The sequence below is a fragment of the Microtus ochrogaster genome, unplaced genomic scaffold (genome assembly GCF_000317375.1).
Source record: "Microtus ochrogaster isolate Prairie Vole_2 unplaced genomic scaffold, MicOch1.0 UNK77, whole genome shotgun sequence".
NCBI classification, from domain to species: domain Eukaryota; kingdom Metazoa; phylum Chordata; class Mammalia; order Rodentia; family Cricetidae; genus Microtus; species Microtus ochrogaster.
This window is the reverse complement of record NW_004949175.1, coordinates 65,502-128,250: the sequence shown is the minus strand read 5'-3', so window position 1 is coordinate 128,250 and position 62,749 is coordinate 65,502. Positions and strand designations below refer to the sequence as shown.

The 62,749-nt window shown below is 42.6% G+C and overlaps 3 protein-coding genes across 3 annotated transcripts; 2 read left to right on the top strand and 1 right to left on the bottom strand.

The window, feature by feature from the left end:
* Positions 1-10,462: 10,462 nt before the first annotated feature.
* Positions 10,463-19,175, top strand: LOC101979937 (mitotic-spindle organizing protein 2-like). Its single transcript, XM_005370356.2, has 3 exons — positions 10,463-10,879; positions 11,081-11,220; positions 18,890-19,175. Exons 1-3 carry the CDS (start codon positions 10,629-10,631, stop codon positions 19,045-19,047), a joined length of 549 nt encoding a protein of 182 aa, XP_005370413.2. The 5' UTR covers positions 10,463-10,628; the 3' UTR covers positions 19,048-19,175.
* Positions 19,176-45,519: 26,344 nt separating this feature from the next.
* On the top strand, positions 45,520-46,449 carry LOC101986067 (olfactory receptor 19-like). The gene has a single exon (XM_005370377.1). The coding sequence runs from the start codon at positions 45,520-45,522 to the stop codon at positions 46,447-46,449; it is 930 nt and encodes a 309-aa protein (XP_005370434.1).
* A 14,132-nt stretch (positions 46,450-60,581) lies between these two features.
* LOC101979653 (olfactory receptor 19) lies at positions 60,582-61,511 on the bottom strand. Its single transcript, XM_005370355.2, has one exon. It carries the CDS (start codon positions 61,509-61,511, stop codon positions 60,582-60,584), a length of 930 nt encoding a protein of 309 aa, XP_005370412.1.
* Between the last annotated feature and the right edge of the window lie 1,238 nt (positions 61,512-62,749).

The following is a 62,749-nucleotide window of genomic DNA, read 5'->3' as shown; positions in this document are numbered from 1 at the left end:
TCGTGCTCCCCCTCCTTCTGCTCCTGATTTGGACCTTGAGATTTCTGTCCGGTGCTCCAATGTGGGTCTCTGTCTCCTTTCATCGCTCTCAGCCCATATCTTACAGATAGTGCTTCTCCGGGACCCTGGAATAACTGACTGCAAGGTGGGTTACAACCCCTAGAGTAAGTAGCCCACCCAAAAGCGGTCTACAAATATCCTATCAGGATAAGGCCTGTGTAGTCTGAATGAGGATTTCCCCCCAAAGTCTCTGCACTGAATATTCAGTCCTCAGTTGAAGGCACAGTTTGGGGAGCCGTAGGAGGTGTGGCCTTGCTGGAGGAAGTGTGCTACAGGAGACGGATGTTGAGAGTGCAGACTCATGCTATTCCTGTTTGCTCTCTATGCTCTTACGTGGTGCAAGCTGGGCGCTCGTAGCTGCTGCTCCAGCAGCCTTTGCTCTGCTGTCAGGGATTTTACCCCTCTGGAACTGAAAACACAAACTCTTCTAAAAATTCTTCTAAAAGTTGCCTTGATTCTAGTGTTTTATAAAAGCAACAACTTGGTTTCTAGTAGTTAAAAGAAATTGAGAGAATGATTAGTAGCTATTTGATACACAGAGAATTGATGAATAAATACCTCATTGAAAGAACTGATAATCTAGTAAAATTACCAAAAGCAAACAGACAGGCTTGATTTAATTTAATGGCCATAACTAAATTTCTGTGTGGGCAAAGGAAGCACATTACCACCTAACACGTGTGGGCTGTCTAAAAGAACTAACTTCATTGAATCCTGTTAGCCTCAAAGATTCACTGTTGCAGGATGTTCGATCACACTGCGAACCCCGAGATTGTATTATTCAAATAAAATCAATCATAGGTCAAGACACAGAGAAACAACCAGATGACTGGAAGTAACCATAGAAAGTGAGAAGTTGGAACATGGGGGGGGGGGCACAGGAAGTCGACGGAAGGGACATCTGGTTGGAGGAGTTTTGTTTCAGACAGCCCAGGAGAGAGTCCTCTCTCTGAGATGATGGCAGAGGAGGAAGGGCAGCCAGCTGCCTACTCTGCCTGTCTGAGCTAGCAGGTTTTCACTCCAGCATCTGGCTCCTAAGTCTCCATAGGTAAAATAAAAAGATAGCGACCTAGTTAAAACCACATTTGCCTCCCTAAGTGGAGGCGTGAAGGTGGCTGAGGTGGCGGCAGCCGGATGTGAAGGCTCCCCAGGCTGCGGGGTTGCTGACCCCGCATTGGGTCATTGGGTCCCGTGAGGCATTGGCTGCGGAGAAGCAGACCGCAGCTGAGGAGCAGTGGTAGGACTAGGTGCAACCGCTGTGCTGCAGATGAAAAACAAGATGTAAAATGTGTTACGTTGTTTAGTGTGTGTGAATATGAGTGTGCATATGTGTGTGTGTGCCTGCACACTTGAGCCCTTGCACATATACATGTAACTCGTGGGAGTCATTTCTTTGTTTCCATCATTAGGTTCCCAGGACCAATCTCAGGTTGATTTAACCACAGAAACTGTCTACCGCACTAAACTGTGTGCCCGCAAAGCTTCATCAGGTATCAGCCCAAGGCTGCAGCCAGGGCACTGAGGGCGCTGACTCAGCCATATGTTGCCAGGGGTTTCAAAAAGCAGGAACACATTCTGAGTATGGGGACTCATTCCTATATCCTAGGACAGGGGAGGCTGAGGCAGGAGCATTGCTGTGAGTTGGAGGCTAGCGGGATCTACATAATATGTTCCAGGACAGCTTGGGCAGAGTGGGACACTATGTCAGAAAAACAAATGAAAACCAAAAACAAAATGGTGGCAAACAGGACCCTGCTCACGTTACAACAAAAGAAATTGTCACGGAACAGTCACTAGCTAACTGGCTGGGAGGAGTACCCAGATTGCATTTGCCTGGGACCGTGACCTTGGGGAATTACCTGTCAGCTAGGAGGTCATTGAGGGCTGGCCCAGGTCACTGAGGCAGGGCACACACAAAGCAAGCGCAGTATATAAATTTAGAGGGCCAGAGAGTCTGAATAGGAGCCTGGCTCCTGGGGCAGCACATGGTCCAGTCTGAGAGCGCACCCAGTCAGCACATAACAATTTGGGTATTTTATAGCTGAAGCTCACCTTCGGTTCTGTGAGGCCTCTAGAGCAGCGCTTCTCAACCTTCCTAATGCTGTCACTAGTTAATACAGTTACTCATGCTGTAGTAACCCCAACCATAAAATTATTGCTACTTTGTAACTAATTTTGCTTGCCACTTCAGGCTCTGTGAGCCCATCTGCACCCTGCCTGCAAATGTGCTGGGGCAGTGGTGGTGCAGAGCGCATGGGAGTGGCCAACCAACTTCTGTTTTAATTTGAGGCCTGGGCCATGAGAGGGAGCTGACACAGGTTGGATGGCAGGAACCGGAGACGGGATAGCCCACAGACCTAGACTAGAAACAAACAAGACGGGCAAAAAGAAAAAAAAAATCAATGAAACGATTCCTAATGGTATTCTGTTATACTCATAGATCAGAACCTTATCAAGTTGTTATCAGAGAGGCTTCCTCTGGCAGCAACTGTAGAGACCCACAGACTGGCATTATACAGACAGAGAGACCCTTCCTCTCCTCGGAGTTGTGGAAATTCCGTGGAAGCAGGGGAGGAAAGGTTGTGGGGGGAGAGCAGGAAGACACGTTCCCGTCCCTCTGAATCAACGGAGCAGGGTGCAGATGGGCTCACAGAGCCTGAAGTGGCAAGCATGGGGTCTGCATGTGTTTGCACCAGGTCCTCTGAGTATTGTCTTGGCTGTTAGCTTGGTGTTTTTGTGGGACTTCTAAGAGTGAGAGCAGGTGTGTTTCCGACCTTTCGCCTTCTCTTGGGCCTCTTTTCCTCCTGTTGGGTTGCCTTGCCCAGCTTTGTCAAGGGCTTGTGCTTTGTCGTACTGTATTTGATTGTTATATCTTGGAGGCCTGCTGTTTTCTAATGGGAGATGGAGAGGGAGTGGATCTGGTGGAGAGGGGAGGGGGGGAGAGGCTAGGAGGAGTGGGAGGAGGTGAAATTATGGTCTGGATGTACTACACGAGAGAAGAATCTATTTTCAATTAGAAAGAACTGTATAGGTGCTCAAAATTTCTGCTTTCAACTACATCTCTGACAAGGGTTGGCCCTATAATAAATGCATGCGGTCAGCCATCAATACATAGAAAGAGAATCTAGTACAGTGGAAGCCATGATTTGACATCCTAGTACGAGAAGAGGAGACACAGTTGATCTTGTCTTGAGGACTGATCTTGAGGAGACAGGGATTAATCTTCCCTGTTTGAGACAGCTGTAGCACTGACCCAGGGTGGGCCATCTGGGGGAGTTTTTGTCTTACATCCCAACCCCATCTGACTACTGCTGCTATCACATGACAGACACAACAACCAGCCTCATCCTCGGTCTTCAGATCAGCTACGGTCAGAGAAGCTGAGTCGGAGGAGCTGTCAATGGAGCCAGAGAACTGATTAGGAACCCCAGATAGTCTATTAATAAAGTTTTATAGAAAACAACAGCTGGGGTACCATCCCAGTGCTGATCCTGCTTACAAAGTAGCTCCCGAGATCGCTGCTGCTCCAGGAACAGGAGACTTTGAAACAATGTGAGGCTGAGTTGGTGCCAACTTGGTCCACGGTCTTTGACAAAATGAGCAACACCAATTAGGACCATCCAGAACCAAGGCTGAACGAGAGGATACCATCCAAGGGGTAGCCAATTGTCTTCCAAAAGTCATCTAAAAGTCCCTTTGCAGTGAGCAAGGGAGTGAGAAGCAATTTAGCCCAGTTCACAGGAAGATGCTACAACCTCTGCTTCCTGCTCTTCTCTGCGAGACCAGATGCTGGCTGCTGACCCTTCTTATTCTTAGCTGCCATTAATGTGGGGGTGTTTTATGCAAATATTTCTCATTCTTGAGATTGTATAAGCCCCCTCTTTGACTCCAGACTGGCTCTTTGCAAAACTTTCAGAAAGTATATTAGGGAAGTGGGAAGATTCTACCATGTGATGGGACAGACACACCTATAAATAACAGACAAAGAGCTGAGGAGCTGGGGAGCAGTAGCCTGCTGCTCGGGCACTAGTAAGCTCACTGCCAAGTCACAGTTATCATTGACTGAGTGTGAGGAGCACAGGGAATACATTACAATGATACAATTCTGTAACTATCAACAAAAACAAGTGTGGGTGAATGAACTAGTTTCTTTCTTTCTTTCTTTCTTTCTTTCTTTCTTTCTTTCTTTCTTTCTTTCTTTCTTTCTTTTTTGTGATTAAACCTCTTGACAAAAAGCCAGTTAGGAAAGGAAAGGGTTTCTTTGGCTTACAGTTTCAGGTTTCCATCCATTATTGCAGCAAAGTCCAGACAAGAATTTGAGGAGCTAGAACATGACCTCCACAGACAGAAACAAAAGAGAATATGCGCATCCTGGCATGCCTGCTGCTTTCTTCACTCTTCTCCAGTTCAGGACCCACTCCACGAAACTGTGCCTCCCACACTCACACTGGATATTCCTGCCTCGATTAAGAATCAATCCTATCCTTCAAAGACAGTCCCCGCGAATTAACTTAAAAATCTCATCACCGAGACTTCTCCCAGGTGATTCCAAGTTGTCAAACTGAGTTAAAACTGCACAATCCAGCCAGTCCTTGTCAATTCATATGCAAACACACCACTCTAAGTCATAATCCATCCATTGTCTCAAAAGTCTTATGTTAATATCATGATATAAAATAAGACCAACTCCAGAAGGCTCCTGAAGTCTTCAAAAACCCCAACATTTCAAATGTCCAAAGTCTTTTTCAGTGTGGACTCTTACAAAATAGAAAACAGTTACATACCTAAACATACTTATTCCAAAAGGAAAATACAGAAGAAAAAAAGTCAAACTAAAGAGAAACCAAAAGCTAGCAGTGTAAGACCAAATTCTCAAGCTCAGTGTCCGGTATGTGGGATTTACGGTATGGTCCCCAGACAGGTAGACAGTCCACCTCATCCATCCACAGCACACAGAGCTTTCATCTGGGCTGGTTGGTTCTAGCCCACACCTACAGCTCTCCTTCACAGATGTCCCACAGTCCTGGCATCTCCAACATTCTGGGGTCTTAGGTGCAACTGTGGCTTCTTAGGGTATCTTTAGAGTAACTCTGACCCTTCTACAAACTGTCAAGTCTTGGGTGTTCTCCATGACCACTTCATACCTTCAAAACCAGGCCCATGTGGATAATTGTTACATTGCTGAGTTCTCCTCTTATGTAGCCTGGACCACTCAGGGCACAACTTAGAAGTCCTTTCTTATTGTCCACTGGAGCACAAGTGGTTCCACTTTGGTGATACTGATCTCTGTGGCAAGTGCAGGTCTTCTTCAGCCCGAGCAGAACCATCACACACAGATTCTTAGGCAAAAAGTGACAGCAATAGTTTCTAATTCAGTTCCCACTACAGTTCTTGTTCCCTTCTGAAATCTCACAAGACAGGCTTCCACTGTCTGCAAACCTTCCAAAACACAACTAAAATGTCCATTATGTTCTGAGCATTCAGCAGATTCCCCAGTCCCAAGAGCAGACTTATGTTTGATATGGAGTAAGAGGAACACTCCTCCACTGCTGGTGGGAGTGCAAACTTGTACAGCCACTTTGGAAATCAGTACAGTGACTTCTCAGAACATTTGGAATCAATCTAACTTAAGGCCCAGCAATACCACTTTTGTATATATACCCAAAGGATGCTCAGTCATATTCATAGCAGCATTATTCATAATATCCAGAACCTGGAAATAGCTGAGATGCCCCTCAATTAAAGAATGGATAAAAAAATGGTACATTTACACAATGAAGTATTACTCAGCAAACAAACAAACAAACAAACAAAAAACAGTGACATCATGAAATTTGTAGGCAAATGGATAGAATTAGAAAAAAAAAATAACCCAGACTCAGAAAGACAAACATGGTATGTACTCACTCCTTAGTGGATACCAGATGTAAAGCGAGAATGACTGGACTGTGATCCACAGCTCCAGAGAAGCTAGGTAACAAGGAGGACCCTAAGAGAGATGCATGGATAGCCCTGGGAAGAAGAATTAGATGAGATCTCCTGGGTAAACTGGAAGTGGGGATGGGGGAACAGGGAGTGGGAGGTGGGAGATGAGAACATGAAGGAATGGGATGGTGGAGTTGGGGCAGGGACTGAACGGGAGAGCAATAAAAGAGATAGTTTGACAGAGGGAGCCATTATGGAATTAAGGAGAAACCTAGTGCTAGGGAAATCCCCAAATATCTACAAGGATGACCCCAGCTAAGACCCCAAGCAATAGTGGAGAGGGTGCCTGAACTAGCCTTCTCCTGTAATCATATTGGTGACTACCCTAATTGTCATCACAGAGCCTTCATCCAGTAACTGATGGAACCAGATGCAGAGATCCACAGGCAAGCACCAGGCCAAGCTCCGGAATCCAGTCGAAGAGAGGGAAGAGGGATAATAAGAGCAAGGGAGGTCAAGAGCATGACGGGGAAACCCACAGAGACAGCTGAACCAAGCTCGTGGGAACTCACACACTAGACGGACAGCTATGGAGCCTGCATGGGACCAAACTAGGTCCTCTACGTGTGGGAGACAGTTGTGTAGCTTGGTCAATTGAGAGGCCCCTGGCAGTGGGACCAGGGTTTATCCCTGGTGCACGAGATACCTTTATGGAGCCCATTCCCTATGGTGGGATGCTGTGCTCAGCCTTAATGCAGGTGGGAAGCTTGGTCTTGCCTCAACTTAATGTGCCAGGCTTTGTCAACTCCCCACAGGAGACCTTACCCTTTGGGAGGAGTGGATGGGGAGTGGGGTGGGGAGACAAGGGAGGGGTGGAAGAGAGAACTGTGGTTGGAATGTAAAATGAATAATAATAATAAAAAGAATCACACCACCCACATTGGGTCTTCCTTCATTGGCAGTAATTAAGAAATGTCACACAGCCAGGCTGTGGTGGCGCATGCCTTTAATCCCAGCACTCGGGAGGCAGAGGCAGGCGGATCTTTGTGAGTTCGAGACCAGCCTGGTCTACAAGAGCTAGTTCCAGGACAGGCTCCAGAACCACAGAGAAACCCTGTCTCAAAAAACCAAAAAAAAATGGGAGAAGGGGGAGGGAAATGAGAGGCTGGGAGGAGGTGGAAACTTGTTTTTTTTTTTTCCTTTTCTCAATAAAAAAAAAAGAATTAAAAAAAAAGAAAAGAAATGTCACACAGATATGGCCATAGGCCAAACTGACAGAGACAGCTCCTCCACTGAGATTTCTTTTTCTCAATTAATGTCTAGGTTTGCATTAAGCTGACAAAACTAACACACACAGAGTATGTAAGCATGTGCAAGGATGTATGAAGAACGTGTAAAGGTATGACCGTGTGATTGTGTACACAGACAACCATGTTTACATCTTTAAGCATGTCTGTGTGAGACTGTGTTTAACACTGTGTTCACTTAAGTATGCAGGTGTGTGAGCATATAAAATTGCATGCAACATGAGAATAATCCTGAGTGTACAATACAGTGTAAGTATATGTGAGGATTCTGGAGTAGAAGTGTCCATTTCTAAGTGTAAAAGAATGTGCAAAGACGTGTGTCTTAGCTAAGGTCTCCATCCCTGTGATATAATCCATGACCAAAATCCACTTGGGGAGGAAAGGGTTTACTTTAACTTGTAGGTTATGCTCCATCATCTGGGGAAGTCAGGGGATGGACTCAAGGCAGGAGCACAGAGGCAGGAACTGATTCATAGGCCATGGAGAAGAGCTGCTTACTGGCTGTTTCCCATGGCTTGCTCAGCCTGCTCTATTATTCCATCCAGGACCAACTGTCCAGGTTTGGTACCGCCCATAGTCAGCTGGGCATTTCGATATAAATCATCAAAAAAAAAAAGAAAGAAAGAAAGAAAGAAAGAAAGAAAGAAAGAAAGAAAGAAAAGAAAGAAAAGAAAAAAAGAAAGAAAGAAAAAATGGAACACGGGTTTGCCCACTGGTCAGTCCGAAGAGAACATTTTTTTCAACTGATGTTCTCTCTTCTCAAATGAGTCTATCGTGTGTCATACTGACAAAACACTAGCCAATACAATGTACATGTGTGTGTTGAGATTACGTGTGTGTGATATGTGCGAGCTGATAATGTGTGTGAGGGAGTGTGTGTGTGCATTAGTACAAGAGCCCTCAATCCCCTCCCTCAGCCTTTACGATCCAGCTGGGTTCTGTGTGTCTACTTGACACAAGTTAGGATCATCAGAGGAAGGGGTCTCCATGGAGAGAATGAATGCCTGCATGAGATCCAGCTATATTTTCTCATTTAGTGATCAATGTGGGAGGGTCCAGCCCTGGGTGGGTGGTGCCACCCTGAACTGATGGTCCTGGGTACTACTATACGTCTAAGGAGGGTTCACTGGGCAGTAGTGGCAAACACCTTTAATCCCAGCATTTGGGAGGCAGATGCAGGGGGATCTTTATGAGTTTGAGGCCAGCCTGGTCTACAGAGCGAGTTCCAGGACAGAGGCTCCAAAAGCTACAGAGAAACCCTGTCTCAAAAGAAAAAGGACTGAGCAAACCATGAGAAGTACCCCTCCATGGCTGCAACAGCTCCTGCCTCTGGGACCTAACCTGTTTGCATTTCTGTCCTGATTTCCTTCAGTGATGAATAGTGATGTTGAAGTGTAACCCAAATTAACCCTTTCCTCCCCAACTTGCTTCATGGTCATGGTGTTTCCCTGCAATAACAGAAACCTTAACTAAGGCACTAGCGCTCTGGCATTGCCTGGAGTTGAAGCCATGCATGATCAGGGCAGAACTGTAAGCAAAGGGCCAGGTGGAGCAACTAAGTGAGGGTCCAATGACCAAACCTTGCCCTCACTTCTATGAAGGATTAGAGCCGTCTACAGGCTGAGGAGATACACTCTTACAAACAGTCACAGCTGATCTCATAGAGATAACAGCTCTTATGCTAGGATAGGGCTGCACAGCATCGGGATTCACCTCCTGTTATTAGTAATGGGGGCTTTGAGCAATAGGAGCTGGATCCAGGAGCCGCCACCACCTCCACCCATGCAAGCCCATCAGCCCCATGAGAAATGAAGAGACAGGACCTACAGGTACATCATGGCCATAGCTCTGCACAAATCCTGAGGAAATGTTATGGAATTCTGCAAGTAAGCATCTGGATGTTCCGCCCTGGGAAGCAGGTGCTGGACCAGATGCACATGCATCCTGTAATGTCTGTTCCTGGAGTCAAACTCATTCCCCATGGCCAGCACTGGCTCTTCACAGTCACCAGCAGCTTCCTGTCACCATGATCCTCATTTGTGACAGATGCCACATTCAACATGGAAAGCCATGTCTGCAGCCTGGAGGGCCAGGACTGCAAATCCACCCCAGGGTTTAGTCCTGAGGTCTGGACCCTGGTGACTGGCCAGAGGTTCACAAAGTGTAGGTGGTGAGAAGCAATGAGGACCAGCAGATCTAGGATATCTGTGTCCAGTGCAGGGAAGAAAGAAGACAGGCTGAGTACTGAATAGATGCTCTAAACTCTCAGCAATGGACAAAGTTTTCTAAGAACGGAGACTATTCATCCCATATATCTATTTTTACTGAATATAATTTCATACCCTATAATCCGATCCTGGTTTCTCCTCCTTCATCTCTTCCCTGATCCTCTCTACTTCCCCACCTACTCAACCCAACACTTTTCTCTCCCTCTAGCAAACAAACAGGCACACTGAAAAAAAAAAAGCCAAAATAAAACACAGAGAAAAAAAAAAACAAAGATAAAGCACAAGATACACACACAGAAACACAGACACAAAAACCCATGAAAACACATAAATGAAAACCATAGTATATAAGCAAAAGACATTTAAAAATGTCCAAAGCATTATGAGACAAATCATCTCCCAGATGCCACTGCACAAATCTAAAATGCCCCTCCTGGTCCCCTTCTCAGGTCCACCCTGCACGGACGGCAGTGACATTTGTCTCACGGTGGCGGGTCAAACATTTACCATTCTCATCACACAGGTCAAAGTGACTTACTGACTTCATCTCTGATCTTTGTGTGGGTTCACCTAGCTTCAAAACCCGCAACCACTATCAGCCACACAGTATGGGAGGGAAAGGCGTATCTAGCTGCGCTGTCATCAAGACACGCCTCTGGCGCATCTGAAAAAAACGCCTCCCAACCAGGGAAAGGAGCATGCGCACAGCCCAACGCCTCAGAGTAGGGAGAGCAGCGGTTGGCCACAAAGGCGCGTGCGCAGTGATGCGTCAGTGCCCTCTTACGTCTAAATTTTCTTATTTCAGTGGGAAGGAATGCGTGTGCTGCTTAAAAGCAAAAACTGTTTAGGGACCCTTGGCAGAAGAGATAATTACATGCAATCATGAATACCCGTGGTCTAACAGGCATTTACCAAGATCCAGTATTTGCCAGGCACGGTTCTGGGTGCTGCTTTCCACCGTACCATCCCCATGCCTAAGACACTGCCCTGTGTACACAAGGCACTCAGTACAAGTCAAACAATCAACTAGGAAAAGATTCCTCCCGACCCTACCCCCGCCCCGCCCTCCTGGCTGGAGCTGCCTGGCTGGGACCGGCGGGGACCCTGCATGGAAACGGGTGGCCAGCAGGAGGCGCTGTGGAATCTCCTGGCGGCCTGGGCCCAACGCTCACCTTTTTTTCAGGCTGCGCTGATGGCGGCAGCGGGTGGTGGTGCCGGACTGGGCACAGCCACGGGGCTGGAGGCGGCGACGCTGCAAAAGTTGTCGCTTCGGCGGAAGAAGGCGCTGGAAGCCGAGGAAATGGAGCTGTACGAACTTGCACAGGCTGCTGGTACCGTCATCGACCCGGATGTTTTCAAGTGAGAAGGCAAGGGTCAGGGCTTCGAGCTCACACTCCCTGCAGATGAGCCTGCCTCAGAACCCCTCCGGCCCCGATCCGCTACTCTGAAAACTCCGGGTCTCTGTACGCCTTTCCATGGCGGTGGCCCAGCTGGCTCCACACATGGAACGAATGCACTGAGGGGCTCAGGTTTCGCTAAGCACCACATTTGTTTCCCCAGGATCCTGGTGGACTTGCTGAATCTGAACGTGGCTCCCCTGGCCGTCTTCCAGATACTGAAGTCCATGTGTGCTGGACAACGGCTGGCGAGCGATCCCCAGGACTCGGTAGCCATATCTCTGTCCACATCAGAGACCCGAGGTTAGAAGTGGGCCGGGTACTTCCGGTGGAGGGTGGCAGGGTTGGGGGGAGGGGTGAAGAACCACAGGCTGGTTTGGCTCGGAATGGCTCAGCCTGCCTGTGTTTCTTCTACCACGGTCTGCAGACCAATTCAACTTCCAGGGACCTTAGTTGGCTCCACCTTTAGGATCACACTGATGGATCAAGGGTTGCTCCAACCAGGCTAGGGTCCTTCTGGCTGACTCCTTCCCACCTCTTCATCATGTCTCCATTCCACAGGTACTGGAATAAACATGGCTTTGGTCTCCATCTACCTGACACAGAGTACAGGGCAGAGAATTCCTTATCTATCCTTCCCACACCCAGGTCTAGCTCTTCAACGCTGGTCAGGCCTGCTCACCTCCTATCTGGGGATTATTTGGGTTGCAGGACTGGAGCCATCTGACTGCCTTGGGACACAGAGCAGAAGTCTGACAGAAAGATGCACCCATTGCTCAGGTGTGAAGGGCTTCCCTGCTCTTGTGGTCCTGCCTGGGTTGGTGAATAAGAGATAGTGGTAGCCAGAGTGTAACAGAGGGATCTCAGGTCCTTGCACCTACACATCCTGTCTGATGCATCTGTTCTCTTTGGTTGTGGGAACACTCTGAAATACACTTTGTCTTCCCAGGCAAGTGGATGGAGATCCAAGGCTGTACCCCTGCCTGAAAGCACAGGAAGAACCTGGAAGGCACCCAAATGGGGTCACGTGCTGACCTGGCCCAGTGGGACTGTCAGGCCTGGGACCCACACATGCTCACTGACCCGCCCTTTTTCTGTTCAACCTGTGTCTCTCTGGCCCTCCTTTCTTTGGCAGGAGCAGAAGCCAGGCCATTCTTTTCTTCAGGCCTGCAGCCTTTCCGGCTCAGCTCTAAGGCCCAGCTGATGCGTACCTGCCTCCCTACCCCCATGCCTCACTCTGGTTTTCTTGCTGCCTGCTTTCTCCTTTCACAGGCATTTTTTACTGTGTCATGTCTGCGTTTGATGCTGATGTGCCCTCTCCTACTGGGAATTGCATAGAGAGATCTCTGGCTTGTGTGTGTCTTAGCGTCCATACACACAGATCTTTCAGCCACCCTTTCAGTAACCAAAAATGGGATGGAGAAAGTAGCAGCAGTGGTGAAGTGACCCACTGGAGGGGGGTGATGACTTGTAACGACAGAGCTGGTAGCCACTGAGATTTGCCATAGCTTTCCTGTAGGGACTAGATTGGTATTGCTCCAGGCCATGAGTTCAACAGCTATTCAGCCTCTAGCATCCGTCCAAAAGATGCTGCAAGCACAGCAGGACCTCTGGATAGCTGAACCCTGCTGTCTAAGTTTTAGCATTTTGTGTATAACGTGTCATGGGGAATTTCTTTTCTGATCCTAGGTATTTGGTATTCTGTCTGCTTCTTGCTCCTCAATGGGCACTTCCTAACGTAGTTAGAGGCCGCTTGTTTTTCTCCGGCTGCCCAGACCTGAAATAACCACACAGACTCTTAATTATTATAATACTGCATGGCCTATTAGCTTATATATATTTCTAGCTAGCTCTTACATCTTAAATAAACCCATTTCTATTTATCTGTGTATCGCCACGTGGTTGCGGCTTACCAGTAAGGTTCCATTTGGCTTCCAAGGGCTACATCCTAATTTAGATTGGGGACATTTTCATTCGTGGTTTTGTTAAGAATGTTTTCTGTGAGTGGGGTGCATGCTTTCAATCCCAACACTCGGGAGGCAGAGGCAGGCCTATGAGTTTGAGGCTAGCCTGGTTTACAAAGGGAATTCCAGGACAGCCAGGGCTGTTATAGAAAAACCCTATCTCAAAAAAAAAAAAAAAAAAAACCCAAACTGAAAAAATATATTTTTTTTTCTGTGACTTTGAACTGAATCTCTTCTCCTTTATACCTATTATTTGTAGGTTTGGTCTTTTCATAGTGTCCTGGATTTTTTTTTTTTTTAATGTTTTGAGCCTGACTGTGTTTTGATTTAACATTTTCTTTGAGCTATCCACTATCTTCTGCTTTGACTTCAAGACCTGAAATTCTCTTTGCCACGTTTTTTAATCTGTTGGTGAGGCTTACCTTTAAGGTTTTTGCTTGACATTCCAGTTTTATCTCAGTTTGGGTTTTCTTTAGCTATTCTGTTTCTTTGTTAAATTCTGCTTTCATGTTATGGATTGTTTTTATTATTTCATCAGCTGTGTTTTCATTTTTTTTTTATGTTTTGATTTTTGAGGCAGGGTTTACTGTGTAGCCCTGGCTATCCTGGAACTCAGTTTGTAGATCAGCCTGTCCTCGAACTCACAGAGATCCGCCTGCCTCTGCCTCCCAAGTGCTGGGATTAAAGGCGTGAGCCACCACTGCCCTGCTTTTTGTGGTCTTTATTAAGGCCTTTATTCATATCCTCCTTCGGATCCTTTATTATTCATAATTGCTATATTTGAATTCTTGTCTTGTGCTGAGTTGTTTTTCCCTGGGCCTAATACAATTGGGTTGCCAGTTTCTGGAAGAAGCATATTGTCTTGGTTGTTCATGCTTGTGTTTTTGTAGGACATAGGCATCTGGATTTACAGTGTTTGAGGTGTTTCTCGGTATATGTATCTGGTCTTGCCTTTATTGGGCGAGTGTTCCATTCTTTGGTTGCTATTGCCCAATCTAGGTCCTAGCCAGTTGTGGCCTTTGTGGGATCTTGAGTCACAGCCAAGTGTGATGACTGTGGATCCCTGGTAGAGAATGGTTCTGGGCCCCAGCCAAATTTGTTGGTTAAGGGGGCCCTGGTAGGAAGCTGTTTTGCAGGTCAGTGGGGAGTCACAAAGAAATGGAGATGGACTGGAAGGGAAGGTTTAGAGGGCGGTGGGGAGGGATGAGGGAGACCCTCTGTTCCCCAAGAGGTAGAGTCGGTACGGGGTGGGTCAGGCTGGAAGGAGGAGCTCCTGAGGGCAGGCCGCAGCAGGACTAAGAGTAAGGCAGGGATGGAGGACAGGAAGGAAATTGAAGTCTCAGCCTAGTGTGGCAGAGAGAGGTTCTTCAGGGCCGGGGAATCACAGAGCACTAGAGGAGTTAGGAGAAAAGGTCCTCAGAGCTGCTGGGGAGAACGGAGGGGACTCTGGTCAATCTGGTCAACATGGTGGAAGTGGGCCCGGAGTAGCTGCTTTGAGAAAAGATTGACCTTGAACTTGTAATCTCTTCCCTCTGTCTTTGGTCTGGTAAGATTACGGTCTTGTGCCACCAGGCCTGGCTTATGCATTGCTGGGAACCAAACCGAGGGTTTTGTATATGCCAGGATACAAATAGTGAACTTGACCACCAGCTCCCTCTCCCCCGCCCTTTTAAAACATTTCTATAATGAGATGGTCTCACTAAATTACCCAGATCAGCCTTGAATTCGCTACGTCACTGTCAGGCTTTGACCTTGTGATTCTTCCCACAGTCCCCCTATTCCAGACATAGCTAAGGTTACAACCTCTGCTACCAGGCCTGGCCACAGACTAGCCATGAAGTCCTAGGTCCAAGCTCGCCTTCTACTTCACCCTCCTGAAGAAATAAGATTATAGGCATGCATCACTGTACTTAGCTTTTTATAAATCACATTTTAAGTCTGAAATCTTTTGAATCTATAGATGCAAAAGCCATATCCATAGAGGATATAGAGGGCTGATTAGACTGGATAATTTGAACTAATTAAAATAATATTAATTTATTTCTTTTCTCCTCCTCCTCCTCTGTCTATCTTATTCCTTTTCCTTCTCCTTTGCCTCCTCTTTTCCTTTTTCTTTCTCTTATTTTCCCCCTTGAACCTCTTGTTATTTGTGTCTCTAAAACCAAAGAAGAATTGGTGTTTCAGAGCTGAACCCAATGCTAGAGTTGCCTCAAAAGAAGCAACAGGGAAGTTTCTGTAAGAGACTACTCCAAACCAGGCTGCAGTGAGGCCAGCTGGGATTCAAAAGAAGCAGCACAAAGGGGAGGTTGGGTGACCCAAGGCTTAGGGGACTTTACGTACGGAATAGCTGTAACACGCCTTGAGTCAGGGAAGAAAGACACGCTAGCTATGTCTGCAGAGAGGGGCTCAGAGTATGGAGCTGACAGGAGGGTTGAGGAAATTTGGGTGATCACAGAACTTGACCATAGGTAGGGCTAGTTTCTGTGGATTTTGCCATAATATTTCCCCTAAACAAGTCGGTCAGCATTGAGGAGTAGTCTCAGTCCTAGATTATTTCCAAGCCTGTGGAAGGTGGAAAATGCGGGTCGTGCCTCCAGGTCACTGACTCCCTCCTGCATGCTCCCAGCTTTCAGCCAAGCAAGGGTAAAGCAAAGAGAAGAATGAAGGACCCTGGACCCTTGGCGAGTAGGGGACATGTGTTAGTCTGCAGTGCAGAGGCTGGGATGCGCCATCGCCATCCGCGTGGGAGGAAATGTGACCTCTGGGCAAGCCTGCTTCCCAGCCTGTCTTACTTAGCCCTAATGTCCTCCCTAGGTTTTCAGTTACTATCAGTACCTAGAGCCCAGAAGCTACCATTTTAAATGAAAGCCCTGGTCCAAGGGCCTGCTCACCTTTCTGGCTATGATTTTGTTTGTTCGTTTTTTTAATAAATAAGTTAAACGAAAGCAAGCATGAGCAAACTATAAGTCAAAAAACACGTGAATCGGCGAGCTTCCCCTGAGGGTGATTTCAGTGGTCAGAGGTTCAGCCTCTAAGGAATTCTAGAACGATCCGTAGCTAAGCCCGAGGCTTGAGTGTTGCAAGCTGCACCAGGGACGTGGGAAATCACAGCGTCTCTGAAGCTGTCGGGAACTTGGCTTCAGACCTCTTCCTGCCCGTGGGGCCTGATTGAATCAGGTGTGAATGTGCATGGCACCGAGTCCCTCCTGCCATCTGTTTAGGGGCCATCACAGCTCTCTAGGGCACGCTTGATTCGCCTTTCCTAAATGGCCTCCTAATGGTCACTAGGAGTAATAGCGAGTGGGACTATTCCCCTCTCCACCCCTAGATTCCTGGCCCCGGGAATCCTGGCTGTGGGAGCAAGCATACCATTTATTGGATGCCGAGTCAAAGCATGTGCTGCCTCTGGCCAACCAGCCCTCCAGGCCACTGCTGCCTCGTAGGTGCTGTAACTGCAGCTGTTTGGGAGGGGTGGGGACCTTGGTAAGACCAGGGATTCATGATTTCGGGCCCACTGTGAGACTTCTTCTGCTGGGAAGTGAGTTAATCAGAATCAGTGTCATGTCTGAACCCGGATCCAGTAGATCCCAGAAAGTCTGATTGTTTCCTTTCCCGCAGTGTAGAGTCAGCCTTCTAAAAGGCCTCGGGTCCCTCTGGGGAAAGATGGGAGAAAGGTTAACCGTAAGACTCTCTGGTGTTTTAGCAAAGTCCTTCCTCATAGGGGCCTGGCCTTCCCTTCCTTCCAAGAGTTCTAGAAGGTCTGCAACTTGTCTGGTTTGGAAATTGGCTTAGGGCCTGGGGTCTGTGTAGCTACATCCATTTGTTTATTTCCCTGCTTCTACAAATCAAACAGGATGCAGTAGGCCTCACTCCTGGAAACACTGTTACTGATTAGCCAGTACCGAAGGTGCATAGGAGCTGGCTAGCTATAAAATTAGCTGCCTGTGCTGCCTGCTAGAGGTCAGGCCATTATGGATGTCGCTGTGTCTGTCCTGCCCATGATCCCCACACTCACCTGACTCTGTGGGATCTGGGCTGTCTCCTGCTCCCCCTGCAGCAGGACCCAGTTAAAACCATCACACGCATTCAGTGAGCATCTCTAAGGTCTGGCTTGAGGGACAGAGCAAGAACAGAGCTCTCTAAATGTGCTGGTGCCCTCTCATGGTTTTGTGGTCTAGCATCACTGGAGGGCATGTCTTCTGGGCCTCCCCATTGTGGAGAGTTTGGCTTTACACATGTACCCTCTCTAACACCGTGATTTCTCTGAGCCTAAAAATCCCTTTGTTAACACTCAGCCAAGGGATAGTGGGCTCCTTTACAGTGGACCATCTTTTGACAAATGCCAGCCAGCCAACCAAACCACGGGAGCTTCTGTGTTAAACCTGAATTCTCCACTCAGTGGTCCTATGTCAGTAAACTCAGCCGGATCAAGTTTTCTGTTCCTTCCACGGCTAGCCCCATCCTTAAGCCCATGCCTGCACAGTTCTCAGACTTTCTGCTAAAATGAGTCATAGTAAGCTCTTTAGTTGTATAACACTACCTCTTCACTGATTTCACTCTCTATGGCCCCTCTAGGAGCCTGCTTAGCTTTAAATCTGGTTCTCAGTACCAAGGCAACTGTTGGTGGGCCCTGAGTCCATCAGTATTATGCTTCCTGGCACCGCCTTAGAGAAAGTCTTCATTGCTGCTTCCTTTTAATACCCTTAGACAAAGTGGCAAAGAAAGTACTGCAGGTTGTGTTAGGGACACATCCTCCTCTAAGGGTTGAGAGAGAAACCATTCAAATTCTGGTGGTTCAAAGTCCTCAGCCTCTGTAGCACTCTCCCACACCTGCATCCTAAGTTCCAGGTTCCCATTCCTTACCAATCAGTGCCCTTTAACTGCCAGCGCCCTCTGAGGCTGGGACTTGGATTTCCTTTGTAACTCAGCCAGTCTTAGGGCCTCAATCTGATTTTCTACAACTTGAGCTCTGTGGCTGCTGAAGAGAAGATTCTCTTCCAGGGCTCACTTTGAAACCTTTAGACTTTGTCAGTTCATCCAAAGATGCTAGAGGCAACCAGCCAGCATCACTATTTTCCTGATTTTTTTTCCCTACAAACTGCCAACAGTTTTACATATAAAGACACTGCCACCTAGTGTGCAGTTACACTTGTTCCCTATGATAGATGAATCGGGGTAATCAGATGCATTTATGTGTAAGTTGCTTAAATAGTACACACCGTGGATTTGTAGCGTTCTCCATGCCACTGGAAGAGACATCAGAACCGTAGCTGTTGGTGAGTTGGAAAACCTGTCCCAGATACTTACAAAGTTCATCCTTCAAATTTTACTTCTCTAGATCCAGTCCTGGTGCCAGTCTTTATTAGTCAGGGTTCCTTAAAGGAACAAAATTGATTGAATGAAAATATATATTAAAATACTATATTCTATTATATCTGAAAGGGATTTATGAGAGTGACTTACAGGCTGAAATCTGTGATACAGTCCAACAGAAAGTCCATGGATCAAGAAATTGTTCAGCTTACAAGATTGGCTGGCGTAGCATTTCCAGTCTGGTGCCAGAGTCCCTAAGGTTTCCTACAGAGCTCCTGGTCTTCAGTCTATGTTGGGATCCCAAAGAAGTAGATTCTAACACTATCAGAGGAATGCTTCAGCAACGGAATAGATGAACCAGGGAAAAGGAGAGCAAGCAGGCGAAAGACAAGAGCTTCCTCCTTCCCTGCCCTTTCGTGCGGGCTGCCACCAGAAGGCGTGGCCCAGATTTAGCCCTGGTCTTCCCACATCAGCTAATCCAGTTAAGAAAATCCCTTACCGATGTCTTGGCATCTTGGGTTTTAGGTGCTTCCAGGTGTAGCGATTCCAGGTGACAACCAAGATTAGCAGTCTCGTATGTGCAGCTGGAACAGGTTGCTACAGCAGATGGATGAGCACATCCCCCAGGAAACCAACTGGTGAGTGTTGCAGCTGGAGTCTGTCCATCCTAATTCTTGTGTTCAATCTCTTTCTAGGAAGAAACAGAGGTGGCCCCACTCTTGGTGGTGTACCCCTAGTGGCAGAACGTGGAAGCCGTGATGGACCCATCCAGAGAATGCCACGCCAGCCCAGTGCTACTAGGCTGCCTAAAGTGGCAGGACCTGGGAAAAGTAACTCCCGGAGCAGCACATAGACCGGAACAGAGTCTGTACATGGGACCATAGTCGAGGCAGATGCCGTCCTCTCTGTACTTTCTTTAGAAGCTGAGTGTCTCTCTCTGCCACTTTTGAATTCTAATAAAGGACACAGATTTAGGGTGAATTCTGTGTGCAGTTCTGGTTTTTGCCACAGTCAAACTATAATCAGGAGACATAACAGTGGTTTTTACCGTTTTGGATCTTTATTTGGGGTCTAAGAAAATATGTATATGGATGTTCTTTTTAATAACAAGCCAACATGCTTTCAAGAATTTAAAATGTTCCCTATAAGACCAACCCATCACAGTGCTGGTAGCAGTGAGCCCAAGCCAGGAATGGAAAATGGATGGGCTGTCACCAACTAGATCAGTAACACGACTTTACCCCTGAATCCTCCCCTTTTGTATTTAACCCAGTTGTAGGGATTTTGGGGACACTCCCCACACAGATCTGTTTTAGATCCTCCATTTTTTTCTTTTGACACAAGTGCTCCCTATATAACCCATGCTGGCCTCGCACTCAGTGTCCTCTGGCCTCTGCCTCCTGAGTTCTGGGACCAAAGTCCACGTCCATACACTCCATACACCACCATGCCCGACTGGACTCTATTGCTAAGCTTTTTTGCTGCCGTTAGAATGCCGCATCATTGTAGAAATGATCAAACACGTGCTCCAGGAGGCCCATGCCTCTGTCATGATTGTGATGTTGCCGAGCACGCACAGAGCTTCCTGCACCTTGGCCTGGTCTCACCATGACCAGGGGAAGGGCTAGTAGTTACTACTCACCTTCCCGAGAAGGGAGGAAAGCACCCCACAAGCTTGAATCAAGTGCAGAAATAGTGGCTACTTTCCCTTAAACAGAAGACACACCATAGACACCCTCCCATGACCCCGTTCTGCCCACACTCTGGAGAAAGCATTATGTCCATCACTAGCCCCACAGCCCTCCTGTGACTGCCATGGTACAAGAGACGATCTGCTCTCTGTTGAGGGTAGGCACTGTGGTTAGAGAACCAGGAAATCAGAGGGGTCAGCTGCAGCACAGAGGGTCAAATGGAGCTGGGATTAGCAGATGTATTCTCAAAGGGTAAGGTACTAAAATTCTAAGCTTGGCAACTACTTTGTCACAACTAACTCTGTCAAGGTCCTGAGGAAGCACACACAACCTCTTCATGATTGGTTGTGGTTGTGTTTAGCCTAAACCTCATCTATGTGACATTAGGCAGCTAGCTGAATGTCCAGGGGAAGATAATCCCAGAGAAAAATTGCTAGGTAAGAATATATTGCAAAACCAGCCAGGCATAAAACCTGTAATTCTGGCATGTGGGAAACTGAGGTAGGAGTAGCCACAATTTCATTGGTTAATTAATAAAGAAACTGCTTGGCCTGATAAGTCAGAACATAGGTGGGTGGAGTAGACAGAACAGAATGCTGGGAGGAAGGGAAGTGCGGCAGACGCCATGCTGCTCCTCTCCGGGTCAGACATGATGAAACTCCGACCCAAGATGGACTAGGCTAGAATCTTCCTGGTAAGTCACCATCTTGTGGTGCTACACACATTAATAGAAATGGGCCAAGCAGTGTTTAAATAAATACAGTTTTCATGTAATTATTTTGGGGCATAAGCTAGCCAGGCAGCCAGGAGCCGGGTGGTAGGAACACAGCCCACAGCTCCTTCAACACAGAATGATCAGGAATTCAAGGTCATCTCCGATTACAAAGAGTTCAAGACCAGCCTGATGGACATGGAACCCTATCCTTAAAAACCTAAAGTGTGGGAAGATGGCCATGGCTGCTAACTAAGGCCTGCAATCCCAGCACTTAGCTCAACAATTCTCAACCTTCCTAATTCTGTGACCGCAGCTCTTTATGCTGTGCTGACCCCCAGCCATAGAATACGTTATTGCTGCTTCATAGCTGTAATCTTGCTACTGTTACAAATTGTAATGTAAATATCTTACAAATGACAGCTGTGCAAGGGTTGCCCACCACTTGAGAACCTCCGACTTAGGTTGATACAAGAGGATCGTGAGTCCTTAGCGGCAGTTGTATCACAGCGCCAACATCCTATCTCAGAAAAAGAACTCATTCCAGTGAAATTGCCAGAAACAATGACTATTGAACTACAAAAGGCAGAATAAAAAGCATAGCACAGGGCCCACACTTGTAATACACAAAGAATGAACAGGACTTGGTAATCCACTACCGGAAAAAGGTGGGAAGTGACAGAAACCTTAGTTATTAAATTCTCCCAACCAAAAAAGCCCAGGGCCAGATGGCTTTAGAATAGAATTCTACTAGACTTTCAAAAGAGCTAATACCAATACTCAAATTATTCCACAAAATAGAAGCAGACAGCATGTTGTCCATTCATTGTCCAAGGCCACACTTTCCCAGATAGCCAAGCCACATAAAGACACAGCTGATGGGAGAATTCCCGCTGAGCGATACCTGGTCTGGTTCAGCTAGCACCGAGCCGTAAATCCACCTTTTGGTTAGCAGTTACCTTTGCTTGTCTTGTTGCCCTCTATGTGAATCTTGCCTGAGAGTTTTCCGAAGGGACAAAGCCCAATGTAAATTCTCGATTAAGAAATAACACGAGGCCTGAGAAAGGACAGAGGATTCCGGACATCTTGGGGACTGGAGGAAAGTTCGCTCCCAGGGTAAGAGGACACCAGGATCGGCAGGGTCACGGGAAACTTCCCATCTCAGGAGCAACAGTGTGTGCAGTTATTAAAATGCCTGTTACAGGAGATGGAGGGAAAGCAAAGGACAAAGAGCTGAGAGAGCTGTCAGGGTTCACTAACCAGCACTGCATTGGTTTCAGGCAACACCTCATGTCCAGTTAAAACTGACAGGATGGAAGCAGGGGTTGAGAGCTGTGAGGAGAGCCCACACCACTGAACATTTGGTCTTTAAGTAATTCAATTTCAAATGTTCTGGAGCCATTGCAGACGGGAGGAAGAGTCACGTAAGGCTCCATCTGATGTAGAACAAGAAAGTAAAAAGAAAGACATTCAGTCAGCAGAGGAGAATGTTCTTTCACAGGTCGATAAGAGCACTGTTTTGGAGGATGGTGAAGGCGAGGAAAGCCAAGATGCCGGAGACGACTCTCCTCCATCTTCATTTGATGAAACAGATTTAGACATCAGAAAGGCCAAAAGGCTTACTGCACGTTTAGAAATGCAAGCGCTCCTGAGACAAGGAATAAAACAGGAAAGAGAAAACTTCCCAGTAAAGAAAAGGGGAAGAAAGGAGATAAAAAAAAAATCTTCCCAGCAGAAGAGAGGGAAACATTCAGTTATGGACCTACAGCGCCACCTGTTGATGGATTTGATGAATGGTTGCCTCGGGTCATAAGGACACCTCAGATGTTCCCAATTACTACGCAGCAAATGCCTGCAAATTATCAACGTCCTCAAGGTTATGTGCAGATTAATTGGAGACCTATGGTCATGACAGATCTGAAAAGATTAAAGGGAGAAGTAGTGGCATATGGGATGCATTCTCCCTGTGTAAGACAGGTTTTAAATCACTGGGCTACTTAGTGTTATTCCACAAGACTGGCAGGGTCCCATGGCAGCTATACTAGAAGCTAGTTCTCAATTATAATGGCTTACTTGGTGGAGAAAGGAGGTAGCAGCCATAGAACAGCATCAGCAGACCAGAGGCTATGGAACAGCATCAGCAGACCAGAGGCTATGGAACAGCATCAGCAGACCAGAGGCTATGGAACAGCATCATCAGACCAGAGGCTATGGAACAGCATCATCAGACCAGAGGCTATGGAACAGCATCATCAGACCAGAGGCCACAGAACAACATCTTCAGGCCAGAGGGTGAATATAGTAAAGGGCCAATTATTAGGAGTCTATATTAGGGACAGAATGATAATATACAAAGATAAATACAGTTTGATAATACCACTACAGTGCAGGGTCATCTAGTAGCATTAAGGTCCTGGGATAAGGTTGAGGAGCCAGGGAAAAGATCCATCTCTTTCACAAAAATCACACAAAGTGCAGGAGAAATCTACTCTAATTCTTTGCAAAGATTAACTTCAGCAGTATATAGAGTAGTAGCTGATTCAGATACTAGAAACGTTTTAATTGAATCTTTGACTTTTGAGAATGCTAACACGGAATGTCAAAGGCCATGAGGCCCTTGAAGGCTCTGGGAGACCCTTTAGAGAAATGGATTACAGCTACTGCTGATATCGGATCCACAGACTATGATGCTAATATAGTTAGACAAGCTATAGCGAAAGGCCTTAAATCTCAGAGTGCAAGATGCTTTCACTGTGGGAAATTGGGACATTTAAGAAAAGATTGTTATTGTTCTGTTACAAAAAGGGATACCTCTTTGGAGAACAATCAGAACAGAAAGCTTCAACCCTCAGGAATTTGTTGGAAATGTGGGGAAATGTGGACTAATGAATGTAGATCAAAGAAAGATATGCATGGTAATCCTTTACCTTCAAGAAACTGGATGACAGGCCCAGTTGTGGGCCCAGGAACAAACAACACAAGCTACCAGTTTCCTGTCATCAACAGAGCCATAGGGGAAACCTAGGCTCAGCACTGGAGATTAACGCATGCTACTTCAGGGAGCCTTGCTTTAGAATTGGCAATGGACAGGCATCTAACTTTGTCTCCACAAATTCCTTGTTATAAGATAGCCACTGGGGGTGTATGGTCCCCTTACCCAAGGGATAATTTTTGGAGGAAGCTGTCTAATAACTCAAGGATTTATTGTATATCCAGGAATTACAGATGAAGACTACCATGGAAAATCAAAATTATGGCATGTGTAAAAAAGACTATGCAAATGGAATCTGGTGATAGAATCTTTCAATTGTTATTACGCCTGTATTTAAAAGGCAAAGCAGCTCCAGTAAATATGACGAGAAGTTTTGGAAGCACTGAAAAAAAGGTATTTTGGCAAACAGTCATCAATGACAAAAGGCCTAAATTAAAAGATAAATATAAACTAAATGAGACTGAGATTGAAGGATTATTGGATTCTGGTGCTGATGTTTTTAAAATTCTATAAGAATCCTGGGATCCCAACTGGTCTTTACAAGACATCTCCACTCAATTTGTTGGCATTGTCCCTTTGGAAACTTCATCAGGATGTGTGGGGATATGGAAATCAGCTTGCTGTAGATGTAAACTGAAGAAGTGGGCGGTTGTGGCACCTGCATCCCAGCACTCTGGAGGCAGAGGCAGGTGCGTCTCTGTGATTTCCAGGCCAGCCTGGTCTACAGAGCAAGTTCCAGGACAGGCTCCAAAGCTACACAGAGAAACCCTGTCTCAAAAAACCTTTAAAAAAAGTGTAAATTGGAGAACAGTAAAGAAGCCCAACTGGCTGAGTTCGAAGTTCAGTTCATAGAGACAAATCCACCCTGTAGCTGGAAAGCCTAAAATCACTCTTGAGGCACCTCTGTACTTCTTCATTGAACCCGAGTGAACAAGCACCCACACCTGAAATACAACACCAACAAAGAAAGAGAATTACAGACCAATTTCCCTTCTGAACATAGATGCAAAAATACTCAATAAAATCATTTCAAACAGAATCCAAGAACACAGCAAAAAGTTCATCCACCATGATCATGTAGGCTCCATCCCAGAGATGAAGGGATGGCCGGAGAAAAATAAATTTGTATTGAATGTGTGCAGACTTTATTGGCAAATATATCCTAGATAATACAATATAATAAGTATGTTCATTATATTAGGTATTATGAGTCATAGAGAGATGAATTAAAACATAGGGGAAGATGTGCATAGGATAAGCAAATATTAACCCAATTTGCATAAGATATTTAAGCATCTGTTGATTTTGGTTTTCATCAGAGTGGTTTCTTCTATAGGACCTGACGGCATTGGGAGTGGAGAGATCTGTTGGCATGGCACATGATTGAAACAATTTAAAAAGGAATATTAAAAATATCTTTCTTTTTCTGTTGTTTAGTGTGTGTGTGTGTGTGTGTGTGTGTGTGTGTGTGTGTATAAGAGTGTTATTGTTTGTATGCCCTTTAACCAAGTAGGGTTACTATTGCTGTAATAAAACACCATAACCAAAAGCAACTTGGAGAGGAAAAGGTTTGTTTCACTCACAGGTCTATATAACATTTCATCATCAAAAGCAGTGAGAGCAGGAACCTGGAGGCAGCCGCTCATACAGAGGCCATGGAGGGATCCTGCTTACTGGCTTGCTCCCGATAGCTCACTCAGCCTCCTTTCTTATAGATGGGAGCCCACAACGGGCTGCCCCATCTCCCCATCAATCACTAATTAAGAAAATATCCTACAAGCTTGCCTGAAGCCTGATCTTAAGAAGGCATTTGCTTAATTGAGGTTCCTTCCTCTCAGATGTCTTTAGCTTGTGTCAGTTGACATAAACCTAGCTAGCCATAGACAGAAGGACCTCCTACACCAACCAAGGACAGATTTTGGTGGTCAGTCCTCTCCTTCTACCACAAGTCATGGGGATTGGACATAGGTCAGGCTTGTGTGAAGTACCGTGACACATAAGCTAGGTTACATCTTGCAAGCCTGGGTTCTAGTCTTTCAGATAGTGTACTGGAAATTGTTCTGAGATGTCTGGTGGAGTTGCAGGGTGTTCCTTCCAGGGTGTTCCCGTCACTGTCCCCAAGTCACATGCTTTTGCACTCAAGAACAGGACCTGAGTGCCTACCAGAGAAGATGACATGATTCCCTGGGAGGAGGACCTTTCTTTTCCTTTGGTAATCCGAGTTTTTCCATCCATTAAGTTTAAGGGGTGGAGGCTCATGTCTGGAGTCATCTAAGAACAATATGGATGTTGGGTCATCTACTTTGTTCCTCCAAGAATGTTGAAGTTGGTGAGGTGTGACTCTTCCTGGCTTCCGGTGATCCATGGTGATCTATGGTGGGCCATGCAAGCGGTGGGAGAAGCTAAGCAATTGCAGTGGTTCTCAGCCTTCCCGACACTGTGACCCTTTAATGCAGTTCCTCATGTGGTGAGGCCCAACCATAAAATCATCTTGTTTCTATTCATACTGTAATTTTGCTATGCTTTGGATCATACTGCAAATATCTGATATGCAGGATATCTGGTATGTGACCCCAAAGGTGTCACGCCCCACAGGTTGATAATGGCTGCATTAGAGGCTCGCCTATTCCTATAGTATTGAAACCATCCTGTCTTTGTAACATGGAGCAAGAGTTTCCTGGGTTACTTGTCAAAAAAATTATCTTAATCAGTTATATTGTATTGTCTTTGATACCCAAGATGTGAGCTCAAGACCAGTCTGGTCTATAGAGTGAGTTCCAGGACAGGATCTAAAGTTACAGAGTAACTCTGTCTAAAAAACAAACAAACAAACAAACAAACACAAAACAAAAAAAAAGAAAGAAAGAAAAGAGAAAAAAAAGGATGAACCAGTAGTGATAAAAGATCAACTGATGGAGGAAGGTCATTGGCTAATAAAGAAACTGCCTTGGCCCATTGGATAGGCCAGCCTTTAGGTGGGTGGAGTAAACAGAACAGAATGCTGGGAGGAAGAGGAAGTGAGCTCAGACTCAATAGCTCTCCTCTCTGGGGGCAGATGCGATGAAGCAAGCCTCCAGGTCAGACATGCTGAATCTTTCCGGGTAAGACTGGTGCTACACAGATTATTAAAGAAGGGTTGATCAGGATATGAGAATTAGCCAGTAAGAAACTAGAGCTAATGGGCCAGGCAGTGTTTAAATGAATACAGTTTGTGTGTTGTTATTTCGGGGCATAAGCTAGCCAGGCGGCTGGGAGCAGGGCAGCAGGAATGCAACCCACAGCTCCTTCTACAATCAACCTGTGCCACTGTGGTGTGTGCCATACCCAGAGGTGAAAAGTGTGGAGGTGTGATCATCTTTGATTCTCAGGACAGCATTGCTTACAGAGGGAGAAGCAAAGGAGACAATGCAGAAGGGGGGGGGGGGGGAGAGAGAGAGAGAGAGAGAGAGAGAGAGAGAGAGAGAGAGAGAGAGAAGTTTTTCACTTCTGGAAATTTGCAAATACTACTCTTTGGTCCCTCAAGCCTTTTCTTTTTGGTGGTTCTGAGACAGTATCTTGCTGTGTATACCAAGCTGGCTTTGGATCTATGATTCCCTGCCTCTGACTCCCAAGTTCTGTGATACAGGCCTGTGTTACCACACCTAGCTCAGGGAACTTTGAAAATAGAACTTAATATAAAAGCACCACCTTCCACTGATGCCTGTCAGACCCCCTATAAAATCTATATTAAGCAAGTAACTCAAACAATCTGCCTGACACATGGAGATTACATGACTGCCCCTTATTGGTAGTATTAGGAAGGAAACCTAAATTTTCTTTTGGATCCCAAAATTGTAAGCAAGAATACAGTGAGACAGAACTAGGACACCCCACAGGGAGAAAGAACAGTTTGTTGCAGATCGAACTGCTAAAGCTGTCTCTAGGGCAGGCAGAGAGAAAGAGAAAAGCAAACTGAAGGAGAAGCAAGGAGTGTTTCTATGACAGTCAGCAGAGTGGGTCTTCCGGAAGACCCAGAATGCTCAGTTTAACCAGGAACTAGATGTCCTCTGGGGAGCACTGGGAGAGGTTCCTATTAAACGGAAGCCTGTCTTACACGATTACTGAGGAAGGCTGAATGTTTGCTTCTGTTTACCTAATGATAATCCTGTTTCCTGGTCAGCATCCTTCTGTTTAGGGACACTGCCATCAGCATTGTCGTGTGTGTGTGTGTGTGTGTGTGTGTGTGTGTGTGTGTACACGCGTGCTGGTTTTGACCCAAAGAAAAGGCCCATTCCTTTTATGATAGAATATGCTGCCTTGAACACTGACTGGCCTTTCTTCTTTTCTCAGGTTCATACTCTCATTCCGGAGTAACATTACTTAATTAATACAAAATCCTAGTTTTGTATCTGCTGCTGTGATAAAGCACTGACCAAAAGCAGGGCGGGGAAGAAAGGGTTAATTTGGCTTACTCATCCTCATCCCTTTCATTCTTCAAGAAGGGGTGCCAGGGACCTCAGCTGGGAACAGAAGCCCAGGCCAAGGAGTGCTGCTTCCTGGCTTGTTCCCGCACTGGCTCAGATTGCTTTTTTTTTTAATACACTGCAGCACCACCTACCGCCCAGGGGTGGAACTGCCCACGGCTGGCTGGGCCTTCACAGATTCACCATAAACGCCCCACAGACTTGCCTAGAGGTTAGCCTGATGGAAACGTTTTCTCAACTGAAACTACCTCTTTCCCGATGACTCTGACTTCTATTGGATTGACAAAAACCTACAGGAGTGCCAGAGTCTTTTTTGTTTTGTTTTTGCAACACTGTCCTGCGATGCAGGTGTTGAATTTAGTTAGCATCCTCCTTCATCAGCCTCCCAAGTGCTGGGTTCATAGTTGTGTCTAGCAAGAGTTCTTAAAATTTTTTTTGTCATCACACTATTTTATTTAGAGACTTGAATTTGGGAAGATGCTATGCTTCCACATGCTTATCCCACCCCGGAACAGGATCCGATGTCTTCAGCAGGACCGGTATCCTTAGCCTCCGAGTTGATGAAAAGTTCCTTTTGTTGACTCCCAGTGTTTTCCTCTCCATTGGGTGCCCAAGTTCAAGCCGTTTCCCATGCTTTATTTTGACGCTTTTTCCTGCAAGAGAAAAGAATAAAGAACATGACTCAAACTGAGCCTCTACCTCTCTGACAACAGAGGTAGGTACTCCCAAAGCCAAGACATTGAAGCACCGGGCAGGATATGGGAGAGCATGTGAATGCTGGATGGGCTGGATGGGCTGCAGGCAGGCAGACGGGCAAACCCACTGTCTATACGGAAGGCACGTGGGATGACAGACCCGATTACTTCAGTACACACTGTGTAAATCAGGTGTCACTACAGTTGGGTTTTGTTTTTGTAAAAAAAAAAAAAGCCCAGATAATATTTATTCTTTTAGGCTTTATGGGTTATGTATGGTCTCTGTGAGATATTCTTCCACACTCAGTTCTTAGGTAACTTAAAAACCATTTAGTTTAAGCTGCATCTAACTTGGCCAGTAGGTGAAATATTGCTGACCCCTGCTTTTAGTGCTCACTTGGTGAATGTGAGACTCCTTCTTAATTGGGAGTTTCGATAAGATCTGATCCAATGCCTGCTAGCCAATGTATTGGTCACAGTTCTCTAGAGGATCATAACTGTGAGAGTGAATCTCTCTCTCCCGTTCCCTCTACACACACACACACACACACACACACACACACACACACACGTATGCATGTATGTATGTACGTGCATAAAATATATTTTATCTGTAATTTCATGTAATTCATTATATATCTATTATTTTATTTACTAATTTATTAATTCATTCGAGTGGCTTTAGACTGTGGTCCAGCTAGTTTAGCAAGGGCTGTCTCCCAGTAGAAATTCCAAGAATACAGTATCTGTTCGGTCACTGGCTTACCTGGAGGCCTGGTCTGGGCCGGTAGGCGGGTGGCCAGGGTGAGCCTGGGTGCAGTCAGCGCGTCGCCGGGACTGTGCGGCCACACCTACCCCGCTCCGCGTTCTCAGCAGCCCAGCCATGGGGCGTCAGGTCCAGCGGCTTCGCCAGGCGTTCCGGTCCGGCCGATCGCGGCCGCTATCATGAAACATGATGTCTCAGCTGGTCACAGTATGCTTCAAAATTCCAAAGAATTGGGTTCCAATACCAGTGAAGAGATGCCTCAGCAGCAGGCAGATAAGCAAACAGGCAGAAGACAGAAGCTTCTCCCATGTTCTTTATATAGGTTGCCATGAGAAGGTGTGACCCGGATTTAGGACGGGTCTTCCAATCCTAAGTGATCTGGGTTTAAGGCAGATCTTCCTACCTCAAATGATCTTGATTTAAGGTGGGTCATCCATTCAAGAAAAGCCCCTCATGGGTATGCCCAGGTGCTTGGGTTTGTAGTCAATTCGAGATGTAGTTGACAGCCAAGAATAACCACCGGCCGGGCGGTGGTGGCGCACGCCTTTAATCCCAGCACTCGGGAAGCAGAGGCAGGCGGATCTCTGTGAGTTCGAGGCCAGCCTGGTCTACAAGAGCTAGTTCCAGGACAGGCCCCAAAGCTACAGAGAAACCCTGTCTCGAAAAATCAAAAAAAAAATAAAAATAAAAAAAGAATAACCACCAAGAGTTCCTTAAGTTGATTCAGTGGAAAGAAGCGGCATGGGACCAGAGGCTCTTAATACAACAGGCTGGTTTTTCAGCATGGTGTGTGATAGAAGCGCTCTCTGTGTGCCCTAACAGGTAATTAAAGACAAATGATTGATTTCTCTGTATGTTTGTTGTTGATGCATAGAAAAGCTATCGATTTGTGCAAGTGGCTTCTGTATCTCGCCACACTGCTGCATTTATTGTTTCTAGAAGTTTTCTGGTATGAATTTGGGGCATCTAATGCATCTGTAAGAAGTGTTAGCTTGACTTCTTTCCCGACAGGTATCCCTTTAATTATCTGCTTTTACCTTATTGACTCCTACTAGTGCTTCATGCACAATATTTGAAAGAACTGGGGATAGGGTCATCCTTGTCTCACTCCTGACTTTAGTGAAGTTGCTTCTAGTTTTTCTCAGGTTAGGTTAATGTTGGCTGAGGGTCTCGTATATATAGCTTATCATTCCATTGAAGTAAAATAGAATAAAGCAGAAAAGACCAATTGTTAGATACTGATCTATTGATATACGTAAGCACTGCTTGTATTGCCTCTTTGCCAAGTGTGACTTTATTGCTGCCTGGAACAGAATGACCGAGAGTAATAGCTAAAATAATGGGTCATTGTCCTTAACAACCTGATGGTGGCCACATAGACTTCTCTAAAACCTTTCTTAGTAATAGCTAAAATAATGGGTCATTGTCCTTAACAACCTGATGGTGGCCACATAGACTTCTCTAAAACCTTTCTTAGTAATAGCTAAAATAATGGGTCATTGTCCTTAACAACCTGATGGTGGCCACATAGACTTCTCTAAAACCTTTCTTAGTAATAGCTAAAATAATGGGTCATTGTCCTTAACAACCTGATGGTGGCCACATAGACTTCTCTAAAACCTTTCTTTCTTCCCTGCCTCCCCTGTGGTTTAGAGGATAAAATGAGAATGCAAACTGGACCTGGACTCAAGGACTTTAATGATATCCTGGCTTCAGTCCAAGCCTGACATCTCCTTTGCTCCCTCACTGGTGTCAGAGTGCTTATTCCAGAAACACTCCCTCAAGGTGTGTTCCCTCCAATCTCACTTTCTCTAGGAATTTAGTCTTGAAGGCATGTTGCCTTTTGTCAAAGGCTTTTGCTGCATCTATTGAGATAATCATGTGATTTTTTTGTCCATTTGACCATTTCTGTGGTTTATTATATTTATTGACTTGTGTATGTTGAACCTTCCCTGCTCCTATTCACAGCAGCCTCAAAGAAAATGGAATTATCTATGAATAACCCTAACCAAGGAAGACAAAGACCTCTACAACCAACACTTTAAACTTCTGAAGAAAGAGAGAAAGGCACTAGAAAATGAAAAATGCTCTTGTATTGGTAGAATTAATCCCATCTCCATTTCTCAATGTTCACAGAAATAGAAAGAAAGAAACTAACCTAAATCTCATATGGAACAACAAAAGATCCCAGAATAACCAAAGCAATCCTGAGCAAAAAGAACAATGTTGGTGGGATTGCCATTCAAGTCTTATGTGTATTACAGAGCCACAGTAATGAAAATAGCACAAAAACAGACACGAAGACCAATGCGACAAGATTACAGAAACGTATGTTGTGTAAAACAAAGCATCTTCAACTGTGGTGTTGGGGAAGCTGGATGCCCACATGCAGAAAACTGGAATGGACCTCATCTACCACGTCACACACACACACACACACACACACACACACACACACACACACACCCAAAAGGATCGAAGACCTAAGCCTATAAACAGAAACACTGAAACTTCTAGAAGAAAACACAGGCAGAATCCTACATGATATAGACATAGGAAATGACTGTCTGAAAATAGGACTCCATTTATATATCAATGAAGGCCAACAATTGGTAAATGCTGTTTACCAAGTGTTTACTCAGAAAAGTAAAAAGTGTCTGCAGAGCTAAAGAAACAACCAAATAAGGGGGAAGAACAGATAATGGGAATGAGTCTTTGCCAGCTGTATACATCTGACCAAGGATGTATACGTATATATGTAAAGAACTATAACAAACAAAAAATAACAATTAAAAAACCCACAAAAAAGAGTAAATAAAAGACGGCCTATGACAAATAAAACTGGGACTTGAACAGAGAGCTATCAAAAGAAGGGGAACAAAGACTAACAAATATCCTCAAAAAATGATCGTTGTCCTTACCAATTAGGTAAATGCAAATCAAAAGTTCTGAGATTTCATCTTAGGTCAGTCAGAATGGCAAAAATTAACAAAACAACTGCTAACAGTGCTGGAGGGAATACAGGGGAAATGGAACCCTCGCTCCATGCATTTCAAACTGGTGCAGCCACTGTGAAGATCGGTTCTCAAAGAAATAAAAATATCCCATGACCCAGATATGCCACTTCCTATGCCCAAAGGACTTGCAATCCTATTCAGCAGACACTTGTTCAGCCATGTTTATTGTTGCTCTATTCACAGGGCAGGAAATGGAAATAACCTAAATGTCCTTCAGTTGGCAGATGGAAAATAAAAAAGTGGTATTTGCACACAAGTGGATTCCTTTCAGCTGTAAATCAAAATGAAGCCACAAATTTTGCAGGTAAGTGATTGGCACCAGAAAAGATCATATTGAGTGAACTAACCCAGAAGAGAAAGATAATGGCACATGTTCTCTCTTTTGGAGACTCCTCATTCCAAATCTTCAGATGTGAGTACATACCCTGGAATAAATACAGAAGAAACAAAATACAAAGGGGCCATTTCCACAGTGGTGGGTGGTGGAAGCAGCAGAGAGGGAAATAGCAGGGTACGTCTGATCTAGTGGGAGAAATGGGAAAAACAAGCTGTGCTGACCAATTTTATATCAACTTGACACAGGCTGAAGTCATCCGAGAGAAGGTACCCTCAACTGAAAAAGAATGCTTCCATAAGAAGCATTGTAGGCAAGCCTGTAGGGCATTTTTAAATTAGTTATTGCTTGGGGAGGGCCCAACCCATTGTGGGTGGTGCCACCTCCTGGTCTGTTGGTCCTGGGTTTTATAAGAAGCATGCTGAGAAAGCAATGAGGAGCAAACCGGTAAGCAGCATCTCTCCATGCCCTCTGCAATCAGCTCCTGTTTCTAGATCCCCTTCATTGCTTGAGTTTCTGTCCTGACTTCCTTTTATGAGGAACTGTGCTGTGTAACCATAAGCTGAATAAACCTTTCCTCCCCAAGTTGCTTTGGTCATGATATTTCACTATAGCAACAGTCACCCTAACTAAGACACAGGGGAAGTTCAATTAGGGAGGATGAAGAAGATAAACACGAAGATGGCAGAGGTTAAAAATATCAGCACGGAAGTCTGGAAAAATCATAACAAATTTACTATTAACTATTTACCTTAGAAAATCTATAATACATGCAATTCTATGTATAAACATTTATACATTTTTGAAATAAAATTCTCTCTTCTGGTGGACAAGAGCCAAAGGCCACCTATTGATAGCTTGGGAGGCCTGCTCCCCAAAACTGTCTTCCAGAGTTCAGGTCAGAAGCCCCAGCAGAGGAAAGGGAAACTTAGAATCGCTCTTACTCTGAGGGAAAGGCTCACCTACATGCTGTTCCAGTAATGTCTTTTTATTGTTCTGCCTCTGTTCTAATTCTCCTGTCCTAATTCTAATTCCTCCTAGTTTCTCCTCTTCTAGCCTAAAAACTTTCCTTTTCAGGAGGCTTGGAGCAACTAAGAAAACTACAAGAGTTACCTCTCATTGCTCAAAAGTACATTCTTAGGGTAAGTGAATAAGGAGCTGAGTGATTTACCATGGCAACACAAGGATTTCAAGGTTTCAGGAGTAAGACTGTGACCAGACTGGGAGGGGGACACAGTTTCCAGTGACAAACTTTGAGACATAGGTCTATTGTCAGCAGACTGGCAAGCGAAGAATTGGCATGCTTCTCTTAGGGTGCTTTGTGTAGCAACCTGGTTGGACACCTGCAACTCTGACCTATGCATAGCTGTAAAGTTTTAAACTCACGATCTATTTACAAAAAGCCTTTAGTCTAGTTTGAACTTGCTCTGAGGTGAAAGTGAGCTAATTGTGTGCAATTAATCTGTGCAAAGGAACAAGGCAGGCTTTTCAGTGACTACAGTCCTCATGGGACAATAGAAGTTATGAAACGTATTCTAGTATATTTTCTATATATCAAAATTATACACACAAATGTTGAAAAGTCATCTTCCTGACTGTCCACAGATATATATGCCTATCAGATGGAATATTTTCATGAGATAAACACATAAGCAGTAGGAATACACCCAAAGCTATTCTTAGGGAAGAAATAAAGTGGCCCATGAGAGAAATTACAGGCAGTTGGTTTTCAGAGTCAGTGGTCCTGTAAGCCTTGGTAGACAGGATTATCTCCACCAGAGTCTGGTGGGTTGACACTTGAATCATCAGTTGCCATATGCTTTATACTTCTATGGCCCCTGCAGCCACCTAATAAAACCCCAGCACCAGGAATAGGAAACTAGTCAGGGTTGCTCAAGAGACTCAAACCATTATAAACTATTGCTATTGCCTTTGGTTTCCCCACAGAGGCAGACACTAAGTCTATGTTTCTGAGAACACCATGCACTTCAGATACAGGGCAGAGAGGCCTTTGAGCTGGAACTAACCAGGAAGCCTCTTACCTAAATACTGCCTTTCATACACAGTACCAGAAGGAACCACGAAACCTTCCAAAAGAGGGAAACAACCAATGGTTCTACCTAGCTATGATGCCTCTTAACCACAAGGACCAGCATAACACAGTAAGTCAAGGAATGCAATAGTGGCACATACACCTTAGCAGTAACCAACAGCTCTCTAATTGGACTTCAGGCCCACTCAACAAGAAGGAAGCCTGGTACAGGAAACCTAGCCAACTACCCAGGAATGGTGTAGTGAGGTATCTTGGAGGACAGCCTACAATTACTTTACTAAGCTGCATAATCCATAACCACACTCTAACTATCTTTCCTTAGATTTACAGGTAAGTATAGTCTGTAGTAAGAGCTGCGGGCCTCTTCCCACAGCCTGGCTCCTGGCCACCCGGCTAGCTCAGTCGGTAGGGCATGAGACTCTTAATCTCAGGGTCGTGGGTTCGAGCCCCACGTTGGGCACCAGATGAAGGCGTAAATCACAAACAATCCCACACCAGTTTGGAATTATGATTAATAGGGTGATATTTGTTTAAAGGGGAAAAAACTTACAGATCACCGTCCCAGACAACAGCCCTCTGCGCAATCAGAAAGGAGTCTAGTCGCCAGAAACAGAGCAGGAAGCAAAGAGAGAGAGAGAGTGGCCGCTTTTTAAAAGAGAGAGACCATGCCCCAATGGGCTGGTATCTCAGTGGCTATTGGCTGGAGGAGCGGAAGGACCTCCTGCAACAATAGTCTTCATCTCTCATCAAAAAAAAAAAAAAAAAAAAAAAAGAAATTTCTTTGCCTTAGATGCAGGAGACCCTTCTAGAAAAATGCAGTCAAGCAAATTATGGAGTTGTAGATTACAGTCTTCATGCACAATAAAAATGCTGCATCTAAGGATCAGGGAACATTGTAGAAGAGAGGGTGGAAAGATTGTTAAGAGACAGAGGAACAGGAAATTTGCTGTGAGACTGTGTCTTTTAATAAAGTCAGAAGCTAGATACATAAATTGTCAACAATGTGTTTGTATAAACATGAGCTGAACAAGGACAACAACAATAAGTTATGCAAACATGGATGGGGAAATCCCATGAGCCCTTGACCCTACACAAAGTACCACAGGCAATTAAAGAATGCCGATAGTGAGGAAATAGTTTTCCTCAGGGAAGAGCACAATAATTGCTTATCCAATCAGTACCAGATGTTCAGCTTTGAAAGCATACATACAGGTGATGTTAAGAGACTGAGCAGGATGTATTTATGTATTTAGAAATACATATATGTCTGGTTTAACTGGAGGAACTGGAGACTGGACAGCCCAGAGTCCTAGAGTAGAGCCAAACATGACTGACAAACAAACAAACAAATAAAACCAAACCAAACCAAATAAAACCTCCAAACAATGATATGGTTCCTGATGATATTCTGCTATACTCTTATATTGGTTCCTTATCCAGTCATTATCAGAGAGGCTTCCACCAAGAGCAGATGGGAGTGGGTACAGAGGCCTACAGTCAGGCAGACACTACACAGAGAGGAAGTCTAAATTTGAGAACTCTATCAGGTCCCTCCTCTTAGAGATTGGAGAATCCAGGGGGCAGGGGATGTAGGAGTCAGACGGGATGTAGGATACCAAGAGAATATGGCTCACTGAATCAACTAAGCAGGGCTCACAGTGGCTTACAAAGACTGAAGCGGTAAGTACAGGGCCTGCATAGGTCTGCACCAGGTTGTGGATGCTAGGAGTCCCACATAAATACCAAGTTAACAGTGGGAGCAGATGTATCTCTGACCCTTTGGCCTGTTCTTGGGGCTTTTTCCCTCCTATTGGGTTGTCTTGTCCAGGCTTGATATTGTATCTTGTTTTGTCCTGTTTGTCTGTCCTATCTTGGAAGCATGCTCTTTTCTGAAGAGAAAATGGTTGGGAATTGGATCTTGGGGAGGAAGGGAAATGAGGAGGGAGCTAGAAGGAGTGGAAGGAGGGACACTGGTTGAGCTGCATTGTATAAAAGAAGAATCTATTTACTTTTAATTAAAAATGTGTGTGTGTGTGTGTGTGTGTGTGTGTGTGTGTGTGTGTGTGTAAGAACAGTTAATGAAAAAAGAGGCTGTAATTTGAAGCTGGGTATCTGGGAACATTTAGAGGAAAGAGGCGAAAGTGGGAACTTTTTTAATTATACCACACTCTCAAAATAATAAAAGAAACAAAAATTTAAAACAACACCACTAACAAAAGCCAAATGTTTGATTATAGTGTAAACTCCAGGACAACTCTGAGGCCATTTCTGAGGCCTCTCAGCCTTAGTACTTTCTCCGTCCCCTGGGAACCTAACAACTACACATGCACGTACTGGAATGTTGGGGACTTTCCATCTCCCTGTGTCCTTGTGGATGTTCTCCAAACAGAGCTCCGTTCCTGGAATTGGGACAAGATAACCCCCAGATGTTTTGACTCAGTCCCTGGAAAGGGGGTCAAAGTAATCCTCAGATGTTCCCTCTTACCTCGCCTGATCTGGCAACTGCTCTCCAGCCTGGCTCAGATCAATTATTGTTAGTAGCCCTTTGAATAAGCCAATCCTAATAGTTGAAAAACAACCCCCAAGCTTCCCCTTTATTTCTATGGCTTTTTACTTTAAAAGTAGCTTGTGACAGTCATTTGGGGTCTTTTGGCTTCTTGAATGCTGAAGGACCCTGTCACGACAGAATTAAGTCCTCTTGCTTTTACATCAACTGCGGTGTGAGAGTGGTCTCTTGGGGCAACTCCTCCTTGGTAATTGGACTTCAGGGTCCAACAATAGGTTGATATAATTGAGATGTCATTCTATCAATATCAACTGTAACATACTTTCTGTCTTGCCTCAAAACAAAACAAAACAAAACAAAAACTTCATCACTATCACCAGATGTCTTAGTTTGGATATCTATTGCTGCTACTAAACATCATGACTAAAGAAATTTGGGGAGGAAAATGTTTATTTGACTTACACATTCAACACTGTTCATTATCAAAAGAAATCAGGAAAGAGCTCAAACAGAGCAGGATACTGGAGGCAGAAGCTGATGCAGAAGCCAAGGAAGAGTGGTGCTTACTGACTTGCTCATTATGGCTTCCTCAGCCTTCTTTCTTATAGAACCCAGGACTACCAACCCAGGGATGGCACCACCCAAAATGGGCTGGGCTCTAGACAGCGACTTCTGATTCTGCTCCTAAAGCCTTCAATGTTTCAGGTGTGACCATGGATTCAGGCTTTTAAGAAAAGGATGTGTCCTTTCCAATGCACCCTCTAACTATCCCAAAAGAGTCACAGTAGCCCACGAAGTTTAATATTACATATTTACATAATTTTTCTGGGAAGGATGATTTTAATGACAAGAGTCTTGGAGAAATGCTAATAAATCAGCGATGTCAGGAGTTAATGGGAACAGTCTAGAGATGGTGAAGTAGAATCAGAAGCCCTCGGTTCTCTCAATGCTAATAACTGTGCCAAACCCCAAGAACTTAAGGGAGAAGGACATGAACACAAGGGATAAATAGTGCCAGCTATTAAGAGTAAGTTTTCAAGTTATGATGCTTATAGAATAAAGGAAAAAAAACTGGCATATCCCCAGAGGAGTCGGAGTAGCACAGATTGTAGGATGGATTGATCCAGCTTCAGTGGTGAGTTGGTTGTGAGAATCTAGACCTCACCAGATGGAAATATTAATCACTAGAGACAAAAATGTCTCTCATTCTGCATGATGCTGTAACTGCAAATGCTGTCAGTTGGGCAAACGGTTCTACCTGTAGGTGTGCAGAGTTAGAAAACTCCCTTTGTGGCTTGCAGCACTGCTTATGCCTCTAGTTTTAGAGCTATAGATCAAGTAGGTAATGGTTATGGGTGGAAAAGTTGGGGGGTGGAAGGGAAAAGAAGCAAAGGAACAAACTGGTAATTGTAAGTATTTTTAGAAACTAAAGGAAACAAAACTTATTGTAAAACTGTCCGACCAAACCATTGAAATTGTATAAATAAAAATGGCCTAGGCTATTCAGGGCCACTTGTTTGAACAACAGTGCCAACTTCACACATTATCCCAGGCCATTGAACCTACCTGGAGCGAGGCTTCCAGCAACTGTACTTCCTCTTTACTGGGAATTTTTTTTAGTTGTGCAAAATCTTTTTAGTTTTATGAAGTTTCATTTGTCCATTATTGGCTTGAACAAATGGAGTCCATTTGGAAAGTCCTTTTCTACACAGATAGCATGGGGGTTCTGCCTATATTCTCTAGCAGTTTCAGGGTTTCAGTTCCAAGGCTTTGATCCATTTGGATTCAGTGGTGTGTGTGTGTGTGTGTGTGTGTGTGTGTGTGTGTGTGTTCAAGGTGATAGACAATGGGTCCATTTTATTTTTCCACATGTGGACATCCAATTTCTCATCACCATTTCTTGAAGACATTTTTTTTTCCTCCAGCTTATGCTTTTGGCATCCCTGTCAAATATTAATTGACTGAAGCTGTGCATGCTGATGTTTGGGTCTGATTTTTGCTTATTAGTCTACACATTCACTTTGTGCCAGTGCCATGTTGCTTATGTTGCTATGCTTCTATAATATATGTTAAGATCTGGCATGGTAATCTCTTCAACATTGTTTTGCTTAGGATTGTTTTGGTTATCTGTTTTATTTGTGTGTGTGATTTTGTATGAATGTTAGGATAGTATTTTATTTATTTTAATTATATATATATATATATATATATATATATATATATATATATATACACACACACACCTGTTTTATTTGTGTGTGTGATTTTGTATGAATGTTAGGATAGTATTTTATTTATTTTAATTATATATATATATATATATGTAATTTGTAAACCATAAGATGTGGATTTTGATTGGGGTTGATTTGAATCTGTAAGCACCTTTTGGTAATTTGATCATTTTCACAATATTAATTCTACTAATCCATGAGAGGGATGTCTTTCTATTTCCTAGTACCTTTCTCTCTTTCTACAGAGGTCTAAATTTTCATTGTGGAAGTACTGGACTTCTTTGGCTAGGTTTACTTCCAGATATTTTATTTCCTTTGAGGTTGTTGTGAATGGGAGTGTGTCTATGATCTCCTTCTTAATATTCTTGTTCAATAGAAAAGCTATTGATTTGTGGATGTGGGTTGTTTATTCTGCAAGGTTGCGGAATTGATTTATCACTTCTAGAAGTTTTCGAGAGGAATTTTTGGCATCTCCAATGTATAGTGTCATGTCATCTGAAAGCAGGGAGTTTGGCTTCTTTGTTTGTTATTTGTATACTTTAATTTCCTTCTTTTCTCTTAGTGCCTCAGCAAGTACTTTGAGCACAATGTTGAAAAGGATGCAGAGAGTAGATGTCCCTGTCTGCTCGTTGCAGTGGGATTGCTTCAAGCTTTTCTCTTTTCAGGATGATATTGTTTGTCATACATATCTTTTATTATGTTGGTGCATATCCCTGACAGACATCCATTTTCTAGGACCTTTATTGTGAAAGTATGTTTTACCCCCTCTCCCCCACGTCTATGGAGATGATCGTGTAATTTTTGTCCTGAAGTCTGTTTATATAGCCCATTACACTAATTGACTTTGTATGTTGAACCATCCATGCATTTTAGGGGTAAAGCCAATGGGTCATGGAGTATACTCTTATGACTTTTGTATTCTCACCAGATATGGCTGTACCACACCCATAAACAAAGAACTTCAGATAACAAATACCAGCTGAGAGAGGACAAATTAACCTCTCACATAGAAGAGACCCATATTGGTGATCTGATACACAATAGTAAGCTCTAAAGACACATACACACAAATAACAACAATACATTCAGCACTTGTATTTATATATTTGTGCACATAATATATATATGAAATTATAATGAAAATCAATGAAATATAGACTATAAAATTGAGAATGAGGTGTATGGCATGTGTTGAAGGGAGGGTCTTCGAACGAAGCTGGTGGAAGAAAAGGAAAAAGGAAAGAATATGTAATTCTAGTTTAGTTAAAATCTGACTCTGAACATAAACAAATTCAGAAAAATTGAAATAATTCTATGTATCTTTTCTGACCACAATGTAATAAACTTACATCAATAACAAAGGAATCCCTAGTAATCAAACAAACTCATAAATATTGAAGAACATGATGATGAATAAGTCATAGAAGAAATATAGAGAGAAATATAAAGATTCCTGGAACTAAAATAAAATGAAACCAGCACAAGAAAACCTCTGGGCTCATATAACACAATTAAATAAAGTCTCCGCCACAGCTAAGATTGAATATGTGTTGCTTGCATGAAAATGGGTAGAACTGGAGGTCACTGTGTTAAGTGAACTAAGACCCATAAAGACTTGTATCCTATGTTTTCTTTAAGATGAGGAAAATACATGAAAATGCAATGGGGTGTGCCGGGAAAGATGAAAAGAAGAGTGAGGGGTAGGAAAGAGTCACAGAAGTGAATACAATAAAAATACATTGTATTCATGTATGGAAATGTAAAAACAACTCATTTTGTACAATTAATATGCAATGATAAAAGGAAAAAATAGAAAACCTCTGGGGCACAAAAACAGCACTGAGAGGGAAGCATAACAGGTTGTTCCATTATTAAAAAATATTGACACAAATAAATAACTTAATGATGCAACTCAAGAATTTGGAAAAAGAATAACAAACCAAATCCAAATACAGTAGACTAGAAGAAAAAGCAAAAATAATATGGAAAAGTCAGGAAATACAAGTGAAGATAATACAAAGAGTCAACAAATCTAAAATCTGGCTCTCTTAAATGGTAAATTGAATCAGTAGAACTTTGACATACTGTGATTTCATTTAGTTCCATGAATGTAATGTTAGTCTTCATAGTTGTGTAAGATTTCTTTAAATATTTTCAGCAGTGACGATTTAAGGGTGATAAATTTCTTGTGTTTCTGAATATTGTGAATGTCTTGATTGATTTGAAGGATAATAGTTTCCATCCCATTAATTTCCATGCCACACTCCTCACTTGTTTTAGCTTTGTGACTATAATGAAAAAGGCTGAGTGTTTCCTCCTCCAGACTATTATAATATTGGAATTGTTTTGTAATGGGGACAATAAGGTCAAGGACTTTTGTGATCATAACTTGGTCAAAAAATTATGAGTCACTCCTTTGTTTTAGAAAAGAATAATAAAATTCATGGATATATTAACAGTTGTATACCCAAACAAAGTCAAGGCTTTGAAGGACTCATGAGACCTATTCATTCCAGGATACATTCATCAGAAGAGAGACAAAAGAAACATGAAGCAAACATTTGGCCAAAGTAATGTCATGGTCTTAGTAGGTTATATTTTGGAAGGTAGACAAGCACATAGAGATGGATAAATCAAGTCTGATTCACATGACACTTAATCAGGTGTCTTGGGAACAGAGACTCCACAAGAAAAACTTATTTCTAAGAAGAGCAAAGTCCCCTAGGAAAATGATGTAATCAGGATTGGAGATGGCAAGAGGGAATGGTGTATATAATATGCAGGTACAGAGAATTTTAAATATCTCCCCAACCTTTGCCTCCACATTTCAACCTTGCTGTGGACAGAGCATTTCTGTTTTCTTTAGCATATTCACCTAATTTGGAAATTAATACATGACCCCTGCCTGCCATAGTAAAATTATCTCCAGTTCTTATTTTCAGCCATCAGGGAGAAAATTACATTTCTAATCACTGTCTTTTCATTCAGAAGCCCTATCCAGGTGAGTCTGAGGTCTCATCAGTTGTGACAGAAATGAGACAGAGATCAAAAGCAAGGCCACGTAGAGTGACTTATCCAGGAGGCTGCAGTTGTCAACAGCCAGTTAAAACTTGTCTGATTAATCCACTGATGCAATCATCCGAAGAAGCAAGTTTTCTTCAAGCGAAACCTCCATTTATAGTCAATTTGCTGGATAGAGAAGCATCCTATGAACTGTGGAGGAACACAGTGAAATGAGGATGCTCCTTCTTTCTGAGATGAAACATCAGTTTGATTAGCTTATACTAAACTTATGCCATGAGTCTTCCCAAGTAGTTTTTACTTTTGGCTTTTTCTGTTTCATTAAATGGTTCTCTCTTCATACTAACGAGTTTTTTTTAATGTAACTTTATTTTTTCTTTTTTTTAAAATTTATTTATTTATTAAGGATTTCTGCCTCCTCCCCGCCACCACCTCCCATTTCCCTCCCCCTCCCCCGATCAAGTCCCTCTCCCTCATCAGCTTGAAGAGCAATCAGGGTTCCCTGACCTGTGGGAAGTCCAAGGACCGCCCACCTCCATCCATACTAACGAGTTTTTGCAGCATTGTACATAATTTTGTTCCTCAAATCTATATGTAGGTTTTTTTTTTAAAAGTGTTCTTTCAAAATGTATGGGTTGTTTTCACACAGTTTTTGTTTTGACCTTTTGTAGTATGTTAGCTAGAGGACTGGTATCATCTTACTCTAGACTGATAGCCATATATTTAAGTTTTATTTAAATATTTAAGTTTCTATAACAAGCATTCCCTATTGAAATCACATGACTACAGGCAACACTAAACAGCCTCAGCAGGTTGTATTTATACATCTATCTATATATGGATATCATTACCTCTCTCTCTCTCTCTCCTCTCTCTCTCTCTCTCTCTCTCTATATATATATATATATGTGTGTGTGTGTGTGTGTGTGTGTGTGTGTGTGTGTGTGTGTGTGTGTGAAATAATGACAAAGAAAAAAGCTATAATTCTGGGAGGAAGAGACAGAGAAGACATGGGAAGGATTAGAAGGAGGAAAAACAAGAAACAAAGTGATATTTTTATAATTTTTAAAAATTGAAAAGATAGGCTATATAGCTGAGTTTAAATAACTCATTAGCATGTGTTATATTTCTAAATGTACTGAGACTCAATTTCCAATTAATTAAAACAGCTACTGAGTATGTATTATGTATCACAATGTTAAAGAAACATTATAGTATTTATTTATTATTAGGTCACTTCCAATTAAGTTATGAATTTCTCTTGGAAACATTTGTTGATTTTCTGTTTAATTTGTTTAATCCAAATGTTTTAACATGAATTAGTTAAATCTGACATTATTTTTCTGCCACTATTTTTGTTACATAATATCTTTTTTAAAAACCCTTACACCAAATAATGTAAACGTGTTTGGCCAACTGTGAATATTGAAATGAGAATAAAACAGAATACTTCTCATTTGAATCTTTAATTAAAGACAAAGTAGACTGTAGTAAATGCGCATAGAGTTCAATGTCCTCAGGGAACATGCACATCCCGTACTTTGTTTAGTGTAAAAGGTAGAGCAGTGCTGGGAGGTACAGGACTTAATATAATATAGTAAATATAACAGCATTTGTTCATAGAATTTAAGATAGCAGCCACAATTACAGTGCTCCTGTGCTATTTATTCAAACAGATAAATTTTGAAAACCCAGAGTAAGACAGAAAATATACTCTATGGGATGATGGATGTCTAACTGCTTTGTTCACTTGCTAAATTATTGGTATTTGTCTTTCTATATCTGGTGCATGCCACAGAACTAGACACACTGATGTTTCCCTGTGAATCCTAGGACATTTTTATCACAAAATTGAGTAGATCAGAATTTTCAGAGGCCAACAAATAAGAACTGAGGGAGATGGAAACGTGAATAGTAAGACAGGAGGTCACATCGAGACATGAAGGAGATTGTGCCCTACTTAGAGCACCGCAATGACTGTAGCTAAGTGCCATAAACTTCACAGTATGTAGAGGAGAATATTTGGAGTGCTTGAAACACAGGAATTCGTGGTGGTAGACATAGAGATTATCTAGACTTGGTTATTGTGTCATTTATAGATGTATATAGCACTATAAATATATTGTATAATTCAACAGATTCAATTATTATGTGTAAGTTAAAATTTAAATTAACCTTGAAAATAGCAAGAAAAAAATCCTTAGACTTTACATGTGCTGTTCTCTTCCCTTTGCATTTTATGACCAAATGGAAGCTCAGTCTGTGTGGATGTGAGCACCAAAGTGATGAAACAGGTTTTCTTCTGAGTACTTCACTTTGATGGTTTATTGTTCTTGTGATGTCTCGAGGGATATTACTGGGTTTGAAGTGCAGTCAGAATCAAGAAAGCTTTTCTTCCTTTCTGTCTCTCAGGAACCACTTGAGCTAATTAGACAATATTATCCTTGGAGACATTTTTAAAAATAAAATCTGTATCTGTCTTTGCTCATGAAGCCAATGCATTATATTTAATTAATCACTGGGTAGAAAATGATCATGGTAAAATATACTCTCAAGGGTATAAGTGGAGTATGACCCATATTAAAGTGTATTTCCCAACTATAACATCATTCGGAAACATTTGTATTACAAGTCTTCTTGGGTACAGGCTTAGAGTAAGAGAGCAGTTGCAAGTGAATTATACCAGAGACTGCCCCAAAAAGATCCACACTCGGACACAAAACAGGAGCTACCTTATGAGTACTATAGTACAAACTATAGTTTTTCTGTTTAACATTGCATAGTGTTATAGATAATAATGTAATTCCATCAGGTTACTTTTCTTTTTGTTGTTATACTAGCTATATGGAGTTGAAAAATGACACACAAACTTTGAAATTTATTCTCCTGGGAATTTCAGAGGATCCGCTATGGCAACCATTCCTTTTTGGACTGTTTTTGTTCATGTACCTGGCCACTCTGCTTGGGAACCTGCTCATTATCATTGCCACAGTTACAGATTCCAGTCTACACACGCCCATGTACTTTTTCCTCTCTAACCTGTCCTTTGCTGACATTTGTTTTACCTCTGTTAGCATCCCAAAGATGCTAGTGAATATTCAGACACAGAACAAGGGGATTATATATGAAGGCTGTATTGCTCAGGTGTACTTTTTCATACTGTTTGGAGTTTTGGACAACTTTCTTCTCGCTGTGATGGCCTATGACCGATACGTGGCAATCTGTCACCCTCTGCACTATACAGTCATCATGAATCGCAATCTCTGTGGGTTGTTGGTTCTTGGGTCCTGGATCACAACAGTCTTGAATTCCTTGCTACAGAGTTCAATGGCATTGCGGCTGTCTTTCTGTACTGACTTGAATATTCCCCACTTTGTTTGTGAACTTTATCAACTGGTTCAACTTGCCTGTAATGACACGTTCCCTAATGACATGGTGATGTTCTTTGGAGCTGTACTTGTGGGTGGTGGTCCTCTGGCTGGCATCCTTTACTCTTATTCTAAGATAGTTTCCTCCATCCGTGCAATCTCATCAGCACAGGGGAAGTACAAAGCATTTGTCACCTGTGCTTCTCATCTCTCAGTTGTTTCATTGTTCTATTCTACACTCTTGGGTGTGTACTTTAGTTCTTTTGTTACCCAAAACTCACAGTCAACTGCACGAGCATCTGTGATGTACAGTGTGGTCACCCCCATGCTGAACCCTTTCATCTACAGTCTGAGGAATAAGGATCTGATGGGAGCTCTCAGAAGACTCTTTAGAAGGAAGCCATAAAGGAGACATTCATCACAAAGTGCATAATGTCTGGGCAGCGAATACAGGTATCACAACTCCAATCAAATAATTCCAGCTCATTTCCTCTTTCAATTTTTCCCCTAGGGTTTTGATTTCTTTTGATGACCTTACTCCTCTGTAGATTTGTTAGCAAGCTTTTTCTTCTCTGTTGTATCATGTATCATATCAGAGGCCACCTGTAGATTCTCATCTATTTTACATAGCCATGAGTTGTGCTGGTACTTTGGAATAAACTGAACTTGATGAGGTCTTTGATATGATTTTACTATAGAAGAGATTCTGTGACTGGTTTTTACCACTTTTCTGTTCACCTTTCTATATTGCTGCCTTAATATTTCTTACAGTGTAGACTTCGATGTTATTACTTTTATATTTGTGTAAGAGCCTAATACTGATTAGGTTGCTGTGTCTATGTTCAATTTTGTGTTCATAAAGCCCATTGTATTCCTTGGTATACAATAGTAGCAAAATATTCATATAAAATATACATTGGTGTGTACTGGTACCATTGGCCTCATGATACCTGTTCTAATGACATGTTGATGTACTTTCCAGCTGTGCTCACCCCTTTGTTAGCATCCTCACTCTTTTTCTAAGGTAGCTTCATTGTTCCTAAAACCTTTTGTACAGGAATATAAATTTGCAACATCAATTGTCTTAAGGTGGTTTCCAAGTCAGATAAGATCTTCTATATGTAAATATTTAATCATACATTAAAATCACAGTAATATACTTTATGATGTGGGATATCCTTCTGTATATGTGTTGTTTTTATTGGTTAATGAATAAAGTTGCTCTGACCGATGGCAGGGCTGAATATAGCCAGAGTGGAAGGGAGAGAGAGAAAGAGAGAGAGAGAGAGAGAGAGAGAGAGAGAGAGAGAGAGAGAGAGAGAGAGAGCACAGTCCGAGAGACACCATATAGCTGCCTTAGAAGCAAGAGGTAACAAACCACAAGCCTCGTGGTAAAATACAAAATTACAGAAATGGGTCTCTTTCTCAACACTGGACAGAAATCTCAAGGTCCAAATCAGGAGCAGGAGAGAGAGCACGAGCAAGGAACTCAGGACTGCGAGGGGTGCACCCACACACTGAGACAATGGGGATGTTCTATCGGGAACTCACCAAGGCCAGCTGACCTGGGTCTGAAAAAGCCTGGGATAAAACCGGACTCCCTGAACATAGCGGACACTGAGGACTGCTGAGAACTCAAGAACAATGGCAATGGGTTTTTGATCCTACTGCATGTACTGGCATTGTGGGAGCCTAGGCAGTTTGGATGCCCACCTTACTGGACCTGGATGGAGGTGGGTGGTCCTTGGACTTCCCACAGGGCAGGGAACCCTGATTGCTCTTTGGACTGACAAGGGAGGGGGACTTGATTGGGGAAGGGGGAGGGAAATGGGAGGCGGTGGCGGGGAAGAGACAGAAGTCTTTAATAAATAAATAAATAAATAAATAAATAAATAAATAAATAAATAATAGAAATGGGTTAATTTAAGATGTAAGAGCTATCTAGAAATATGCCTGAGCTGTTGGCCAAACAGTGTTGTAATTAATATAATTTCTGTGTGATTATTCAGGTCTGTGCACCCGGGAAACAAACATGCAGTTTCTGTTTGCAACTTTTTGTGAAATATACAGTTTATGATGTATGTCTGTTTGTTTCAATGCCAAGCCACAGTGTCCAAACCTAAATCATTTATTAAATGGCCTTAATTTTCAGATATGTGTGAAATGGCTTCATTTGCTTTTCTTCTGAAAAATTTCAAGTGCTGGACTGAAGGGATGCTTCAGGGATTAAGATCACTGGCCATTCTTCCAGAGGGTCTGGTTCAATTTCCAGTAAAAAAAAAATTAAAAAAAAAGGTAGATAACAACCATCTGTAACTCAAGCTTCCTAGAGCTCTGACACCCTCTATGGACTACAAGGGCAATGTGCTCACATGGTGTGTGTGTGTGTGTGTGTGTGTGTGTGTGTGTGTGTGTAGGTAGGTAGGAATACACTTCAACACACAAAATAAAAACATGCAAATCTTTAAGACCATTCCAGACCTTCCTACAAATTTCTTCCATTACCCTATAGTAAGAACACTACCCTTTAAATATCTGCTCATGAACATTAATGTTCTGTGAGCGAAAACATATTTAAGTATTGTTTTCATTTTCTCAAGTTCTGAAATCTCTTCCATGCACATAGGAAGGACGTCCTGTGTAAGAACTGTAGTCTTAAGTACACTCACTTCTAAGAAAGAGGCTGGACAGAAGGTATCACCTCATAAACAACCTGTCCTTTCAACTGCAGAACAGCTAGAAGAGAAATCAAACAATGGCCAATTAAAAACAGTTACCCTAATGTCAGCTGTGGTTCCCTGCACTTTAATCCCAGCACTCAGGAGGCAGAGGCAGGTGGATCTCTGAGTTTGAGCTCTGCCTGATCTACAGAGTGAGTTCCAGGACAGCCAGGTATAGACAGTGAAACCCTCTCTCTCAAAAAAAAAAAAAAAGTCAAAACCAAAAACAACCAAGCAAACAAAACCAAAAGGAGTTATGTGTAGTAAATGCGAACAATTTGATAATTGTTAATACTACCTTTAAATATCAGAGCAATGTCAAATGTAAGGTGCAATGGGTTGTTCTGAACATCTTCATTGCTGTTTGCATTTGTTAATTGTAGTCGTCAGTCATCTTCAAATAAATGGTAGAAAATAATGTGCTTCTATTTTCTTACGTAGATATGCATACTGGGAGTCTTTTGAACCTTCCTCGTCTTTGTCTTGACTGTAGTCAGGTCTGAGTCTGGACTTGCTCTGTTAATCTTAGTTGGAATCATTTGGATTTGAGGGCTTGCCTGGATCTAGGCTGGCTGGCGGTGGTCTAGGTCAGGCTCTCTGATAGCACATAGTTTGAGCCTATAGCAGGTAGCCTGCTGGTACATCCCACATTATAACAGAGAACAGTAGATCCCCACAGAGGTCCCTTGAATTACATCATAACTTTCAGTGCATCCTTGAAAAGATCAAGGATGAATAAATCGACATGGCATGAGGACATCTCTAACAATGGCTCAATGCAAGTATCATTTTCAATTCAGAACATTCTTACACAGACATTTTAGTCTAAAATTTGAGGGATTATTTCCTCACATTCACCTGCAGTGACTGAATCAATTCTTGAATAAGGCAGTGATATTCAAACTCTGTGTATAGTGACATGCTATAGAAGCTGCATGGCATAGAGTCCCATGTTTGATCCAAATATTCCCTTTCTGCTCCTTAATTCTAGCTCAGTGTTCTTTGAAGGAGCAGCAAAGATTCTTTTGACATTCTAAGCACTGGGCCCCTGACATTTCTCTCATAGTGATTAGCAGAGCCATTGAAATTTAGTCACTGATATCATCTTAACTTCACTCTTTATTAATGTATATTAATTATATAAAAATGATGATTTCATCATGACATCTTCATATGTGTGCACAATGCAATTTGTCACCCATCTTACGCTAATGGCCCGGGAGAGTCAGTATGTGATGGAGACAGGATTGTGGGGAAAGATGGATTTTACTCGGGATAATGACATGACTGTGTGTGACAAGGTCTCTAAGCACAAAACTTCAGATTCTCTACAGTGGAGGCATGGATCCCCTCACAAGTTCGTTCTGTCCCAGCTTCACTTTCCCCTCTTCTGACTCAAGTCTCAATTTTCATAATATTGACTTTACTTGTCTGTACCTGATATTTACTCCACAGTCCTGCTCCTGTGTGGCTTCTTACGATTTCCCTGGTGTTCACAATATCTTATTATCCTCATGTTTGTTAAAATATAATATTAAGTAGATGTGAAGACTACTCGAAAATTCCAAAAGTCTGAAGAAATAGTTTTATAACTTTTCATGCAGAAACACAAAAGACACGCTGAAATACACAGGGCAGTGCATACAAGACACATGATACTGCACAAGCTGGCAAACACATTAACCCTGAACAGGAAGACTGGAGATCTTTGGGAAAGACAATGTTTGCTTATGCAAGCTTTCCATCTTTGTGCATGCATGCATGCATTTGTGTGTGTGCATGTGTGTGCACATGTATGTGTGTCTATGTGTGTGTATGTGCATGTATGTGTGTGATTGTGTGTATGTGTGAAACAATAGTCAAGGAGAGAAGGCTACCAATTTGAGAGGGAGTGAGGGGTACATACATGGTGTTGGTGGGAGCAGACACGGGAGGACTTGAGGCAGGAAAGTGATTTGACTGTATTTTCATTTAAAAATTGTAAAGAACATACTTTAATAAAAATGAAGCATTCATTTCTTATTTTTTTGAATGCTACATTCACAATGAGAAAAGAAGCCTATTTTATCATTTGTAAAACCAAACAGTATGAAGGTGAATATAACTTCTTTAAATTCTGTTGAGCAGTGGTATACAGCCCATGGGTCACATTTTTGGGGGTCACATATCAGATATCCTGTGTATCAGATATTTACATTACAATCATTTTGAAATTTTTATTTAAAGGTTTTTGTAAATTATACATACCAACCACAGTTCCCACTCCTTTCCTTTCTCCCCCTCCCCTCCCACTTCATCCCTTCATCCTCCACCCACTCCTCATGGGGAGCCAACAAAATCTGGTGTATCAAGTTGAGGGAGGACCAAGGCCTCTCCCCTGTATCAAAGATGAGCAAGGAATGCCTCCATAGGGAATGGGCTCCAAAAATCCAATTCATGCACTGGGAAGTAACTCCTGGTCCCACTTTCAGTGGCCGTACAGAATGCCCGGGCCATAGAACTGTCACCCACATTCAGAGGATCTAGTTTGGTCCTATGCAGGTTCCCCAGCAATCAGCCCAGAATCAGTGAGCTCCTACTTGCTCAGGTCAGCTGTCTCTGTGGGTTTCCCCATCATGAACTTGACCCCTTTGTTCATATAATCTGTACTCTCTCTCTTCAACTGGACTCCAGGAAATTGGCCCAGTGCTCAGCTGTGGATTTCTGCATCTGCTCCATCAGTTACTGGATGAAGGTTTTTGTTGCAGTGTAAAAGAACGGCAGATAGAATTTATTATAAAATATTCAGCTTTAATAAGGGGAGGACTTATAAAACCAAGGTTCCAGTGGAGAGCAGGAAAACAGAAGGGAAGGCGGGGAGCACACCCGCAAAATTTATAAGTAAATATTAGCCTAAGGGGATCCCGCCCTTCAAGCAAGGTGATTGGCTGGCCTTCCCCTACAGGTTTTATGTTGAAATTAGGGTGATAATCAATCTGATTACAGAGTTAGCCCAGTTCAGGCATCCTCTCCAATATTGCTAGGAATCTTAGCTGGGGGTCATACTTCAAAAACGTACACTCCACAAATATGGCAAAACTAAAAGAAATGGACAATTTTTTGGATAGGTACAGTTTACCCAAGTTGGATCAAGACCAGATAAACAACTGAAATAGACCTAAGGGATAGAAGCAATTATTAAAAATTCTCCCAAACAACAACAACAACAACAACAAAAAGTCTAGGGCCAGAAGATTTCATTGCAGAATTTTACCAAAATTTCAAATAATTAATACCAATGCTCCTCAAATTGTTCCACACAATAGAAACAGAAGGAACATTTCAAAAGTTGTTTATGAGACTACAGTTCCAAACCTGATATCCAAACCACACAAAGAATGAACAAAGAAAGAGAATTACAGACCAATCTCTCTCATGAATATTGACACAAAAGACTCAATGAATAGTGGCAAACTGAATCCAAGAATACATCAAAAAAATCCACCATGATCAAGTAGGCTTCACCCCATAGATGCAGGGATGGTTCAAAATATAAAATTCTGTCAAGGTAATCTACCATATAAACAAACTGAAAGAAAAAAAATCGCATGGTCATCTCATTAGATGCTGAAAAATACTTCAACAAAATCCAACACTCCTGCATGATAAAGGATTTGGAGAGATTAGGAATACAAGAAACATACTTAAACATAATAAGGGGCATATACAACTTGACAGTCAACATCAAACTAAAATGAGAGAAGCTCAAAGTGATTCAAAATCAGGAGCAAGACTAGACTGTCCACTTTTTTCATATATACTATATTTAATATGGTACTTGAAGTTCTAGCTAGAGCAATAAGACAAGAAAAAGATCAGAGAGATACAAATTGGATAGTAAGAATTCAAACTTTTGCTATTTGCAGATGATATGGTAGCATACATAAGGGACCCCAAAAGTTCTAACATTGAACTCCTACAGCTGATAAACAACTTCAGCAATGTGGCAGGATAAAAGATCAACTGAAAAAAATATTCTGTCGCCTTCCTATACACAAATGATCAACAGGATGAAAAAGAAATCATGGAAACACACCCTTTACAATAGCCACAAATAACATAATATATCTTGAAGTAACTCTAACTAACAAAGTGAAATAGCTATATGACAAGAACTTCAAGTTTCTGAAGAGAGATATTGAAGACGGTATCATAAAATGGAAAGAGCTTCCATGCTCTTGAATAGGCAGGATAGGTAGGGCCAACATAGTAAAAATGGCAATCTCACCAAAAGCATTCTACAGGTTCAATGCAATCCCTATCAAAATCCCATCACAATTCTTGAAAGACCAAGAAAGAATAATACTCCATTTCATACGAAAAAATGAAAAACTCAGAACAGTCAAAACAATCCTGTAAAATAAAGGAAACTTTGGAGACATCACCATTCCTGACTTCAAGCTATATACTATATAGTATAGACCTATAGTTATAAAAACAGCTTGATATTGCATAAAAACAGACATGTGGATCAATGGAATTGAATCGAAGACCCTGAGATTAATCCACATACCTATGAATACCTGAATTTTGGAAAGAAGCCAAAATTGTACAATGGAAAAAAGAAAGCATCTTCAACAAAGGTTGCTGGCATAACTGGATATTGATACGTAGAACAATGCAAATAGATCCATATTTATCTTTATTAACAAAACTCAAGTCCAAGTCAATCAAAGACATCAACATAAATCCATATACACTGAACCTGATAGAAGAAATAGCCTTGAACACATTGGCAAAGGAGAACACTTCTTAAATATAACACCAGTAACACAGACCCTGAGAGCAAAAATTAATAAATGGGACCTCCTGAAACTGAGATGCTTCTGTAAGGCAAGGCACACAATCAATAATACAAACAGTAGCTTGCAGAATAGGAAAAGATCTTCGCCAACTCCATATCTGACAAAGGGCTGATCTCTAAAATATATAAAGAACTAAAGAAACTAGAAACCAAAATACCAAAGAGTTCCATTTAAAAATGGGGTCCATATATACATATTAGAGTACTACTCAGCAGTAAAAAACAAGGACTTCTTGAATTTTGCTTACAAATGGATGGAAATAGAAAACACTATCCTGAGTGAGGTAAGCCAGACCCAAAAAGAGGAACATGGGATGTACTCACTCATATTTGGTTTCTAGCCATAAATAAAGGACAGTGAACTTATAATTCGCAATCCTAGAGAAGCTAAATGAGAACGTGAATCCAAAGACAAACATATAGGCATCCCCCTGAATATTAACTTTCATCAGGCGATGAAAGGAGACAGAGACAGAGACCCAAATTGGAGCACAGGACAGAAATCTCAAGGTCCAAATCAGGAGCAGAAGGAGGGGGAGCACGAGCAAGGAACTCAGGACTGCGAGGGGTACACCCACACTCTGAGACAATGGGGATGTTCGTTCGGGAATCCACCAAGGCCAGCTGGCCTGAATCTGAAAAAGCATGGGATAAAACCGGACTTGCTGAACATAGCGGACAATGAGGACTACAGAGAACTCAAGAACAATGGCAATGGGTTTTTGATCCTACTGCACGTGCTGGCTTTGGGGGGGCCTGGGCAGTTTGGATGCTCAACTTACTAAACCTGGATGGAGGGGGCGGTCCTTGGACTTCCCACAGGTCAGGGAACCCTGATGGCTCTTCAAGCTGATGAGGGAGAGGGACTTGATCGGGGGAGGGGGAGGGAAATGGGAGGCGGTGGCGGGGAGGAGGCAGAAATCCTCAATAAATTAATAAATTAAAAAAAAATGGGGTCCAGATCTAAACAGAGAATTCTCAATAGAAGAAACTCAAATGCTGAAAGACATTGAAGGAATTGCTCAATATCCTTTATCATCAGAAAAAATGCAAATCAAAATGACTCTGAGACAGCATCTTAACACCTGTCAGAATGGCTAAGGCAACTTATGCTAGAGAGGATGTGGAGTAAGGAGAACACTCCTCCACTGCTGGTAGGAGAACAAATTTGTACAGCCACTTTGGAAATCAGTATGGCAGTTTCTCAGAAAATTTGGAATAAATCTACATCAAGACACAGCAATACCACTCTTGGGCAAATACCCAAAGGATTCACACTCATGCCACAAGGACATTTGCCCAACTGTGTCATAGCAGTATTGTTTGTAATAACCAGAACATGGAAATGAACTAGATGCCCCTCAGTCAAAGAATTATGGTACATTTATACAATGGAGTATTAATCAGCAGTAAAAATACAGTTACAACTTGAGATCTGCAGGCAAATGGATGGAACTAGGAAAAAATACTGAATGAGGTTCCCAGGCCCAGAATGACAAACATGGCATGTTCTTACTCATCAGTGGCTATTAGATATAAAGAAAAGTATAAACGGGCTATAATCCACAACCCCTGAGAAGTTAGGTAACAAGGAGGACCCTAAAAGAGACATGCATTGTAGAGTTGGGGGGAAGGGACAGAGAAAGAAGCAAGGAAAAAGATATCCTGAAAGAGGGAACCATTATGGGATTAGAGAGAAATTTGGTACTAGGGAAACTCCCAGGAACCTATAAGGATGACCCCAGCAAGATTCCTGGCAATAATGGAGAGAATGCCTGAACTGGCCTAATCCTGTAATCAAATTGATTACCACCCTAATTGTCAACATAGAACCTTCATCCAGTAACTGATGGAGCAGATGCAGAAACCCAAAGCTAAGTACTGGGCCAAACTCCTGGAGTTCAGTCTAAGAGGGGGAGGAGAGACTATATGAACAAAGGGGTCAAGATCATGATGGGGAAACCCAAAGAGACAGCTGGCCTGAGTTAGTAGGAGCTCACTGACTCTGGAGTGATTGCTGGGGAACCTGTATAGGACCAAACTAGATCCTCTGAATGTGGGTGACAGTTCTGTGGCCTGGGCATTCTGTGGGGCCACTGGTAGTGGGACCAGGATTTATTCTTCAGTGCATAAACTGGACTTTTGGAGCCCATTCCCTATGGAGAAATTCCTTGCTCAGCCTTTGTATAGGGGAGCGGGCCTGGGTCCTGCTTGATATGCCAGGCTTCGTTGACTTCCCATAAGAGACCTTATTCTTTCTGAGGAGTGGGTGGAGGATCAGGGGAAGATGGGAGCACTGGGGAAAAGGAGAGGAAGTGGGAACTGTGGTTGGTATGGATAATTTAAAAAATTTTTAAATAATTTTTTAAAAGAGTTGTAATGTAAATATCTGATACACAGGGTATCTGATATGTGACCTCCCAAAAAGGTCATGATCCACAACTCAACAGAATTTAAAGAAGTTATATTCACCTTCATACTGTTTGGTTTTACAAATGATAAAATAGGCTTCTTTTCTCATTGTGAATGTAGTATTCAAAAGAACAAGAAATGAATGCTTCATTTTCATTAAAATATGTTCTTTACGATTTTTAAATGAAAATACAGTCATATCACTTTTCTGCCTCAAGTCCTCCCACGTCTGCTCCCACCAACACCATGTATGTACCCCTCACTCCCTCTCAAATTGGTAGCCTTCTCTCCTTGACTATTGTTTCACACATACACACACAATCACACACACACATGCACATACACACACATACATGTGCACACACATGCACACACACAAATGCATGCATGCATGCACAAAGTTGGAAAGCTTGCATAACCAAAGGTTGTCTTTCCCAAAGGTCTCCAGCCTTCCTGTTCAGGGTTAATGTGTTTGTCAGCTTGTGCAGTATCTTGTGTCTACATGTTTCTTACATGCATTGCCCTGTGTATCTCAGCATGTCTGTGGGTTTCTGTGCTTACTGGCTTTTGTGTTCTGGATGAAAAGTTTTAAAACTGTCTCTTCAGACTTTTGGAATTTTCAGAATAGTCTTCACATCTACTGAATATTATATTTTAACAAAGATGAGGATGATAAGATATTGTGAACACTAGGGAAATCGTAAGACACCACACAGGAGCAGGACTGTGGAGTAAATATCAGGTACAGACAAGTAAAGTCAATACTATGAAAATTGAGACTTGAGTCAGAAGAGGGGAAAGTGAAGCTGGGACAGAACGAACTTGTGAGGGGATCCATGCCTCCACTGTAGAGAATCTGAAGCTTTGTGCTTAGAGACCTTGTCACACACAGTTTCATGCCATTATCCCAAGAATCCCTGCAAGTAAAATCCATCTTTCCCCACAATCCTGTCTCCATCACATACTGACTATCCTGGGCCATTAGCATAGGATGGGTGACAAAGTGCATTGTGCACACATATGAAGATGTCATGATGAAATCATCATTTTTATATAATTAATATACATTAATAAAGAGTGAAGTTAAGATGATATCAGTGACTAAATTTCAATAACTCTGCTAATCAATATGTGAGAAATGTCAGGGGCCCAGTGCTTAGAATGTCAAAAGAATCTTTTCTGCTCCTTCAAAGAACACTGAGCTAGAATTAAGGAGCAGAAAGGGAATATTTGGATCAAACATAGGACTCTATGCCATGCAGCTTCTATAGCATGTCACTATACACAGAGTTTGAATATCACTGCCTTATTCAAGAATTGATTCAGTCACTGCAGGTGAATGTGAGGAAATAATCCCTCAAATTTTAGACCAAAATGTCTGTGTAAGAATGTTCTGAATTGAAAATGATACTTGCATTGAGCCATTGTTAGAGATGTCCTCATGCCATGTCGATTTATTCATCCTTGATCTTTTCAAGGATGCACTGAAAGTTATGATGTAATCCAAGGGACCTCTGTGGGGATCTACTGTTCTCTGTTATAGTGTGGGATGTACCAGCAGGCTACCTGCTATACGCTCAAACTATGTGCTATCAGATAGCCTGACCTAGACCACCGCCAGCCAGCCTAGATCCAGGCAAGCCCTCAAATCCAAATGATTCCAACTAAGATTAACAGAGCAAGTCCAGACTCAGACCTGACTACAGTCAAGACAAAGACGAGGAAGGTTCAAAAGACTCCCAGTATGCATATCTACGTAAGAAAATAGAAGCACATTATTTTCAACCATTTATTTGGAGATGACTGACGACTACAATTAACAAATGCAAACAGCAATGAAAATGTTCAGAACAACCCATTGCACCTTACATTTGACATTTGCTCTGATATTTAAAGGTAGTATTAACAATTATCAAATTGTTCACATTTATTACACATAACTCTTTTTTGGGTTTGTTTGCTTTGTTTTTTATTTTTTTGATACAGGTTTTCACTGTCTATACCTGGCTGTCCTTGAACTCACTCTGTCGATCAGGCAGAGCTCAAACTCAGAGATCCACCTGCCTCTGCCTCCTGAGTATTGGGATTAAAGTGCAGGGAACCACAGCTGATATTAGGGTAATTGTTTTTAATTGGCCATTGTTTGATTTCTCTTCTAGCTGTTCTGCAGTTGAAAGGACAGGTTGTTTATGAGGTGATACCTTCTGTCCAGCCTCTTTCTTAGAAGTGAGTGTACTTAAGACTACAGTTCTTACACAGGCCGTCCTTCCTATGTGCATGGAAGAGATTTCAGAACATGAGAAAATGAAAACAATACTTAAATATGTTTTCGCTCACAGAACATTACTGTTCATGAGCAGATATTTAAAAGGTAATGTTCTTGCTATAGGGTAATGGGAGAAATTTGTAGGAAGGTCTGGAATGGTTTTAAAGATTTGCATGTTTTTATTTTGTGTGCAGTGTAACGGTAAAAATAAAAATTCTGCCAGATCCCTGGTGGTTGCAGCAGCACAAACACTGCAGGTTTTTAGGCAGTGGCACACAGTGGGCCATGTGGTAGCAGGCAAGGGTCAGTGGTTCCAAGAGCATCCAGTCCCAGGCAGTTCTCCGAGTGGCTACAGCAGGCCACCAAGAGAGACAGACAGAGAGGCACATCACAAGACCACACCAGACTATACCACACATCTCCCAAGTTGGCTGGTCCTGGTCAGGGAACCACGCAGTGGGCAGGCAAGAGACAGATGGATAGGCACACCATGCAGAATAAGGTTGGATATTTATTTATCGGGTTATGGAGTGGGGAGGGAGAAGGTGAAAAGAGCAGAGAGGCAGGGAGAGATTCAGAGAGAGAGACAGAAGTGGGAAGGGGAGAAGTGGGGAGAGACAGAAGGTGCCTTTTCGAGAGGGAGACAGAAAAGGAAGGGAGTCAGGCTGAAGCAGGAAGGAAGATCTGCCTGCCTCAGCGGACAGGGGAAGGAATGGGTAGGGCTTGTCTCTCCCCCAAAGTCCTTGGGACTGGCTGCTTTTGGAGCAGCTGATCACTTCCCCTGCTTGGGGACCTGCAGCGTTTCTGCTGCATTTTACTTTTCCCATTACATGTAGGAATGTATTCCTGCTTGTATGTATAAACATCATGTGAGCACATTTCCCATGTAGGCCATACCAGGGTGTCTGAACCCCCTGAAACTTGAGTTACAGATGGTTGTTGTCTACCATTTGTTGACTGGAAATTCAACCAGACCCTTTGGAAGAATGGCCAGTGATCTTAATCCCTGAAGCATCTTTTTAGTCCAGCACTTGAAATTTTTAAGAAGAAAAACAAATGAGGAAATTTCACATGTAACTGATGTTTCAGACCATTTAACAAATGCTTTATTTAGGTTTGGACACTGAGGTTTGACATTGAAACAAACAGACATATATCATAAACTGAATATTTCATCAACATTTGCAAACAGAAACTGTATGTTTGTTTCCCGGCCACCCAGACCTGAATAATCACACAGAAATTATATTAATTACAACACTGTTTGGCCAACAGCTCCAGTGTATTTCTAGATAGCTTTATATCTTAAATTAATCCATTTCTACTATTTTGTATTTTACCACGAGGCTTGTGGTTTGTTACCTCTTGCTTCTCTTAGACACCTACATGGTGTCTCCCTTACTCTGCCTACTCTCTCTCTATACCTTCCAGTCTGGCTATATTCTACCCTGACATCGGTCAAAGCAGCTTTATTCGTTAATCAATAAAAATAACACATACACAGAAGGATATCCCACATCATAAAGTATATTACTGTGATTTTAATGTATGATTAAATATTTGGATATAGAAAGTCTTATCTGATTTGGAAACCACCTTAAGACAATTAATATTGCAAATTTATATTCCTGTAAAAAGGTTTTAGGAACAATGAAGCTACCTTAGAAAAAGAGTGAGGATGCTAACAAAGGGGTGAGCACAGCCGGAAAGTACATCAGCATGTCGTTAGAACAGGTATCATGAGGCCAATGGTACCAGTACACACCAATGTATATTTTATAAGAATATTTCGCTACTATTGTATACCAAGGAATAGAATGGGCTTTATGAACACAAAATTGAACATAGACACAGCAACCTAATCAGTATTAGGCTCTTACACAAATATAAAAGCAATAACATCGAAGTCTACACTGTAAGAAATATTAAGGCAGCAATATAGAAAGGTGAACAGAGAAGTGGTAAAAACCAGTCACAGAATTTCTTCTATAGTAAAATAATATCAAAGACCTCATCAAGTTCAGTTTATTCCAAAGTACCAGCACAACTCATGGCTATGTAAAATAAATGAGCATCAACAAATTGCCTCTAACATGATACTAAGGAGACTACTGGAAAATATTAAACAACAGACAAGAAAAAGCTTGCTAACGATGCTACAGAAGATCAGTAAAGCCATCAAAAGAAATCAAAACACTTGAGAAAAAGTGGAAAGAGGAAATTCTGTGGAGTTATTTGGAGTTGTGATGCCTGTATTTGCTGCTCAGACATTATGCACTATTTGACGAATGTCTCCTTCATGGCTTCTTTCTGAAAAATCTTCTGAGAGCTCCCATCAAATCCTTATTCCTTAGACTGTAGATGAAAGGGTTCAGCATGGGGGTGACCACACTGTACATCACAGATGCTCGTGCAGTTGTCTGTGAGTTTTGGGTAACAGAAGAACTAAGATACACACCCAAGAGTGTAGAATAGAACAATGAAACAACTGAGAGATGAGATGCACAGGTGGAGAAAGCTTTGTACTTCCCCTGTGCTGATGAGATTGCACGGATACAGGAAACTATCTTAGAATAAGAGTAAAGGATGCCAGCCAGAGGACCACCACCCAGCAGTACAGCTGCAAAGAACATCACCATGTCATTAGGAAACGTGTCATTACAGGCAAGTAGAACCAGTTGATTAAGCTCACAAACAAAGTGGGGAATTTTCAAGTCAGTACAGAAAGACAGCCGCAATGCCATTGAACTCTGTAGCAAGGAATTCAAGGCTGTTGTGATCCAGGACCCAAGAACCAACAACCCACAGAGATTGCGATTCATGATGACTGTATAGTGCAGAGGGTGACAGATTGCCACGTATCGGTCATAGGCCATCACAGCTAGAAGAAAGTTGTCCAAAATTCCAAACAGTATGAAAAAGTACACCTGAGCAATGCAGCCTTCGTATGTAATCTCCTTGTTCTGTGTCTGAATATTCACTAGCATCTTTGGGATGCTAACAGAGGTAAAACAAATGTCAGCAAAGGACAGGTTAGAGAGGAAAAAGTACATGGGCGTGTGTAGACTGGAATCTGTAACTGTGGCAATGATAATGAGCAGGTTCCCAAGCAGAGTGGCCAGGTACATGAACAAAAACAGTCCGAAAAGGAATGGTTGCCATAGCGGATCCTCTGAAATTCCCAGGAGAATAAATTTCAAAGTTTGTGTGTCATTTTTCAATTCCATATAGCTAGTATAACAACAAAAAGAAAAGTAACCTGATGGAATTACATTATTATCTATAACACTATGCAATGTTAAACAGGAAAACTATAGTTTGTACTATAGTACTCATAAGGTAGCTCCTGTTTTGTGTCCGAGTGTGGATCTTTTTGGGGCAGTCTCTGGTATAATTCACTTGCAACTGCTCTCTTACTCTAAGCCTGTACCCAAGAAGACTTGTAATACAAATGTTTCTGAATGATGTTATAGTTGGGAAATACACTTTAATATGGGTCATACTCCACTTATACCCTTGAGAGTATATTTTACCATGATCATTTTCTACCCAGTGATTAATTAAATATAATGCATTGGCTTCATGAGCAAAGACAGATACAGATTTTATTTTTAAAAACGTCTCCAGGGGGTAATATTTTCTAATTAGCTCAAGTGGTTCCTGAGAGACAGAAAGGAAGAAAAGCTTTCTTGATTCTGACTGCACTTCAAACCCAGTCATATCCCTCGAGACATCACAAGAACAATAAACCATCAAAGTGAAGTACTCAGAAGAAAACCTGTTTCATCACTTTGGTGCTCACATCCTCACAGACTGAGCTTCCATTTGGTCACAAAATGCAAAGGGAAGAGAACAGCACATGTAAAGTCTAAGGATTTTTTCTTGGTATTTTCAAGGTTAATTTGAATTTTAACTTACACATAATAATTGAATATGTTGAATTAAAACAATATATTTATAGTGCTATGTATATCTATACATGACACAATAACCAAGTCTAGATAATCTCTATGTCTACCACCACGAATTCCTGTGTTTCAAGCATTCCAAATATTCTCCTCTACATACTATGAAGTTTATGGCACTTAGCTACAGTCATTGCGGTGCTCTAAGTAGGGCACAATCTCCTTCATGTCTCGATGTGACCTCCTGTCTTACTATTCACGTTTCCATCTCCCTCAGTTCTTATTTGTTGGCCTCTGAAAATTCTGATCTACTCAATTTTGTGATAAAAATGTCCTAGGATTCACAGGGAAACATCAGTGTGTCTAGTTCTGTGGCATGCACCAGATATGGAAAGAGAAATACGAATGATTTAGCAAGTGAAGAATAGCAGGTTAGATCTCCATGATCCCATAGAGTATATTTTCTGTCTTACTCTGGGTTTTCAAAATTTATCTGTTTGGATAAATAGCACAGGAGCACTGTAATTGTGACTGCTATCTTCAAATTCTATAAACAAATG

Bases quoted from the DNA above. Each gene is read 5' to 3' on its own strand.
- LOC101979653 (XM_005370355.2), bottom strand. From the start codon at position 61,511: ATGGAATTGAAAAATGACACACAAACTTTGAAATTTATTCTCCTGGGA.
- LOC101979937 (XM_005370356.2), top strand. From the start codon at position 10,629: ATGGAAACGGGTGGCCAGCAGGAGGCGCTGTGGAATCTCCTGGCGGCC. The intron at 10,880-11,080 runs GTGAGAAGGCAA...TTGTTTCCCCAG, and splicing joins ATCGACCCGGATGTTTTCAA to GATCCTGGTGGACTTGCTGA. The intron at 11,221-18,889 runs GTTAGAAGTGGG...ATCTCTTTCTAG, and splicing joins GTCCACATCAGAGACCCGAG to GAAGAAACAGAGGTGGCCCC.
- LOC101986067 (XM_005370377.1), top strand. From the start codon at position 45,520: ATGGAGTTGAAAAATGACACACAAACTTTGAAATTTATTCTCCTGGGA.